This window comes from Zingiber officinale, chromosome 10B (assembly GCF_018446385.1).
Source record: "Zingiber officinale cultivar Zhangliang chromosome 10B, Zo_v1.1, whole genome shotgun sequence".
Taxonomy (NCBI): Eukaryota; Viridiplantae; Streptophyta; class Magnoliopsida; order Zingiberales; family Zingiberaceae; genus Zingiber; species Zingiber officinale.
In genome coordinates, this window is record NC_056005.1 from 92,847,336 (window position 1) to 92,919,424 (window position 72,089).

Here is a 72,089-nt window from a genome sequence, read left to right on the forward strand (position 1 = left end):
AGCATCCGAGGCGCCTCCAAGCTCCATGGAGGCACCTCGGACACTGTTCATCCGGGGATTTTGAACTCTTTCTTCGTCCTGCAAGCTACGTTAGTCCACGAAACAATAACATATCCTATAAAACAAAGTTAGCACATAATAAACATGATAACAGAAGTTTTTTGACAGTCTCCGGACTGTCCGGTTATGACTTCGAATTTCCGACCAGAAACCCTAGATCGAACTGACGCATACTGTTCCCTCTTCGGGAAGCGCATCCTCACCTACTCCACTCAGGAGAGTATACCTGTTGCCAGACCGGTCCTCCAGAGCAACTAGACTTTTGCTCAGCGCCTGAGTCTTCAAATCTTTCCACTGGACGTCCGCTCCATGACCCACCCAGTCTTTCACCTGGTTCGTGACACCAAGATTTCAACCTAGGATTACCGCCCCCTAGGATTTTTGCCTGAAGACCTCGACCCGCCAAGGCTTTCCGCCTAGGGTTATCATCCCCTAGGATTTTCATGCCTACCTAACCGTAGCTAGGACTTTTGCCTAAGACACCTTAGGACTTTTCCTACAAGCTCATTCAACACATTAGATCATAAATAATCTTAACTTTGAATCCTTTTCCATTATCAAAATTCAGATTCGATCGTCGGATGCTTCCCGCACCAACATAATCTCCCCCTTTTTGATGTGAGCAACCCAAGCTAAGCTAGGGTAAACAACTATAAAATTAAAACAATAAATTTTGTAATAAAGTACAAAATGTAACAAAAATTTTAAGCTACCTTCCCCTAGACTTAATTCTCCGTTCTCCTCCTTTGATCACATAAAAATTGGGGTTCAAAAAAAAATTCTAAGGGTATCTTTTTTATTTTCAAATAATTTTTAAAAAACTTATAAAGTTTAAAAAATTCTAAAAATTATTTTGATATAAAAAAATTTGCAATAATTTTAGAAACTTTAAGTGTTGCAAAAAAAATTTCTAAGAAAATTTCAAGCAGAAAAATTTTATAAGTTTAAAAAAAATGTTTGTGCAATGTATAAAATTTTGATAATACAAAGTTTATTAAATAACTTAAAAACTTTAAGTTAAACAAATTAAAAAAAAATGAGAAAGTTTTCTATTAAATAAATTTCCAGAGAACAATTTGAGAATTTTTCAAGTAAAAAAAATTTTGAGTAACTATTTAAAGCATTATCTAATTTTAATTTTAATGCTCTATCAATTAGTCAATTAAACATTTTATTTCAATATTTGGCTTCTAGGATGTGGCGAGGCACTAGGTCTTCTTGGTTGTTGGAGCAACAACCACTTTCTAGACAAAGTTTCATACGGAAATTAAACGTCTAATGTATTCTCTGAAAGCCCTAAGTACAATTAAAATTTTAATTAAGATAAGACTTTGGAACTCAGTAAAGGTTCCTTCCAATTGGGTTAATTAGGAATTTCTTAGGGATATTTTTCTTTGAAATGTTTCTAATTTGTCCTTTATGATATTCAAAATACTAATTCAGGTTATATTTTTTAACACTTGTACTATATGTGCATGTATTACTTCTCATGTTATTTATTTCTAGTTGCAAATTGTCATTTTATAACTTTATTCTGTCAAGATCTTCTAATGGACAAGATTTTGTTAGAATTAACTTTAATTTCTTAATTTCTTTTTCAAGTTTGCAACAATCTTTAGTTAATAATTTTATAAATTTAAATAATTTATCAGGAGGTAGAGATTGTACTTGACTTATCTTGTCGATCTCATTATCCGTAACTCCCTTGAACTGCTGCTTTCTTCCGATGTAGCTCCCTCTTTATCGATGCTCTCAATGCTCATTTCGGGCGAGCTTGCTTAGTGTTCATCTTCTTGATGACTTGTCATTAATGCAAGTTCGGAGAAAGCCTCAACTTCCGATTCAGACAACGATTCGTCTCACGTCGCCTTTAAAGTCTTATAATTGTTTGTTTGGATAGGTTTATTTCCTTTGTCCTTATCCTTGTTCCTTAACTTAGGGCAGTTGTCCATAACTCCTCTCATCCCTCAGGTGACTGAAAAAACTCATTTGGGGCTAAGCCACCTCCCTCGGCTGGAGCAACTGGCTCATCCTCAACTGGATCGCCTGGTAGAGGCCAACCTCTCCATGCTAGGACCCCCTGAGCAGTGATATCTATATGTACTAATCTAAGATGACGCTGGCCAAACTCATCAAAATGTGTAAGGGGAATAATCGTCCCCCGAGTCACATCTATACCCTCTATCGTCGAGAAGATGTAAGTCAGCACATGGCAATAGGGCATGTGAACTACTCGGGATGTGACGAGACTGGCCGCATGAATAATGTTATAAAACATATGTAATGCAATGTCTAGATCTAGATGATGACATAATGCATATAAAAAGAAAGAGTGAGATGGATGCATATTCGGGACATTCTGAGATGTGATGGGTAGAATGCATGCAGTCATGACTCTATACATGATGTAGTCCTGTACCCTAAGAGACATCGACCTGAAATCAGAGACTCCAAGTGGTCTCCCCCAAAAAAAAAAAAAAAATACTCATAGAGTGTATCTAGAATAATGTGGGAGTAGGGCTCGCCAAATGACAGATCCCTACTAGGGTAGCACAGGAAAAGGCATGCTGACTGTCTAAGCTCTAAACTGGTACGTAATAAGGAAGGAGTAAACTGGATGTCCATTCCACCAACTCTGGTGGAATAGATCAAATCATCAACCCTCTCAAGATTGTTGTAAAATTGGGCACTAAATCTTGGTTTACTGCATTATTGCAATAAACCAGTCTATCCAATTGATAGTGTGCAACCATCTGAATGGTAGACTGACAATAACTAGTGAAAAAAGGTCTACTTAAGTATCTACATTTAATCACAGAGTATGAATGCTCAATGAAACTAAGTCTATGCTGCTCAGTGGGGAATCTGCATCAGTAGAGGAGGCAGTGCCCGATGTGGACGCAACATTGCGTCGTTTCCTAATTTTAACCATATACACATAAAATAGCAAAACAAGCACATCAAACATGTATAGGATGATTTAAAATAGATTAGGGTATACCTAGGAGGCATTGTTAGGCTTAGATGAGGGAAACTCGGGTTGAAGGCGCCTTGGATGGGAGAAATCGCCTTGGATTCAAGTAGAAATCGTGAGAAAAAAAAGAACAGAATCTGTTCTGTTCGTGGCAAAAATTCAGTGTTGAGGGTGGCTTCAATGAGCTTGAAGGTGCCTTGAAGGCGTTGTCGAAGGCGCCTCTGATATGGTCGAAAGCGCCTTAAGACAAGTTGGCGAGGCTTTCCCCGCCGCTCTCGAGGGCGACTCCCTTTTGTGGGAGGCGCCTCCGAGAGACGCCCACGTAGTTTTTTAAAAGGTTTTTCAATGAGTTTTAAAAAAAAAAAAGATTTTTAAATAAATTTTTAAAAGGTTTTTAAATAAATTTTTAAAAGATTTTTAAATAAGTTTTAAAAATATTTTTAAATAAATTTTTAAAAGATTTTAAAATAAATTTTTAAATAAATTTTTAAAATATTTTTAAAAGATTTTTAAATAGGTTTTTAAAAGATTTTTAAATAAGTTTTTAAAAAAATTAAATAAATTTTTAAAATATTTTTTAAATAAGTTTTTAAAAGGTTTTTTAAATAAATTTTTAAAAGATTTTTAAATAGATTTTAAAAAGATTTTTAAATAAGTTTCTGAAAGATTTTTAAATAACTTTTTAAAAAGATTTTTAAATAAATCTTTTATAAATTTTAAAAAGATTTTTAAATAAGTTTTTAAAAGATTTTAAAATAAGTTTTTTAAAATTAATTAATTAATTAATTAATTAATTAATTGGATTGAATTAATAAGTTATTTAATTAAATTCAGTGTATATCTATCTCACACGATTTTAAGTTATCAATTAGGGAACCTTAAGTAGTTTTGTGAGATGGTTATCTTTGATATAGATTATTTCTAAGGATTAATTTATATTTGAGTTAAACTTAGGTTTTCCAATTGGTTAGTTAAGTATACATTTTAAAGATTAGCTCCCAGGCTATGGCGAGACACTAGGCCTTCTTAGGTATAAGATCATCCACCACTTCTAGACAGAGCATTTCAAAGAAAATATATATTTAATTTCCCTTTTGAAACCACTAGGTTTAACTATACAAGTGTAAATCACGCCTAGGTCCTTAATCTATCCTAGTCTAAACATGCTTATTACAAGAAAGAAAATAAACAAGCATCAAACAATTGTAGAGATAGTTTTTCTATTGGCTCCCCCTGGATCATAGCCTCGATATGGTCTATCAAGGAAATGGACTTGATCCTTGGGGACCCAATATTGACCAAGTCTAACTTGATTGACCAAGTTGGACTTAGGTACCCATGCTTGGACTATCTTTCTATTCGATCTGTTAGCAAACGATAAGTAAGACCGATATTTCTTTTTGGTTCTAAATCCTAGTCCAGATCGATTGTATATAGCTTTCTAATTTCCAAGAATCAAATCGAGATTCTTGGAACCTAGTGTTAACCGTTCCAATGTATACTTCAAATCTTTGACTTGACTTTTCAGGCTGGAATTCTCTTCCTCAAGCTTTTGAACTTGAGTTGAGGTTCCAGTCTGAACTGGGTCAGTCAAGGATTCAGAGTTACTCACTTCTTTAAGGAATGTTACTTCCTTTAGAAGTGACTTGATCCGAACATTAGACTTAGCTAGTTTACGCATTAAGTAATTTATCAAATTATATAACCGAAATGTACTTATAGAGGGGTTCGGGCCTTCGGAAACGGATACAGATCCGTGGCTTCTCTCGGATTCAGCTTCCAATTCATTCTCGCTTCCGGAGTTGTTGATTTGGTCTCGGGTCGTCATTGTGAGGAAACTCATCTGTTCGAGTTCTTCACCGTTGGATTCTTCCGAAGAAGACTCGTCCCAAGTCGCTTTCAGGGCCTTCTTCCTTCTGGGTTTCTTGGCGTCTTTCTGATTTGGACAGTTAGCCTTGATGTGCCCCTTTTGGTTGCATCTGTAGCACATCACCTCGAACTTCACCTTTGGTTGAGTCTCCTTGGATTGGATCACCTTTCTAACATCCTTTTTGTTGAAGCCCTTCTTCTTTCGGTAGAGCTTCCTCACCAGGTTGACAAGCTCGGTTGTGAGCTCATCTTCATCGTTGTCCGAATCTGGTTCTTCTTCCGATTCCGGTTCAGTTATGCGCCTTCTACTTGTACCTACAACTAAAGCTACACCCTTCTCGGCTGGGCGTGCATTAGTCTGCTCATGTAATTCAAACTCGGAAAACAGTTCATCTAATTTTATTGGCGAGAGATCCTTGGATACCTTGTAAGCATCTACCATGGATGCCCACAAGGTATTCCTAGGAAAGGCGTTGAGTGCATACCTTATAAAGTCCATGTTCTCCACCCTTTGGCCGATTACGTGGAGTCCGTTCAATAGGTCTTGTATGCGGGCGTGCAGTTGGCTTGCCGTTTCATTTTCCTACAATTTAATGTTATACAGTTTATTTAAAATAAGGTCTCTCTCGCTTACCTTTATATCTGAGGTACCCTCATATAGTTCGATCAGCTTTTGTCATAATTCCTTTGTACTTGAGAAAGGTTCTACTCTGTTGAGTTCCTCCTTTGTCAGGCCACACTGGAGGGTGCAGGTTGCCTTGGCATTAGCTTCTACCTTCTTTATTAGGGTTGCATCCCAGTTCTCGCAAGAGAGTGGCTTGCCGACGCCGTCAGTTGGTATTTCAAGCCCGGTTTTGACGATCATCCAGACTTCAAAATGAGTCTGGAGATACGCCTCCATACGGCCCTTCCAGTAACCGAAGTCGTCTCCAGTGAAGAGCGGTGGACGAGCGGTGCTATAACCTTCTTGAAGAGCCATGTAAAAATCTTGCACAAAAAAAACAAACAGAAAACGAGTCCCGAAACTTGATCCTGGATTAGCAGTGCGGTATAAAGGTAAAAATAAATTACGATCTTGAGTGGTGTTACACTAACTTCGAGACAAATCCGATTACGAAAGAAAACTAGATCGAAAGACGGTAAGACTACCGATTCCGATCGACTATGAAAAACTGAAAAATACCACGAAAAATTGCTTGACTGGTGGTTGCACCAAGTCGAAGCGCCCCCGCTCTGATACCAATTGTTGGATCGAGAAGCGCTAGAAGGGGGGTGAATAACGCTCATGGCTTTCACACGTTTCGGATTCGAAAAACTTAACGAGTAATGCAGCAGAAATAAGAAAACACAATCGCGAACACAAGTTATTTACTTGGTTCAGAGCCTGTGGCGACTCCTACTCCAAGGCCCACGTTCGTTGAACGTTTACTTTGGGCAACAACTATAATCACGTAAATAGTTACAACTGAATATTACAATAAGTGCAATAAAAGTTATACCGACAACAAAATCGAAATCTCGAAGCTCCGGGTCGTCGGGGACTTGTCGTAGCTTAGCCGAGTCGTTTCTTGAGCAGCACACGAAGGATGAATCGCTTTGGAATTGATGATCTGAGCTGCTCGTCGAATACCCCATATAAAGGTTGTTGGAGGTGCCTCAAAGCCCCTTAAGGGCGCCTCCAACGAGCCAAGTCAGTCGCATGGATAAACGCTGAAGAAGTTTCGCTGATCCTTTTGAAGGCGCCTCCATAAGCCTTGAAGGCGCCTCCAACCTGCTGTTCGAGGCGCCTCAAGCCATCATGAGGGTGCCTCCAGCTCCACTGCACGCAACCTCTGCTCTTTGCACCCGATGCGCCTCAAGCTCCATGAGAGTGCCTCGGGTACTGTTCATTCGAGACTAATCTTGCTCCTTTGTCCCTGTAAAACATGTTAGTCCACAAACCAACCACATATTCTGCAAAACAAAGTTAGCACACACAATAAACATAATAATGTGAAAGTTTGACAGTCACGGACTGTCCGGTTCTAACTTCGGATTTCCGACAGAAAACCCTATGTCGAACCGACGCCTACTGTTCCCTCTTCCGAGGAACGCGTCCTCACCTACTCCACTCAGGAGAGCATACCTGATGTCAGTCTGGTCCTCCAGATCGACTGAACTTTTCGCCTAGGGTTACCACCCCCTAGGGTTTTTCGCCATCTACGATTACCTCCCCCTAGGACCTAAGGTTACCCTCCTTAGGATTTACTTCACCTAGGGTTACCACCCCTAGGACCTAAGGTTACCGCCCCTTAGGATTTTCCTTCACGTAACCCATTTTCCTTCACATAGGGTTACCACCCCCTAGGACCTACGGTTACCACCCCCTAGGGTTTTCCACCTATCTAACCGCAGTTAGGACTTTCCTGAAAAATCTCATTCACACATGTTAGATAACACATAATCTTAATTTTGAATCCTTTGTCATTATCAAAACTTGGATTCGATCATCGGATGCTTCTCGTACAAATAGTTTAAGGATACACATACCATGCTAGATGATAAAAAGAAGTGCAGAAATGCTTACAAGAGTATTTGCAGGTTTAACATCCCTATGTACAATTCCAAGTTTTTGTAGGTACAGAAGAGCTTTTGCTAAAACAGACAAATATGGAAAATAAGTAAGAATCTAACAGGTATAATAGGGAAACAAGTGGCAGCCTAAAAAGATCACATAAATTAAGGATGCTAAGTTAAGGTTTCAGTACAGTGTATTGTTTCTTGTACATGGAACTGATAGGGGAGGTGAAAAATAATGCAAAGAAGATGAAATGTCAGTTCAACAATACAATACAATACAAGATGAAAATTTGGAATCTTTTACATGTAGAATACAAATGCTATCCCCACTCACAGTAAGACAACTTTTAGTAAAAGTTTATTGTGATCAAATAACAATTAAAAGTGAAACAGGTCAGGAGCAGCTATTTTTTTTTTATGATAATATAGATTCATTTTGTAAGTTCATCATTACGGACTAATGATGAACTAACACTTGATCCATAAAAGTTTCCTATTTTACACTAATGCAATAAAACATAAGCAAACTGATATAATCAATCAGGACCACGATCCACACCTAGGTCATAAGTGATGGAGATCACTTGATCCATGCTAGGGCTCCATCCATCAACGTGCAACCTCTCGGGAGTCGATCATCCTCAGAGCTAGTCAATGAGAGATCTTTTCATTTCTATAAGTATTCCTATTCATTTGATTGCATATAGTGATATTGATTGAGCGGCTTAGTTTGATACTTGACATTTAATTATAGGTCGGTGCATGTTTCTTGGTACCTCTCTCATTGTTGGAAAGTAGGTCATCCATAATATCAAATAGATTATTTCCTTTTTTGGTAAATTTACTAATGGCTATAGGCATAGCGATCCTCTTATTTAACTACGTAATCATTTCCGAATATTTCATAGCATTTCCAAAGCATAGGTTAGTCGATTATACGTGGACTTTTTCTAGTTCCATGCCCCGTACAATGATAGGCATCAAAGATACAAATTATCCTTTTCTATTGGGCCAGAAACCAATCTAGGTAATAAATCCATGAGCCCAAAGAACTATTAGGTGAGCTTGAGTTTTTCCAATTTGAGCCTACTCTGGTCGATACGGATAATACTAATATTATTCAAATTGCTAATAATCTAGTATTTCATGGAAATAGATTATCGCTCAATTCCAAAGTATATAATGTCCATGTAATCACTCTTTTGCATATCACTATTGAAATCTAAATTGTTGATATCTTTAACATCACCATTACTTTTTTTTGTTGACAAATTGATACTTATTTTCTTTCTCGTTGACAAATTATACTTATTGATCATCTTACATTAATTTGATAAGGGATACATTGGTAGTGATGGACTTTATTTTTAGAAGATATGTTATTTTTATTGTATTTTTAACTTTAACTTGTACTTAATTAAATATTTTTAGCTTGGGGATGGATTGGTGGAAATGTAACTAACGAGTGAATCATCTTTTACAATCATGAGAAGAGATACAATACATTTTTTACAATCATGAGAAGAGATACAATACCCCTGGGCAATACTGCAACTGTTACACCCTTTAAATGATTAATCAGATAAATAATTATTCAGACATCTAAAGGTCGAATTTCAACTGCAACATAGGATTCTAGTGAGATAATAACTTTAGAAACTTTGGCAGCTTGAATAAACCTCCACAAATAATTCTCGAAAAAACTTTAATTGGGACCAAAAATCGATCAATTGGGACCAGACATATAGAAGTATCATTATACACTAATGAATTGGAACCAGAAATATAGAAGTACACTACCAATTATGAAATTTATAATTTATTTTACATAGAAGTACACTACCAATTATGAAATTTATAATTTATTTTACATAGAAGTACACTACCAATTATGAAATTTATAATTTATTTTACGTATGGACTAGAGATTTATTTTGTCATAATTATACCATTAGCTGTCTATTTATTATTATCTAAATTATCTATAATTAATATGTTAATTGTATATATTTTCTTATTTAAAATAATTTGTACAATAATATTTTATTTAATTATTATTTAATGGAAAGGGAAAAAAATAGCAATTCCTATTTAATGGAAAGAACCTTGGAAGGCATTTACTAAAATTTGACATCACTTTCTTACTACTGGACAATTGTCAGCATCCAGAAATGAAATAAGATTTTTCATTCATACATGTTAATGAGAAACACAAAAGATTTATGTTGGACATGGGTTGTCTACTCGTCTTCTCTTCCGTTGAGCATGCTACGTCTACTTCATCTACCTAATACACGCAGCACAGAGCAGAAGAGCAAGAGGAACAGAGCTTTTCTTGTTTACTATGGGGAGAGGATCGAAGATCCAAATATCTACGTTTGGGCCTGCTTTTTCTTCTCCTCTGCTGCATCTGCCGCTTCCACCTGCTTCTTCGCCGTCTCCAGATCCGCCTGGCTCGCCTCTTCCTCGCTCCTGGCCGTCGCTTTCTTCGCCTGCATGCGCCAAGGAATCAGAAATCAGAAAACAGAAAACAGAAAAAGGAGAAGGAGCCGATCGTTAGTCTCAATCAGGTACCAGTCCTGCGATTGAGGCCTTGGCGTCCTGCAGGCCTTCTTCCACGGAAGCCGAGAAGGCGACCCAGCCCTTCTTCATCGTCGAGCTTTCTTTTCCGTTTCCGTGCTCCATTTGCCGACCGCGATGCTGCTTGGGGTTCCACGGAAATAAACAGCGCGTCCGCTACGTGTTCGATCCGAATTCTGCTGCGTGGATGCGAAACGGAGACACGCGTCCTGCCTTTGGCTTCGACGGGAAGAAATGGCTAATATTTAAGTTCAATTAGTTTGGTACAGTTCTCGATAATGAAAAATAATATTTTTTAATTCAGTTTCCATTTAATATTATTTTTCAAGGAAATAAGAATCTCTTTTGAAAGCTCCCCGAGCAAACCAAATGAATATTTTATTCGGTAATCCTTTCCTTTCCATGATCGGTTCTTTACCGGTTACTCTCGGATAAGCAACAGCCCGACGGCCGTGACGACCAGCGTCGACAAGAACCCGAACGGGAGATGCGCGAAGAAGGAGAGCGTGTAGCCAATGGACTTCACTCGCTGAGCCTGCTCGCACACTATCAAGTTGGCCGCGGATCCCACCAGCGTCAGGTTCCCCGCCACCGTGCTCACCCACGCCAGAATCAGCCACGCCTTGCTTTCTTGGCCGGCAGAGATTCTCGCCGCCGACGCCGCCACCCGAGCTCCGAGCAACAGGACTAATCGTCGATCCGATTAAAAAATAGAAACAGGTTTAATTAGTGCGTTTGTAGAGGAGTATGTGGATGATTCGACGACGCGCGAGCATGGTGTACCTGTCGGTACGTTGGAGGCGATGTTGGAGAGGAAGATGACGACGAGAGCGAGCAGCGCGATTCCACCGGGTTTATCGACCCGAGCGTGAGGTTCTATGAAGTCCCAGAAGGCGCTGGGGATTCCTGTCCGGTTGAAGCCGTCGACGGTGATGAACATCCCGCAGAAGAAGATCAAGAGCGAGTAGGAGACCTTTTCGAGGCACGGTTGGGCGTCGGTGAAGTCGAGGACGATGAGGACGAGCGCGGCCGTGATCGCCGTCCACGCCATGTTGAGCCCCATGAGCAGCGCCACCAGCATGCCGACGGTGACTAGGTACACGCACGTCCGCCACAGGTAGTGCTTCTTGAACCGCTTCACCATGTGGCTCACCCGCTTTCTTCGACCTTGTCTGGCCGCCGCCTCTTCGCTGCCGTCTCCGGCTGCTGCTGCCGGTTCTTGCGGCGGGGTTGAGTTCGCCGCCGTTGTTGACTCGGTCGTCGTTGCGGGATTCTCTGCGCTCGTGCCTGCTCTGTTTCTCAACGTCTCTGCGCCCAATGGAGAAATTGAGGATGGATTCGATTAATTGGATGAGAAAGAGTCTAATTTTCTTTTTTTTTTTTTTTTGATTGATTGATGTGTGGCGCACCGTTGAGCGATGTGTCGCGAGAAAGAGACGGGAGTGTTCTGATCCAGTCGTCGGAATCCACGGAGGTGACGTGGGACATGGTGGCGGGGAAGAAGCGGTGGGCTATGACGTCCTCCTCGTCGAATGGATCTCCGGCTGCGGACTCCGAATTAACGTTGGATTCGACGTCGTTGTTGTTGTCAACGGACAGTTCCTTGAAGAAGAAGATTAGGAGGATAGAGGCGTTGACGAGGACGCCGAGGAGCATGGCGGGGAGGAGGCCGAGCAAGAACCTGCCGAAGGTGATGCCGCTGAGGGAGGCGATGACAAGGTTTTGGGGGTTGCCGATGGGGGTGGCGGTGGAGCCGACGTTGGCGCTGGAGGCGAGAGCGAGGAGGAAAGGCCGCGGCGGGAGGTTGTTGCGGCGGGCGAGCTTGAGGACGAAGGCGGTGAGGACGACGCAGGCGGTGTCGTTGGTGAAGAAGGCGGAGGAGACGGCGGCGACGAGGCAGACGCGGAATAGGAGGTCTTTTCCGCCCCTGCTCCGCCACGAAAGCAGCGTGCCGAGGTGGGCGAAGAGGTCAGCGCGCTCCAGATAGGCGCTGACTACCATCGTGCCGAAGAGAAGCGCGAGGATCGGGAGGTCGATGGAGGCGAAGGCCTGCTCCGGCGTCATCACGCCGAAGAGCACCATCAGTATTGCGCTGAGGAGCGCGCCTGCGGTCCGTCCAATCGGCAGCACTGGCACCGCCGGAAACACGGCCAGCACCCAAAACACGGAGAAAGCCACCAAGCCCAGCACCACCTTCGATACCGCCGCCACCGCCATGACTTCAATTCTTCACAGAGTGTTTGCTCTGCTTCCACTCAAACCCTCCCATCCAAATACACATGATAAACCTTTTTTCATTTTAGCCACAAACATATTAATCTTTTCATATTACCCGTTGACTAAAAAAAATTTAAAAGGGGAAATTTTCAAAATTACACTAATTTAAATTATCTCTCAAATCTAGTATTTGGAATTGTAAAGTGTAGGTAGACAATTAAACAAAGATGGAGGAGGTGAATGAAACGGTCTCCAACTTAATTGGAGTTGAAGTCGTTATTTTGGCACAATTTAGAACGGCTTCATGATAAATTACGAGGGATATTAGTCCTAAAGTCTCTTTGCATCAGCCAACTTAATTGTAGTATTTTAATTAAGTATTTTAGTAAAATATAATTATACTCATTTCAAGTATTCCTTAAAGTTAGATTTGCCAGCTCAATAACTCTTAAAGTTTACTCACATATACGGAGGAAAATAAATTCATATACACATGCGGGAAATACATGGTGGGATGAATTTTAGGTCATAAGTTCCTGCTAAATTTGACCCTTAGCTGTTATATCATAAATGTCATGTATCTACCGTTTGCGTTACACCCTGGGGATCTTAAATTTACATGAAGGGAAGTAAATCACATGATTAGTTTATAATCGATTATCAAGTAGCTAGAAGTGGGAGGAATATTTTTTTTCTCAAAGATCTGAACCACCAGATAATAGAACATGCAAAGTTAAATTGTGTTGTGATCTAATGATATTGACCAAGTGTGCAAGTAGCTCAACAAAGAAGTTCTGGTCAGTATGTGATGCGCATAGATTACATATACTTTTATGCATGCTTTGACACACATTCATTTGTATTCTTTGAGTATGTTCTATGTTATTATATTCTTTTCATATTTTCAACATAATTATTCTCTTTATCGAATAACTGCTCGTGCTTGGTTTTTTCTTGACAAGATGTATTTTCAGAGTAAAAATAGAACTAAGGCGTACTTTGGAGCAGTCCTAGAAGAGAAGCAGAGCTTGGTCATGCCCCCTGGAACGGTCATATCTCCTGGTACGATCGTATCCCCTCATCCGAAAGCAAGCAGAGCTCGGTCGTGCCTTGAGGCACAGTTGTGCCCCTTCATCAGAGAGCATCCCAGGGCAGGCCGTGTGAAATCACACGGTTGTGTCCCCCATCCAAAGCATATTCATAATGGGGTCGTGTGAAATTACACAGTTGTATCTTCTTTCCTGAGCAGATTTGTTAGTAACCCAAGGTAGTTTTGATGTGATCAACCAAGTCAGGTTAGTTTCTGTTGGTATTTAACTCCTGTATCTAAGTGTGTCGGAACTTAGGAGCATAAGAAGTCAAGCGAAAGATGGAGCTAGCGAGAATGATAGCGCAGGAAAGAGCCGACGGGCTCAGTACATCCGAGAGAGGAGGTGTTGCAGAAGAGTACACTGGTGACCGAGGACGCGTGCGGTGTTTCCGAGGGATGAGAAGCTGGAGCAGAAGACTGTTCAAAGGCCGGAAGTTGGTTCGGGTGAGTCCTATTTCGGATGACTGAAATCACCCAAGCGAGTGGAACCGGAGCGGAACGGAAGATCCGAACCAATGCGAGTTGAACCGGAGCAGAAGACCGGGACTGAATAGTCAACACCAGGTTGACTTTTTGGTCCAGGCTCCCGAACCCCCGGGATCCCCCGAGGGTGCCTCGGCCGAGCGGCTTCGCAGAGCGGGTTTAACCTAGTCCGGGCGCCCGAAACTGGTCCAGGCGCCCAGATAGAAAAGTTATCGAACGTCAGGTGTCGCTAGCTGTTGCGACACGGATAACATTCTATCCGCGTCCAGGCACTTGGAACCCTTCTAGGCGCCCTGAATAGGGCTATAAATACAACCCTAATACAAGAAGCTAAATAGAACATTTGTAATTGATTTCATTTGACTTTAGCTTTGAAGTTGTGAATTTTGACTGCTGTAAGAGGCTTCTCCGCCCAAAGGAGACATTAGTGAGGTTTTCATCTTCCTTGGATTAACAATCTCCCCAGTTGTAACCAAGTAATTTCTTTTGTTCCTCTTTTATTTCTTTAATTAATCAATTTCTTTTTATGCAAATGTATGATTTAATTAATCTATAAAGCTCGAGAAGGGATTTTGCTTGTTTTTTTGTGCAGGCTATTCACCCCTCTAGCCGATCGCCAAGGGACCAACAAGTGGTATCAGAGTCCAACAGCTTCAGAAGGACTAACCGTCAAATGAACCACAAGGGAATTCGCAAGCTGGAAGAAAAACATGGAGGTGTTCTTTAAGACATATTTCAATTTACTTTTAATAATGAAATTTAGCTTTGTAGCACCTGAGGATAAAGAAGAATACCAATGGACGAAAAAGCAGCAAGCCAATTTCATAGCAAACGGTAAAGCAGAGTTTCATCTGCTGAGCGTCCTATCGCCACAAGAAGTCAACTAGATCGAAACCTACGATTCTACCAAGGAGCTCTGGGAGAAATTCCTGGAACTACACGAAAGAACCTTTGTGCCAAAACTCGCGAGACGAGATATGCTCAGAACTAGATCAGCAACATCAAATTAGAAGAAGGAGAAACTGATGCACACCTTCACTCAAGAATAAAGGAACTCATCACCGGACTCACAAATCTCAGAGAAAATGTAAGCAACCGAGATTCGATAAGATACGCACTTAAAGCATTTCCTAGGACTACTGAATGGGCATCATTAGTAGATGCTTATTATATATCTAAGGATCTACAATTAAGTACTTTAGAAGAATTATTTTCAATATTTGAATTCTATGAAACAAGATGTGCAGATCTGAAGGAGCCAAAGCACAACATTGCCTTAAAGGCAAAAACAGATGAACGAGATTTTGAATCTTCTCTCGATGATGATGAAATGACACTCATGGTAAGAAAATTTAAAAAGTTATTTAAAACTAAAAATTTAATCAAGTATAGGGTACAGGAAGAAAAGGAAAAGTAAGATGCTATCACTGCAATATAAAAGGTACGTGAAATATAACTGCCCAAAATTGAAGAGTAAGGACAAGGACAAGGAAAAGAACAAGAAGCTAGCTCAAAACGACAAGTATAAAAATCAAAAGGTGACGTGGGACGTAACGTCGTCCGAATCAGAGATTGAAGACCAAGTCGGACTAGCGCTAGTGGCAAGTCACCAAGAAGACGAAGATGAAGACGAAGCAAGCTCGTTCGAAATGAGCATCGAGAGCATTGATGAAGGGGGGAGCGGCATCGGTAGAAAGTAGCACTTTAGGGGGAGCTTCAGATTACGGGATCAATAAAGTAAGTCAGATACGATCTCTTCCTCCTGAAAAGTTATTTCCTGAAAAGTTATTTCAGTTCGTAAAAATATTATCAAAAAATTGTTGTAAGTTAGAAAAAGAAAATAAAGAGTTAAAATCAACCTTAGCTATATCTTGTCGATTAGAAGATCTTGACAAACTAAAAAAAAATAAAAATTAAAAATAGAAATAGAAAGTTTGAAAAATCGTGCATGATCACATATTCAAAAGGTTAGAAGATATAATGACTTAAATTGACATTTTAAATACCATAAAGGCCAAATTTGGAAAATATCATAGAAATATATTCCTAAAAATTTTTTGATTAATCCTATAGGAAGGAATCTATTTTGGCTTCCAAAATCATATTTAGATTAATTATTTTTTTGGACTTTCAGAGAGAAAATTAAATATTTAATTTCATTAAAAGGCTTTGTCTAGAAATAGTTGTTATTCCAATAACTAAGAAGGTCTAGTGCCTCACTACAGGATGGAAGTCAATTACTGAAATAAATGTTTAATTGACTAACTGGTAAGTATTTAGTTGTTATAAAAATGCTCTCAAACATATTTTGCATAAATACTGTTAGAAATTAATTAAAAATTAATAAAATAATCTGTAAGAATTTTTTTAATTATTAACAAAAATTATTTTTTTTCAATGTGGAAAATACTGTATTTCTGCTTAAAAATAACATCAATTTTATGAAATTTTTTATTTGCCTTATATATGTTAATTTTTTTAATTTCATTTATAAATCTAGTTTTTTTTCAGAGTTTAATCTATCATAATTTTCTGAATAAGAATATTTTCTCTTAAACTTTGGTTTAGATTTATTTTCAAAAGCACTTTAAAGTACCCTATTTTTAATGTGACCAAAAGGGAAGAATTTGAGATTAAGTCTAGGGGGAGGGTAGTTAGTTTTTTTTTTGTACTTGCAAAATTTTTTTATACTAGCAAAAATTATAACTGTTATTTGTTTGTGGTTTACCCTAACTTAACTTGGGGTTGCTCACATCAAAAAGGGAGAGATTGTTAGTACCCCAAGGTAGTTTTGATGTGATCAACCAAGTCAGGTTGGTTCCTGTTGGTATTTAACCCCTGTGTCTAAGTGTGCAGGAACTTCGGAGCACAGGAAGTCGAGCGAAAAACATAGCTTGCGAGAAGGACGGTGCGGGAGAGAGCTGACGGCTTGGTACCCCCGAAGGACGAGATATTGTGGAAGAGTACCTTGGCGGATGAGAAGGAGACGCGCGGCATTTCCGAGGGACGAGAAGCCGGAGCGGAAGATTACTCAAAGGCCGGAAGTTGGGTTCAGGTGAGTCCTATTTCGGATGGTCGAAATCACCCAAGCAAGTAGAACCATAGCGAAAGATCCGGACCAATGTGAGGGGAACTGGAGCAGAAGACTGGGACAAAAAAGTCAACACTAGGTTGACTTTTCAGTCCAGGCGTCCGGACCTAAGTCCAGGTGCCCGAACCTAAGTCCGGGCGCTCGAAGCCCCGAGATCCCTCGGGGTGCCTCGGCCGAGCAGCTTCACGAAGTGGGTTTAACTCAGTCCAGGCGCCCACAACTGGTCCAGATGCCTAGACTGAAAAAGTTATCGACACGCCAGGTGTCGCGAGCCATTGTGACATGGATAAACTTCTATCCGCGTCCATGCGCCTGGAACCCTTCCAGGTGCCCCGAATAGGACTATAAATATAGCCCTGATACATGAAGTTAAATAGAACACTTGTAATTAATTCCATTTGATTTTAGCTTTGGAGTTGTGAGTTTTGACTGTTGTAAGAGGTTTTCCATCCAGAGGAAACATTAGTAAGCTTTTCATCTTCCTTAGATTAACAACCTCCCCGGTTGTAACCAAGTAATTTCTTTTGTGCCTCTTTTATTTCTTTAATTAATCAGTTTCTTTTTATGTAAGTGTATGATTTAATTAAGCTGTAAAGCTTGAGAAGGGATTTTACTTTTTTTTGTATAGGCTATTCACCCCCTCCAGCCGGTCGCCAAGGAACCAACAAGATCCAAGCTCTAGTCATGACTTGAGGCACAGTTATGCCACCTAATCTAGGGAGGCACACGCCCAAGCAGTGCCAAAAGTCATGACCGTGGTGGAGAAAACAAGGGGGTCGTGTGCCCCGTGTATTAAAGGGGGTTTTCTCCCATTTTCACATTATATTTGGTTTAGGGTTCCACACTCATTCCTTGGGGAAGGGTTCTTCCCCTTTAAGGGAACCCTAGAAGCTTCATCTTCGTTGATCCGCACCATCGATTCTCCTCCAAAGTAAGAAAACACCTCCAGAGTAAGAAAACACCTCCAAAGATGTCAGACTTCAAGGATAAGTACTCTCTTCTCTCTATTTCTATATATTGAATTGTAGTTTGCTACTTTCTTCGTTCTTTGGTTGTATTCTTTTATAATGGAGTAGATTCTCTGATTCTTAGGATGTAGGGAGTAATTATGATATGTTATTGATGCATGAACTATGTATTTACTTGTTTCCTTATTCAATGAAGTGTTTATGGCTTGTTCTTGTATATTGTGCCTTATACATGTTTGACAAAATGTATGTTTGGTGTATGTATGTGGATTGTAGTGGATTGACCACCTTGTAAGAGGAGAAGTGCTAGATTGTATGACCACAGACCCATGTGACAAGGGGTAACTCTTTAAGCGGACTTTCTAGAACGATTCTTTTACAAGTAGATCGATTTACTACAAAGGAGTATCTAATTAGAGTTTAAAAGGTTTCTCCCAAATTAATGTTAAGAAGTGACTTGTGTAATCTAGAATTATATGGCCAAGGGGCTTTAGGGTAACCTTTTAACCAAACTTTCTAGGTTACCTCTTCTACTTAGTTGCATTAATCTAACATTAGAAAGTAAATTAGATAATTCTAGAATTGTATGATCGGGGAGGGGGCCTTAGGTTAACCTTTTAACCAGACTTTTTAGAGTTGATTCTGTACTTAACAGCGTTAGAACTTGGGTAATCTCTCCGATGTGATCTTCATGGGGTTGAGTCAAACTTTAGTTAGAAGCCCTACAATGGAATCCGCCACCCTAGCAGTCTCACACGGTCAGCCTCATGAGCATCTATGAAGAGGTAAATAGAGAAGTTGTAGTGGACCAGTGCAAGGGAGGGCTTTTTTCTCCAGCTTTGCCAAGATTTGAACCCTTATCCTATGGTAGCAACTCTACCCCGCACTAGCTGTCACACCCCAGGTAGTCCCTACCAGAAGAAATTTCGACAGCATCTCCCTTATACGGGTGACAATATGAAACTTTACTACAAGCCCTCCGGGCCACACAAACATCGGCCAACATAGCCGGAACAATAATAACAAACATAACTAACAATCCACGCAGTTTATATATTTCAGCCTTCGGCTGACACAACCACGTAGTTTATATTTAAATAAGCCCTACTCCACTACAACGACGAAAAAACACAAACCCACAACAGGGAATCCAACGCAACGAAAAAATAAGTGTAGTAGGCCAAAACTCGATAAAAATCCTCGAGTACAATTACAAGTATATAGATCAACAAGTAGATCATCACAAAAACAAGGAACCAAGTCCGTAAGCAGAAAATCATCACGACATGAAGTGGGGACTAGTGACTGGAATCTCCTGACGGCCTTAACCTGAAATAGATATAATCAATGGGGTGAGTCCAACCACTCAGTGAGTATCGGGCTGACATGCATAATAAGAAATAACTAATAGTAATAAATATGTGTACAGTCTCCTGGAGTAATGGAAAATGCAAAACTATAAGAAAAGGAGAAATTGTACTCACCAGGACCTCTTATCAGAATAATAAGGTCGTCTGACCAAAGGTAACATGTCCCTTTATGCATGTCAAACATATGCATCCATCCAATATGCAGCAAATAAAATGCAGCAAACACAAGCAATAAATGCAATCATGCATATGATGCCAATGACATGTCCTGGTCACCCCTAACGCCAGTCAGCCATCTCACACACGATGGTGAGACCAAGTGGATAGGGCTATGACAACTGTGCACTCTGCCATCACTGCTCTTGATGAGTGATCGAGTGAACAGGGTGCTGTCAGAGTACACTTATCCTCCTACCCCAAATTATAAGTGGGGGAACTCAATGCTCTCATCTCCCTGAGACAATCCAGAGGAGGGATCCCTGCCGGCTACCGCGCTACGTCACCACGACTCATGAGCGGACCAGCGGAGCCTAACAGAGCAACCTGCTGCAACACACCCTGCCTAAATAAAAATCACTAACCCATGAGTGGTTGTGTGTGCAAATCCATGTTTGGCTATGTGCTCAACAATAATGGAGCCGACAATCGCTCAGCATGCAATCATGCGAGATGGTGCATGACACTAAGCATGAAAATCTTGACCATATCTACCTCTATAAAGCATGTACCAAAAATAAATGGATCAAATAAATAGATCTAGGTACACGGGTTAGATATGGTAAATTTCTAATCTAGTGTATCATAAGGCATGGTATGTCACTATCTCTATGAGTATAAATAATCATGGCAATAAACAAGAGGGTATAAAACAAAAATGTAGATAGAAAAAAGCATGCAACAGGTATCATGTAGTGATATACCAAAGCAAAGATAAACATAATTATTACTAGAAGCTATAACCTACTACGCATATCAACATAACATTATCAAAAGAGATAAGTCAAGATACCTGTCTCAAAATATAGTGCGTACCAAAGGTAATCCCACGTAAGGTAGCTCGTCGCAAATCAGAGTCCTATAACAACACCTTTAATTTAGCTACTACCACAAATATCAAATAGCTAAATCAAATTCTTATTTACCCGGAACCCTAATTCATTTCATAAAATCTCAATATAACTAATTAAATCAGATCTAATCCGAAACTTAAATTAGATCCAACATTTTAACCCTAATTAAATATAACTCAACATTCAACTAGGGTTAATTTCCTTAACCCTAATTATTCCATTATTCAATTAGATTAACATCTATTCCTAATCTTTCCTAGCTTCAAATCTGTGTGCGCTATAACAAAAGAAATAATTTCTCTACTCCTTACCTCAATTCACTAAACCACTCCTGTGATCCACAACCAGGTAGTTGCTGCCGGAATAGGGGTAGCTACTAAAAATCAAGAAGCACCCTACATTTCACTGTCCAGATCAAAATGGAACTCAAGAAATCATCACAGCCAACAACAACCTAATTCCAGAACAATCTGTGCACCTTACCTCTTCCTCTAATTACCTGTGAGGACTAAGGATTCCGATGACGTGCTGCTGGAACCTTATAGCTTCTATGGCAGCAGCCAAAATAAAACACCAAGGCAGATTAGCAAGCCATCGAGATGGAATTGGGTGCTTGGCTCTGCTCCCCAATGAGCACTTGATGTTCACGGTCAAATATCTAGAGCCGGTGACCAAGATCCAACCCGATGATGGCACTAGGCGTCAATTGAGGAAACCGCGAGGAAGAGGAAATGGCAACAGGGTGAGTCGGAGAGAAGTAAAAGAAGAAGAATAGGTCGAAGTAACTTACCCTAGGAGTCCTGAACGCCCTCCACTCCGACGATCAGGTGGCACCAGTTTGATCCAGTGGTGACGAATTAGAACTAGGGCAAAGGGTGCTGCGATGTCGGCATCAACAATCGGTTGGCAAATATGGCACTAATCGAAGTGGCACCTAGCGGTCAGTGGCGTTGGAGATCGGAGTGGCGTCGGGCGACGATGGCCGACGTCAGGCCGTGGTGGCCGGTAGCGACACAGAAAGGGATCGGCGTCGCTAGGGCTTCAAGAAAGAAAGAATTGGGATGGTTGTGTGCGGCGGTGAGAGGAGGAGATAAGGAAGAGGAAGGGGAAGATGATCGGGTTCGACGCCGCATGAGGGAGAGGGAGAGGAATGAATCGGCGTCGGGTGAGGATGTAGGGTGCGCGTGAGGAAATAAAGAAATAAAGAAAAAGAAAAATCAAACTTTTCCTCGCTTAAATATGGTAGCTTAAACATACTTTACCGTGACCCATTATTTATCCCTGTAACCTACATCATACGACCTCCGAAAAAGTTTCAAAAAATTTTTAAAAATTCCAAAAAATTCCATTAAGGTTATTCCTCTATTTAACCTTATTATTTAATTAATATTTGTTATCATATTTTACACTAGCCAACTCAACCCTACCCCGAGGGCTAGTTAGAAGCCCTACAAAAATGTAAACATGGAGATAAGAAAATGAACAATGTATAGGAACATTAACAAGCAACATAGTGAAATTGAACTCCTAGAATCATTTATCCACCAAACCAATTCTCCTCTCTTTCTCTCTCTTTATTAATCTCTCTTCCTAGCATTTGTAAACCAACCCTCGATTGTCTAGATAATTTACTATGCGAAGTTAACTAGTGCTTAATCAACAATTCCTGTGGAATCGATATTTTTATTACTTGACGACAATCGTGCACTCGCAAATTGTACAACCGTAGGAATGGGAAAGAAAGTCCTAGTCAATGGGATTGAATAAGGAAGTCCTGGTCGGTAAGATTAGGTAGAATACTTGGTAGATCGAGGACACCAAGAATGAAGTCTAGATGAGTCTAGAGGATCGGACGTCTAGTAGGTCGATGGATCTGGAGGACTATATAGAGAGGAAGTCCTAGGGGTCAGAGAATTGGATGGCAAGCTGGAAGTTCAAACAGGTCTAGAGGACTAGATGTTTGGTAAGTCATATAAAATCTCCTAATTCGAGGAGTAGGTGAGGGCATGTACCTTTGAAAGGAAACAATATGAGTCGATCTGACCTAGAGTTTCACTGGAAATCCAAAAGTCAGAATCAGGCAGTCCCGATACTGTCAAATTATTAATACTATCTTTATTATGCTATTGTGCTTACTTTGTGATGCAGGTGTAAGTACTCGGGTTGGTTTTGATGTGATCAATTAAGTTAAGTTAGACTCTACATCATTTGATGTCTTGTGTTTAAGTGTGTAAGGACTTAGGAACATAGGAAATCGAGCAGAAGACGCGGCAAGTAGAAGGATAACATGGGAAGTGAGTCGATGGGCTTGGTGCATTCGAGGGATGACGAGCTACGGAAGAGTACACCAGCGGACGAGAAGGACACGCGCGACACTTTCAAGGGACGAGAATCTAGAGCAAAAGACTGCTTGAGGAGAAGACTATAGTTGGGTTTCGGGTGAGCTTAATCTAGATGGTTAGAGAATCACCCAAGCGACCAGAATAGTCAAACAAGTCAACATGAAGTTGAATTGTCCAAGCACTCGGACTCCAGATGCCCAGACCATGTTTGGGTGCTCTAACCACCTTGGGGCAGTACAGGCGCCCCATCAAGATGTTGCTATGAGGATAACATTCAGAGTCCATGTCAGCAAAACTCCACGCACTTGAACCATGCCCAGGCACTTGGGTATCGAGAAAATCCTATCATGAAGATGTTGCGAGCAGTTGCGAAGCAAATAAGGTGCACCATTGGGGGCGCCCGGACTTGCTCCAGGCGCTCGAAGATGCCACATTAGCCAATGGATAAATTCAACCAGTAGACTATAAATAGAGTCATGGTCCTAGAATTTATTTCTATTTTTATATTTCTACGCTTTTAATGCTATAAAAGGCTACTCTGCCTTCCTCAAAAGGAGATCTTTCTATTGAAGCTTTTATTACTTTAGATTAGCAACCTTCCCAGTTACAAACTAAGTAAATTTTGACTCGTCTTTAATTTATATTTATTATTTCTTAACTAACTTGTGTTTATCTTTGCTATATTTGGAAAGCAAAAGAAAATTGTAATCTAACTTGTAAGCTATTCACCCCCCCCCTCTACCTTTAACCAGTCTCAATTAGACCTATAGCAGGAATTAAAGCTGTGAGTTGGGTCTTTGGGTGCCCAGAGTGAACCCAAGCGATTGGAGGTCCAGGCATCCCGAGTGGGTCTAGGCGCTTAGATAGACCCAAACCCAGCTACCCGTGCAGCTGAGGTGACACAGTATGATTGGCTTGCATATGTCAACTTCCTAGCGCCCAGGAGGGATCCAAGCATCTGAAAAAGAATAAAGGTGACTCAGATAGAGTTTTACTTAGGTACAACCACTTCAACAATGAAGGTACGCAGAGGTTGTCCAGGCGCCTTGAGTTGGATAATTCAGCAATGAAGGTGGATCAGATAGGTCTTGGTCGAGGCACTTGGAGCTGGTACAAGTGCCTGGAATGACCTATAAAACAAGATTTTGACCAACTACTCAATATTAATCATTCTATACTCAAACGATCTCCATGTTGCTGCAAAATTCTATTACAATGCTGAAACATCGCACAGACAACAATGCTCTCTTTCAGATCTCCTTTTGTTGTAGGTATATTTTTTTTTATTTTGTTAATTGTATTACATATTCAAATGCTTGTACTTGATGAATTGATAGTGGATTTCTCAACGAAAGTCATTAACGATAACGGAACTTGGACTAGTAGCACAGACTGTGGACTAAGTAAAAAAGAAAATATGTTAGCATTGTGTTTAATTTATTATTCTGCTGCTATCACTCAAATTTTTAAAAAATGTGAAAAAAAATGAAATGCATTATTCACCCCTTCTAGTACTTCTTCGATCCTATAATTAGTATCAGAGCGGGGTCGCTATGAATTGATGCAACCACTGTTCAAGCTAAATCTTTTTCTTTTCTTATTTTTTTAATTTTGAGTCAGAATTGGTGCAATCACCTCTTCTAACAAATCTTTCAGTTCTTTTGTAATTGCTCAAAATTAGTACAACAGCTCTTGAATCATTCTTCGTTTATATATATATATATATATATATATATATATATATATATATATATATATATATATATATACTCCCGCATTACTAATCTAAAATTAAGTCTTGACACATTTCTTTTGATTTTTTGTGCAAGATTTTATCTTCTACATGGCCCATCAAGAAGGTTACGGTACCACTCATCCACCTCTCTTCTCCGGTGAGGACTTTGACTATTGGAAGGGGTGAATGGAGTACCACCTCAAAACTTAGGTGAAGATGTGAATCGTGATTTAAATTAGATTCACACTCACCACAAAAAATGTAGAACCTCTCCCCATGACAAATGGGAAGCACTAACAAAGAAGAATGTCGAAGTCGATGCTAAGGCAACTCAAACTATATAATACACCCTAACCAAAGAAGAATTGAACCAGATCAAACCTTTCAACAATGCTAAAGAACTATAGAAAAAATTAATCGAACTACACGAATGCGCCTCTGACATAAAAGTAAGTAAAAGGACTTAATTTTAAATAAATTATATAATATTAAAATACAAGAAGGAGAATCGGCAAACCAGCTTCACACCTAAATCCACTATTTGCTCAATGATCTCAACTCAATTGGACAACAAGTAGAAACCATGACATTATCAAGTATACCCTCAACACATTACTTTGAAATACCTTGTGGGCATCTATGATAGATGCATACAAAGTTACCAAGGATCTTTCAAATTTTAGATTACACGAGTTATTTTATGAATTTGAGTTACATGAGCAAACTAATGCATTCCCTGTTAAGAAAGGTATCACTGATTACAGATAACATCAAGACTAAGGAATCAAGGAAAAAGTACCGAACCAAACCCAAATAATCATTTTCAGAAGATGATAATGAAATCACCGCCGAGCTAGTCAACTTAGTTCGGAAGCTATATAAAAAGAAGAAGAGATTCACCAAATGCAAGATCAGGAAGGTGATACAAACAAAGACCAAGCAGATGAGTCCAAACCCAACTACAAAAGGTAAGTTAGAAATGGCTTGCTATGGATGCAACAAAAACAAGCACTTCAAGGTGGAGCATCGAAATCTAAAAGAAGCAAAGAACAAAGAAGATACTGAAAGCAACGTGGGACGAATTCTCGTTAGAAGACTTAGGAGAAGAAGAACAAGCTCAAGCGAGCTTCCTTGCATTGCCAGCACAAGAACAAGTGGTTGAATTCAAGTTCGAGCTTGAATCTGAATCCGAATCTAAAGCTGACTTCGAGAGAAGACACAAATCAGTATTCATTTCAGACGAACCAAACAATGAGGTATACTCTCCTTTGGTCAAAAGATTATACGATATGGTTGTTGTTTAATGTAAAAATTAGCCAAATACAATGTCCAAGTTAAGTCACTCTAAAAGAAGATAAAAACCCTTAATAAGGAGACTAATCCAAGTTCTTTGACTGAACAAGTTTAAAGTGAAACTTCAACTCAAGTCCAACAACTTAAGGAAAAAATTCCACTCTGAAAGTTCAAATAAAAAAAACTTAAATAATCATTGGAATGATTCACTTTTGGTTCTAAAATTTTTGATATGATACTTGGAAAACAAAGGGTCATATACAATCAATCTAGATTAGGATATAAGGCTAAGACTTATTTCAAATCATATATATATCAATTGTAAATCGAACTACTAGAAATCAAGTCCCAACATGAGTTCCTAAATCAAACTTGATTAATCAAGTTAAACCAAACAATATTGGATCCCCAAGGGTCAAATTCATTACTTAGATAGATCTTATCAAGTTTATGATCGAGGGGGAGTCAATATAAAAATTATTTTAATTATTAGATAAACTTGCATAATTATTTGATTTACAACTTTCTTTACATGCTTATTTTTATGCTTGATTTAGAACGGTTTGATAAAGATTTGGGCATGATTGAGACTTGCCTAATCTATTACTAGGGTAGAGTGAGATGATAGTATGTTAGGAAAGCTTGGTCTACTTAGTCAAGTTGAACTAACTGAAGCTATCTCGCCACATCCTAGACTAGTTAGACCAAGGTTTCTCAATTGATTAGTTAAGTGTACAATTTCTTAAAAATACTTTGCCTAGAAAGTGGTCGTTACTCTGATACCTAAGAAGACTTCTGTGTCTCGCCATGACTTGGAAGCTAATTTTCAAAATGTGCACTTAGATAATCAATGGTTAAACTTGAATCTAACAAAAAGTCAATCAATCTTTAGACTTCAAAACAAACTAATAAAGAAAAAATTGAAAACTCTCTCACAAAACTTGTGAGGTTCCCTATTTGAAAACCTAGAAATGGGTTAGATGGACTTAACTAAAAATTAGTTTAATTAATCTAATTCACTCAATTAATTAATTAAAACTTAATAAAATTAAACAAAATTAATATAATTAAAACTTAATAAAAGTTAATTAAATTAAACCCTAACTAATTAATTTAACTTAAATTAATCCAAAACTAAATTAAAGTAACTTAAATACTAAACTCATATCAAACCCAAATAACTTGACTTATTTTAACCTCAATTTAAATTTAACCCAAGTTAAACTAATCATCAAAACTAAGTCTTATCAATTTAATTAAAACTTAAGCCAATTAATTTGGTAACCTAAATAAATCTTAATCAATTTTAAAACAACTTTAATTACTTTTAAAAAACCTAATTAAACACTTAATCCAAAATGGTTAAACTTACACTATAACAAAAACGCTAAAAGACAATGGATTTTATCCGTTGTCTTTGTCATTTAAAAATTATTGTAATTGATATTGTTGTTAAAAGTGAGTTCAACGATAATAGTTTTAAACCATTATTTTTTAATACCAAAGATAATAGTTTCACAATGATTTTAAACTGTTACCTTTTAACACCAAAGACAATAGTTTTGCAAGTTTTAAAAATCATTATCTTTGAACACGATAGATAGCAGTTCTACAACGATTTTAAACTGTTGTATTTTAATACCAATGACAAATAGAAGATAAATGAAAACTAAATCTAATTTAATCAACAACATATTATTAAATAAATAACAAATATAAGTATATAAATTATTATCCTTGCACTTCTATAACAAACATAATTACTCGCAGACAAAGAAATTTTAATTAAGAGACACTCAAGATTATTCCTCTCAACTACATCTTATTGCATGAACTTAAAGGAATCTTGGTAGATGCTACTTATCCTCCTACCTTGAATATTCTTTACTCATTGGCTTTAAACATCTTCTCACTTAAATTCTAAAATTTTCTTGCTAGTTCTTTGTCCTTGGTGTAGTTACTCATATTCTCCTCATTGCAATCATCGAAGTACTTACCACTCATACCCTTGAGGTTCGGATGTAGTGTCACATAGTATGTAGTTGTTGCTTTCTGTAATCATCCATACAAATTTATTATCGTCTCATTCCCTGAATCATTTAGAAATTTATAAGAAATAAAAACAATAGAAATATCATATATCTTTTCATAGTGCACATGAAACTTACCTCTAATTGTTCTTGAAGTCGTTTTTGCACCTCCATCTATATTTTGAGTGCTTCAGTAATTTACATCCCACTGATACAAGAATATGATAGTCAAAAAGAAAATTTTTTATTTAAAAAAATAGTAGATAAAATAAAATTTTACACAAGTTATCATTAATCTATTAAAATGAGTTAGATGTGTAGCAAAACAAAACAAGTAGTAACATAGCAACAAGAATATTCACTCAAAAAAAGAGTGAAGATAAAAAAAGGAGAAAAAAAGGGGTGAAGGTATAAACTACATTATTATTTTCTATGAAAAATAAGGAAATGTATTACTCATAAACTCATGAAGTGCTTTCAAGTTCAGAAATCAAGTCCCTTGCATCTTTTCTTTTAGATATTATGCATCCATGAACAATAAATATTAGATTGAATCAAGTCCCCTGCATCTTTTGTAATTAACATAACAATTTTCATAGATAAGTAATGTATAAATTTCCAAGTGGCATATCCAAATAGACATCTTTAATAACAAGCTTAAGTTTATCTACAATGAAAACAAACAAAAAAGTTGGTATAAAAACTAATAAAATCAATGGCTTAGAAAGATCTAAAAAATCCATAAAAGTAGTTAGATGATTACCCTCTTTTGATATTGAGAATTTAACTAACCTTCTCTTTCCTAATAAAACACCCCTTGACCAAACTAATACTTTGAAAAATTTCTTGAAGAAGTAGTTCTGTAACTTGAAGATGAGCATTGCCTACATAGTTGCAATGTAGTTATATTATAGAGGAGGCAAATCAATTAGATTCAATCACATTATTGAACAAAAAATTTCAAATTTGCAAACACAATGAGCAAAACCCTAAATATGTTTATTGATTGCAAAGATTCAAGGACAGTAACAGTATCAATATAGTTAAACATAATAAGAGATTCCCATAAAAGAAGAGAGTTATATGCTTGATTACTTGTTTTGAAAGGTCATTAAGAAACATCATTAATTATATGACTATGGAAACAAATATAAGAGCTATCAAAATATATAAAAAAATGGAATTGTGAAATAATAACTAAACAAAGAACAAGGTAACCATGAACTAATGTGTCGGATCATAGACACGTATGAGGGGGATGAATCATGTGTATTTTAAAACTTATTCTTTTTCGGTTTTATAAAAATCAAGTGCGCAGTAGAATAAAACTAAATAAAAAATAGAACTGAAAAAGCGAAAACAACACGGTCAGTTTACTTTAGTTTGGAGCCTTTGGTGACTCCTATTCCGAGACCCAGGTCCCTTGGACCTATCGATGATCAATCCACTAATATCCCCTATCAATAAACTTATGGTAGAGTAATCGAGTATAAATAAAGAAATAGGAAAGTATAACAACCCTACACTTTCCTTAGGAATAAAGTAAATGACTTTTAAAATAAACGTTACCCAATACAATGATGTCGAAGTGTGGAAGCTTAGGTGTTGGCATTGGTCTGCGGGTAGCATTCAGATGTAGACTAGTAGTAGAACAGAAACGACGTGACAACGTAGCAGTAGAACAGTCGAGGAATCGTGTAGAAGATCTGTGTATTGAGGGTTGCTGTTGACCTCCTATAAACAATGTTAGAGACATCTCCAATAGCCCGAGGTGCCTCTAACAATGGTTATCCGATCTGCAGTTGTTGATTTTTATCTATGTGAGGGTGCCTCCAACTCACTCTGAGATGTCTCCAATACGGTCTGAGGTACCTCCAATGCACTCCAAGGTGCCTCCCCATAGTGAAACTCTATCCTCAAACTTTATTCGCATGAGGGTGCCTCTACCCTATTGAGGGCACCTCCACCTTATCCAGGACACCTTCATCTAACTCCAAGGCGCCTCCCCTCAACTCCAAGCCATCTTAGATACTGTTCATTTGAGACTCATTTTTGCATTTAGCTCTTGTAAAAGCCAATTAGTCCAAATAAAAAATATATCCTACAAAATAAAATTAGCACAATAAAAATAAGATAGTATTATTAATTAAATCATGTCTTACCAAGACCAGGATCTAGTCATGGTCTCAGCTTAGACTTCCAAAATAGCTCTAAGTTGAACCAGCACTTACAATCCCATTGAGACTTGTCCTCACTAGATCACTTTTCTCCAATGTTTACCTTACTTACCATTGTAGATTTATTGACTTTTGACTCACTAGGACTACATGTCAGATGCTCTATTTGAATTTCAGCCAATTGTCAGGTCCTGTGGATCCAACTGAACTTCTTGTCAGTATCAATCTATTTGGTCTTCCCGCACCAGTTATCAACCTAACTGGACTTCAACCCAGTGTTAGGTCCCATCAAGCCTTTCAATCTTATACACTTGGTAAATATATTAGAAAATATAACATATAACTTTAATCCATTTGTCATTCATCAAAACTTAAATTTGGCCATCGGTGTTAACTACACTAACATAATGCACAATCTAGAGAGGGTATAACATAATCTTAAGCTCCTTCATACAATTGCAAGTAATGAAACTTCAATTGCTTGTTTGAATTAAACAATCTTAAGCTCCTTCATACTTCAATAAGAGTCGAACTACAATTACAAGTAATGGAAATCTAATATACCATAAACTACAATTGCAAGAAAATTTACAAAAACATAAAGTAAGCATGACATGAACTTGACATGGAATGAAACCTAATCTAATCTAACATAATTGCTCTAAAATTAAGAACAAGAATAAACATTCTAATTAAATTCAACAAGAAAAGTATTGTACAAAATTAAACTAAACTAGTTGCAACAATTAAAGCCTAACTAAGTAAAGATATATTTTGTCGAACACGTTGTGGGTATCAATAAAATTAACTAAAGTGTGTGCAAATTAATCTTGGGAGATCAATTCAATACAAGCATGAACACGCAAATGAATAATCAACACTTAAGAAACAACTCAACAAAAAACATAAATCATACACGAAGAGATCGATCCAAGCTCACGAGTGGATGGTTGTTGTAGGCGCTTGCAGAGGGGCTAATGTCAAAATCGCCAGAAGAGGGATGCCCTCCTCTTCTAACCCGAAGAGGGGAATAGTTGATGTACGAAAGTGAAAATGATGAATGAAACTCTCTTCTTCTAAACCAAAGATGAGAGGGCAATGTCAACGACAATTGTTGGGACCGAAAAGTAGCTAGAAGGGGGTGAATAGCTCGTCGCGTGCTAGATGCTCGTCGTTGCTTGTTTTTTCGAAGATGTGCAGCGGAAAATACAGAAACAAAACACACAACGCTAACAAGGTTGGTTTACTTGGTATCCACCTCACAAGAGGTGAGTAGTCCAAGGATCCACACCTACTCACGCACCCTCCACTAATAAAAACCTCCTTTATGGTAACTACCAAAGGCGGAGAAGCCCTACAAGACTCTCAATACAAGAAGAAAGGGAAGGGATACAAGAATACAAGCACAAGCTTACAATAAGCGTAGAAAACCCTAACCCTAACTTTTCTCCTTGCCTTTGATCCGCCTCTTGACTTGGCAAGCTTCCAAGATCCTTCAAGAACTGGCGATCTGAGCTTTGAGAGCGCTGTGGAGGAGCTGGCGAGAGAGCTGAGATGAATCGGTGAAGAACTGCTGAAGGAGACGCCCGCCTGCAGCTCAAATACGACGCAACGGTTGGATCTCAATCGATTCGAAAACTCCCAATCGATCGGGGAGGCTTTGGATCGATCCACGGATCGATCCAGAGTGCCTCTGTGCTCTGGAAAACACGCCTGGATCGATCCGCGCATCGATCCAACGCTTATCGCACGAAGCAGCAGCGTCCCAATCGATCCACTGATCGATTGGGACCTCTGGATCGATCCACTAATCGATCCAGAGGCTTTCTGTGCGCTGGGAAAAGCCTGGATCGATTCACTGATCGATCCAGCTCCTGGATCAATCCACTGATCAATCCAGCTCTTGGTTTTTGCCCAAAACCAAGTCCCAAGCCTCTCAAACCAACATTCGGTCAACCTTGACCTGTTGGTACATCCTGCCTAGCATCTGGCCACTCCCTTGACTTGCCAGAACTCCCCACTAAGTGTCCGGTCAATCCCTTTGACCTACTTGGACTTTTCTCCTCTTGCCAAGTATCCGGTCAATTCCTTTGACCTACTTGGACTTTCCTTCATCATGCCAAGTATCCGGTCACTTTCTTGACCTACTTGGACTTTCACCTGATGTCTGGTCAACCTTGACCCCATCTGGATTTTCCCTCGTGCCTGGCTTCACTCACCAGGACTTCCAATCTGCCTAGCTTCACTCACTAGGACTTCTCTTCTGCCTGGCTTCACTCACCAGGACTTTCCTTCTGCCTGGCTTCACTCACCAGGACTTTCCTTTTGCCTGGCTTCACTCACCAGGACTTTCCTTATGCCTGACTTCACTCACCAGGACTTTCCTTTTGCCTGGCTTCACTCACCAGGACTTTCCTTCTGCCTAACCTTCCAGTTAGGAATTCCCAGTCAGGTATCCGGTCACCCTTGACCTACTTGACTCTTCTTCATCCACACTGATCAGTCCCTGATCAGAATCTCCCCTCATGAACTACTGCACCTGCATTGTCCATGTGTCTACATGTATTGTTAAACATCGAAACTATGACCAAGACTCAAGCTTGGTCAACTCAGTCAACCTTGACCTAAAGGATATTGCACCAACAATCTCCCCCTTTTTGATGTTTGACAATACCTTTAAGTTAGGATCACTCTGAGTTAAGCTAATCCCATAGCCTTAACTCTCTTCATGCCAAAGTATGAATGTTGGTTCCCTTCATTCTCCCCCTATGACCTCCCCCATAGGTAATGAAGACCTAACTTAAACCACACATTCTCCCCCTATTGGCACACATCAAACAAACATTATCTCTCCCCCTGAAGAGATACTCATCATTGGTTACAACTGCACTCGTTGAACCTTTATCCCTTTTTAAAACTCTCCCTCTGAAGAGTTTTTCAAGATTGTAATCAACATCACAATGAAGGTCTCATACCCTTCATTTTCCCTATATTCTCCCGCAATGTAGACAAATGCCCAACCTTGAGCATTTTTCAACCACTTGAAATATCACTTGAAATAATGAGGATATCCACTCCCCATTTCAAGTTCAAATGCTCATTCATGAGCATTTTCTCTAAAGAAGGTTAACCACCCTCCAAGGTTCATGAAAATAATTTTCATGTCTTTAAAGAGTCCCTCCCCCTAAAGACATGGTGATAACTTATGTCATTGCACCAACAATGACTTGGAATCCCTAAAACTTTAGGAAACCCAATTTTAGAAGTTTTGAGGTTCAAATATTCAAAATTTGAAACAACCTCAACCTAAACTTCAATTTAGTCTTCCTTAACCAATCCATCCTTGTTTTCAACATGAAAACACCCTTTTTATGGATACAAATGTATTTTGAGGGGTTTGGAATGGTTACCTAGACTAAAATAAGGTTCAAAATGCTGAAATCAGACCTTCCCAGCCAAAATCAGCAACTTGGATCGATTGAAGTTGGGTTCCAATCGATTGAACCTTGCTGAATCGATCCACTGATCGATTCAGGAGGGCTGGATCGATCGGTGGATCGATCCAGAAAGCTTCTGTTCGCGAGAAGCTTGCTCTCAATCGATCGCCCGATCGATTGAGACCCTTCAATCGATCGGGTGATCGATTGAGGTCTGATAGTTGCTGAAATTCACTTTCTGTGAATTTCAGAAGCCCCTAGAAAAATCTATAAAATTCCAAAAATCGTAAAAATTTGTGTAGACATCATTTAGAGTATATACTATCAAGGAAAAATAGTTTTCTAATAAAATACTTCATATTTTCAAAGATTGACACAAACTGGAAACCTTGCAAAAACTTTAGTATTTTCTTCAAGTTTGTGTCTAACTATTCAATGGTGATTACTCTCAAAAGATAGCCTTCATCAAGGTTTTCCAAAAGCATTTTAAAATAATTTTCAAAACCAATATCCCATCACATTCCTTGGGCTTAATGCACATGACTTGTACATTAGCTTTCCCAATGATGGGAAAACACATAACTATGTGTTTTGATAAACTTAAAACTCAAAAGAATGCACTAAATCAACATTTTGAGTTTTATTCATCGTCCTAACATCTCACTTGTATCCAATATGCACTAAAACACATACAAGTCATCTTATTGGTCTTTGTGAGATGTAAAGTCTGTTTTTGCCCTAAGCTAGGGATCATGCATATCTATCTAGGCATTTTGTGGATATTGAACATCCACTTAGGATGTTACTTGTTAATACCACTTATTGACAACACTTTGTTGAAAACACTTGTTGATAAATGCCATTTGTCCTTGATTTTAAGGAATTAAACATAATGCATGATAATGTTATGGCATACATTAAAATGAAATAATTTTCAAAAAAAATATCCTATAACTACATGATGTATGAATGTCATGACATGGTATTTTTGGATTTTTCATAATAAAACATGAATGCAAAAATAGACATGATGTCATGGCATATGATGGGCAACTAATCATAGCAAGGTTTAGCATAAAGAAAATATACCTAGATTACCTATCTAAGTATCCTTAATTACTTAGCTAACTCAAAATATACCACTTGTTTTAACTTAAAGTGTTAAACCTAGATTGCCCTAAATACTTCAAAGAAATGCCAAACCTAAATTGACATTTCTATGTCTCTTGATTTGTTTATGCCATTTAAAAATTAAGCATATCCTCAAATGTTGGCATATTCCATTTTTCCTCAAGAGTAATCACATAAATCAAGGCCCAGATTGCCTTAAATTTCTAAGACAATACCAAAAATCTCAACTTGGTATTTCTCTAGGTTTTCCCAATTTATGCCATTTTAAGATAAGATCAATTTTCTCGCCATTAGGCACATTTTACTCTTTCAAGGAGTAAATAATAATTCCATTTCATTTTCAAAGGTTAACAAAAACCTTAAAAATGCTCCTTGAGTGTCAATTTCCTCAAAGTTGGGTTAACTACCCTTCTAATCGGAGTTGACACTCTCTAACCCATTTATGGGGTAGAGAAGATGCTCCTTGGAACCCAACATCTATTGGTGCTCCTTGGATGCTCTAGGCATTCACTAGGAATAACTTCCCTAGATACCTTCCTAGTGACCTTGTTTGGCTTCTTGGAAGCCTTGGTCACTTTTCTTAGGTCAACTCTAGGGATTCCTTCCCTTGTGACCTTGTTTGTGACTTTCTTAGACTTCTTAGAAGTCTTAGTCACTTTGGTTGCAAAGATACTTCTAGGGATATTTTCCCTTGTATCCTTGACTTGACCTCTAGACTTAGGGTTTGTTCCATAACTATATGGAACCCTATGATAACTAGGCACATCCTTTTTAGCTTTGGGTGTGTATCCCAAACCTCTATAGCCATTGGATGGCTTTTGTACCCCTAAACCTAGGTTATGCTCATTTTACCCTAATAGGATATTTTCCAATCTTTTTAGGGTCTTTTCTAATTTATCAAGTCTTGACCTCAAGACTTGATTTTCCCTCACTAAGTCCTTAGTATTTGATTTTTCATTTGATCCATGAGCATTTTTATTCTTGGGCTTGTATCTATTATCCTTAGTGTTCGTGCCCAAATGTCTATCTACCTTCCTAACCTTAGGTTGGGTAGTCTTGGCATGTAGGGCCACATGCTTTTCCTTAATGCCCTCATGCTTTCTATTCTTATGGTAAATTGCATTAAGATGATAACACACTACAAGAAAAATCCTCATAGACATCGGTGGAACAACAACGGTTTTAAGCAAAAACCGATGTCTTTGAGTATTTTACACCGATATTTCTAAAAACTGGTGTCTATAAGCGCAGATTTTCGCTCATAGACATCGGTTTTTTAGCTGGTGTCTATGAGCGCCTTTTTTTTTGGTAATAGACACCGGTTTTAACAGCGGTTTTTAAAACCCGGTGTTAATTAACAAAAAAAATAATTTAATTTTTTCACCGGCCAAAATTTACAACACTTCACAAAATTCCCTCCAAACCTAAACCAATATCGTGCCCCTTCTCTCAGCCTAAACCTAAACCTCAGCCTCATCTCCCTCTTCCCCTTCCGCCACCTCGCCCTCGGAGATCTCGCCGTCGCCGTCCCCTTTGTCTGCAAGTCCTGGTACCGCGCCTCCCTCGACCCTAGCTGCTGGCGCCGCCTCAACTTCCGCTCCCTCGATTTCACGCCCTGGAGCCCTTTCTCCCGCGCCTTTGCGCTCCGCTACTGCCTCCACTCCCCCCTCTCCTTCTCTGCCTTCCTCCGTTTTGCCCTCCACTGCTCCCGCGGCGTCGTCGACCAACTCGCCTTCCCCCTTTCCTCTGCCGTCTCCATCCACGACCTCGCCTATGCCTCTGTCAAGTGAGTCTACGCCTCCTTCTGGTTTCGTCGCCCTCATCGCTCACTACCTGTTCGACGAATTTGCTCATCGATTATTAGCACAGATGCCTGAGATTGAAGGCGCTGGCTTTGCCGGACAACCTGATGTTGGAGGACGACCTTCGAATCCCGGAGCTGGTGCGGCGGTGGAAGGATCTGGAGCATCTGGAGATCGAGATAGTTGGCATCTTCGCCCCGCCCATCCTCTCTTCCTCGCGCTCCTGCAATCTGTCCTTTGCTATCCCCATCTCCCTCCCCAAACCTTTGTCTTTCACCACCTCTTCCCTCCCGCGCCTTCACTCACCTCCCTCGCGAAACCCGGGGCCTTTCCGTGCCCAAGTTAGTGTCTCCACTGCTCAGAAGACGAAAGATAGGTTGCCAGCCAACCTCATTGTGACGGAGACCAAAGGGCCTCACTCCACTGTCTGTACCTTTCCTTTTTCTACCTTCTAAATCGTTTTTACTTCTAATTGATCTGATAGTCAAGTGGAAGTGGTAGTCTTGCTTCAAGGCTATAATTTTCTTACTTTCTACCTATCTTCTTGTATAATTTGGAAATATGTTTGTTTGTTCATCTGGCAATTGAAATGAAGAGGCAATCTTGCTTCAAGGCTATAGCTTTCTTGCTATCTCTCTTCCCCTTGCCTGAGTGCATTCAATCGATTGTTAGTCCTACAAGTTCACGAGAATCAATTTGTCCAGGAAGTATGGTTATGTCAATTCCCTGATAGCTCATCTTATTTGCAGATTAGGTTAAGCGTAGAAGTTCCTCCAGCAATAAGCCAAGAATGTTACGGAGAAGTCTTAGATGAATTTTCTAAGAAGGCAAAGGTATTATTTTCAGTATGCACTCATTTAAGGGGTCTATTACTGTTACAGGATGAATAGGAATTCATCTGTAGGATAATTTTGTACTTAAATTATTTTCCATTTTCTGTTTTGATCATTATCACTCTATAGTAATCAGAAAAATTTAAATATGCTACCTAACTTTTACTAAGCCCTCTGGGCTCTGACATATACTAATCTATATTTCTTCTTTCTTTCTTTGGAATGTCAAGGAATTCAATATTGTTCTCCCCTTTTATCTTTTCATCTGATCCAAGTTTGTTGACAGTTATGTTTTCCAGTACCTGTTATTTACTTGTTTCCACTTAAAGCATGATTGGAATTGCTTGTACTGGGGTTTAGTCATTTCTATGCTGAACTAAAGTTGAGGGAAGACCATGCTAAGTAAAAATGGCCTTTTAAATGTCACTGGAAGCTTCTTCTCTTTTTCTACCTTCTGTCTCTAGTACTAGATTCTAATTCCTTTATCTACCTTTTCTTCTTGAATACTCATTATTGAAGTAGTATGTTGTGATGCCATGCAATTCCTGATAAAAAACCTTATTCATACAAGTTCCTGGCTTTCGGCAGGGAAAGAAAGTTCCAGAAAATATTCTTCTAAACTACATTGGTAGACAGAACATTCAACAAGCTGTAGTTGAGGCAACTTTGAAAAAAACTCTTCCACATGCTATGTCTTCCGTACGTGAACATAACATTAGCTTGCCAACTTGTAGTAGAAGGCAGTCATTTATCCATCCAATATTAAGACAAATTTCTGTTGAAATAACGGGTACAGATTGTTGTCATACTTTTTTATTAATCCACTAGCATAAATCTTTTAATTGGTAGAAATTACCTTCAATGTCATTATTGTTTTAAGTGCCAATCCCTAGAAGTGGCAATGGGCATGGGTTGAGCGAGATGTGGCCAGCCCGCATTCCATGCCTAATATCACGTCGGCTTAGAAATGAATGGGCTGGGTTAGGTTAATCTAGTCTTGAGTTGGCGCGACAAGTAGGTTTGGAAAGTTTAGCGTGCATGACATGCAAGACTAAAGCTAGTATGGTGCACTTTTACACCTTACAACAACAACCAAACCTTATCCCTAGGTGTGGTCGACTATATGGATCATTTTACGCTAGCTCTATCTCCTACTATATATGGATCGTTTAATTGGTTTTGAAGGACATCTATTGCAAATGCTCTTTTCGTGAAAACCTCTTCTTTTTTTTTCCTGAGACTTGTCTCTTCTTCTCGCTTCAAATCTTTATGGTTCTTGATGGTTTCTTGAGATTATCCTGTAGTTTTGCCTTTCTTTCTTTAATTTCAATGACAAAGAGAATAGCCAGTCTGATGACTTGGTATCGTTCTTAGCATCTTTAGAATTGTGACATCGCTGCGTTTCCTCTATAAAGAAATGTCGTTTTGTTTTGTGTAGGATATTCTCGGACGTTGCTGGGGATGTAACTATTTATGTGGATGGCCAATCGTTCCTATTGCACAAGGTATACATTCTTAAACTGGCTCTGCAGACATATCTTGATATTGTTTTTCATAACTTCCTTTTCAATTTTTGCATATTGTTGTCCAAGTTCCCTCTGGTTTCACGAAGTGGAAAAATCTGGAAAATGGTAGTTGAATCCAGGGAGCCAGACCTTTCCAGATTAGAGCTTCATGAGGAGATATGACTTGCGTGTGTGAACAATTTTTATCTTCTTTGAATTTTTATATATGACTTGCGTGTCTAGCAGGGCTAGATAGAAGATATCATGTGTGAACAATTTGAATACCACTGCTTTATATGTTAATAAATTTGAAGAAATATAACCACGGCTGGCTATACATAGTATAATCTCATCATGGTCTAAGGCCTTCATCAAAAAATGGTTCAGCATCAAAATCAAAGGTCAGGAGAGCCATGTCGACGAGATTGATAGCAAAGGTATGCCTGGTTTCTTCTTCTTGTTCAATTCCAGAAACCCTAGTCGACGAGAATAAAGTGCACTTGTTTGCCTGCTTTTCTCCCTAGTCGTCTTCATCTTGTCGACAAGATGATTTATTTGTCTGTTTGCTGGAGAAAATGATACAACAGTTAGAGGAGTCTGATGTAGCTTGTTGGCACTTGTTTGCCTGCTTTTCTCTCATCTTTTTTCTATTCCTAGCTTTCAAAGCATTTGTCTATCTTAGACTTGTTTGTTTGACAGAATCAATATGATTTTCTTCCTTTATAAAGAACCAAGGACAATAAAAATTGTCACAAACAATTTGGTGAGGAGATCATGGCCTCTGTGAAAGCATGTGCTCCATACTTCTATATGATTGTGTCCCAGTTCGCGTATGCTGGATCCAGCATCCTCGGCAAGCTTGCATTAGGACAAGGACTAAGTGCACTTGTCTTCGTAGTGTACAGGCACCTTATTGCCATGCTCATCTTGGCTCCTCTTGCTTATGTGCTCGAAAGGTTCAAGGAGCATGTCTCATTAGAATTGTTGAGAATAAGATATATGACTACAAATTGAATGTTTTTAAACTCATCTCATGGTTGTAGGAATCGAAGACCCAGCTTCTCATTTGGTGTCATGCTAAAAATATTCATTCTTGCTATGTTGGGTATAACAATTCAGCAAAATGTATACTACGTTGGACTCCATCTCATTTCTCCAACTGTTGCCAGTGCCTTGGGCAATGTCATTCCTGCTTTTACTTTCTTATTGGCAATTGTACTGAGGTTGATTCAGATATTAATTCCAAGTAATTTTACAGTGAATTTAGTTCATTCAAATATCATTCTATATTTGGTCTTTTTTTGCTCAGGATGGAAAAGCTCAACTTGAAGACTGTAAGAGGGAGGGCCAAGCTTGCAGGGGCCATCTTCTGCATCATTGGTGCCCTGATCTTCACATTTTGGAAAGGTCATTTTGTTGGGGGCCTTTGTTACTTCACCTATGATCCAACTTCATTTCGAAAGTCCTGAGAAAGGCGATGCCTGGCTTAAAGGCTCTGCTCTTATGCTATTCGGCTATTTTGCATGCAGTGTATCACTTGTTCTTCAGGTATTGCGTCAATGGTGTCCCTTGTGTTGTCACATGTATCGCTTTTGATGTAAAAAGAATGTTTGGGTATTTTATGGATATTGTTGTAAGAAGATTATTTATATAATTTGTGAATATTTGTATATTTTATGGATATTATTGAATGAAGAATATTTGTACAATTTGTGAATATTTGTGTATTTTTTTTTTGTTATTGTCGGTTTTAAAATCAAATCTGTGCTGTTAAAATATATACATATTACATCGGTTTTCCACCGATGTAAAACCGATGTTATAAAGTAATATTACATCGGTTTTACACCGTTGATGAAACGGTGTCATTAAGTGATACTACACCGGTTAATAACCGATTCGAAGACCGGTGTCGTTAAGTAATACTACACCGGTTTTAACCCGATGTCTAAAATGGTAGACTTTTAACATCGGCTTCATAGACATCGGTCGAAAATCAAATAGACACCGGTGGAAAACCGATGTCTATGAGCGATTTTGTTGTAGTGACAATTAGAACTATCATGCTTTTTACCATAATGTAAAGAGGTAGGCTCAATAAATGTTACCTTCTTCTTTACCTTGGAGGCTCCCCCTTGACTAGTGCCTCCTTGAGCCTCGACCATCTTCTTCCCCTTGGAGCATTGACTTCGGTAATGCCCTTTTTGTTGACACAAGAAGCACACAATGTGCTCCTTGCTCTTCTTTGTCCCGGGGGTGGTCTCCTTGGGCTTCTCCTTGCCCTTTTGTGTCACTTGACCCTTCTTCTTGGCCAAGTTGGGACACTTGCTCTTGTAGTGCCCACTTTCCCTACACTCAAAACATATTATATGATTTTTATTTTTAATTGAAATATTTATACCTTCTTGTGTAGGGATGACACTTTCTCCTTTTGATCCGGAGGTAGAAGCTTCCTCTTGATCCAGAAATGATACTCCTCCATTTGATTTTGCTTGACTTGCGGAGGTGGAAGCTTCTTCATCCTCATCTTCTCTTGACCCGGATGTGGAGGATTCTTCTTGCTCTTGATCCGGTGTCAATGAAGATTGCTCCCCCTCAATCCTAGAGGTGGAGGCTTCACCTTCTTCTTCATCCTCTTGTACATGAAACAAGGAATATGCTCCTTCCTTGCTCTTTTGATTGCACTCCTTTGAGGATGAAACTTCTTGGACTTCCTCTTCTTCGGAAGTTGAGAATCTCTCAACTTCGGAGTCCTCCTCTTGATCTTGCTCCAATGAGTCGCCCTCTTTGGATTCCTCTTGATTCGGTACAGTGGAGGGTTCTTCATGGATTGTTGCCAATTTTCTCCAAAGCTCCTTGGCGTCGTTGAATTCTCCGATTTGAGCCAAAATGTGGCTAGGCAATAGGTTGACCAAAAGCTTGGTCACTTTATCATTTACCTCGCTCCTTTGAATTTGCTCCAAGCTTCATTTGCTTTTCTTGAGAAGCTTGCCCTTAGAGTTTGTTGGAGCTTTGAAGCCTTCCATTAGAGCAAACCATTGTTCTATCTCCATCATAAGAAAATTTTCGATTCTTGATTTCCAAGAATCGAAGCTTGTGGATGTGTACGGTGGAGCCACCCTTGTGTCAAATCCAAGTCCATCTTGGAATTGCATCTTGAAGTTGAGTTTATTGAAATCTTTGACTTTTGTTGAATTTGCTTCAACTTCTTCACCCTCTAGCTCTTCTTGTTATGTTTGACCCTTCCGGCGATGATTCCGGTGAAGAGCAACCTTGCTATGATATCACTTGTTGGGACCGAAAAGTAGCTAGAGGGGGGGGGTGAATAGCTCGTCGTGTGCTAGATGCTCGTCGTTGCTTGTTTCTTCGAAGATGTGCAGCGGAATATACAGAAACAAAACACACAACTCTAACAAGGTTGGTTTACTTGGTATTCACCTCACAAGAGGTGACTAGTCCAAGGATCCACACCTACTCACGCACCCTCCACTAATAAAAACCTCCTTTATGGTAACTACCAAAGGCGGAGAAGCCCTACAAGACTCTCAATACAAGAAGAAAGGGAAGGGATACAAGAATACAAGCACAAGCTTACAATAAGCGTAGAAAACCCTAACCCTAACTTTTCTCCTTGCCTTTGATCCACCTCTTGACTTGGCAAGCTTCCAAGATCCTTCAAGAACTGGCGATCTGAGCTTTGAGAGCGCTGTGGAGGAGCTGGCGAGAGAGCTGAGATGAATCGGTGAAGAACTGCTGAAGGAGATGCCCGCCTGCAGCTCAAATACGACGCAACAGTCGAATCCCAATCGATTCGAAAACTCCCAATCGATCGGGGAGGCTTTGGATCGATCCAGCGCGCCTCTGTGCTCTGGAAAACACGCCTGGATCGATCCGTGCATCGATCCAGCACTTATCACGCGAAGCAGCAGCGTCCCAATCGATCCACTGATCGATTGGGACCTCTGGATCGATCCACTGATCGATCTAGAGGCTTTCTGTGCGCTGGGAAAAGCCTGGATCGATTCACTGATCGATCCAGCTCCTGGATCGATCCACTGATCAATCCAGCTCTTGGTTTTTGCCCAAAACCAAGTCCCAAGCCTCTCAAACCAACATCTGGTCAACCTTGACCTGTTGGTACATCCTGCCTAGCATCTAGTCACTCCCTTGACCTGCCAGGACTCCCCACCAAGTGTCCGGTCAATCCCTTTGACCTACTTGGACTTTTCTCCTCTTGTCAAGTATCCGGTCAATTCCTTTGACCTACTTGGACTTTCCTTCATCATGCCAAGTATCCGGTCACTCTCTTGACCTACTTGGACTTTCACCTGATGTCTGGTCAACCTTGACCCATCTGGATTTTCCCTCGTGCCTGGCTTCACTCACCAGGACTTCCAATCTGCCTAGCTTCACTCACTAGGACTTCTCTTCTGCCTGGCTTCACTCACCAGGACTTTCCTTCTGCCTGGCTTCACTCACCAGGACTTTCTATCTGCCTAGCTTCACTCACTAGGACTTTCCTTTTGCCTGGCTTCACTCACCAGGACTTCCAATCTGCCTGGCTTCACTCACCAGGACTTTCTATCTGCCTAGCTTCACTCACTAGGACTTTCCTTTTGCCTGGCTTCACTCACCAGGACTTTCCTTCTGCCTGACTTCACTCACCAGGACTTTCCTTTTGCCTGGCTTCACTCACCAGGACTTTCCTTCTGCCTAACCTTCCAATTAGGAATTCCCAGTCAGGTATCCGGTCACCCTTGACCTACTTGACTCTTCTTCATCCACACTGATCAGTCCCTGATCAGAATCTCCCCTCATGAACAACTGCACCTGCATTGTCCATGTGTCTACATGTATTGTCAAACATCGAAACTATGACCAAGACTCAAGCTTGGTCAACTCAGTCAACCTTGACCTAAAGGATATTGCACCAACAACAATGAAGGGCTGCTAAATGACGAAGTAGTCATATCTCCTCTTCTACCAGAAGAGGAGGTAGAGATGAAGTGGTTGGATCTCTCTCTTCTAACCCGAAGAGAAGAGATGGTCAAAAATGGAGAAGGATGGATGGAAGTTGGCATTGCGAGCTTGGCGTCAGGTGTCTTCTTGTGTTGGCGTGAGGAAGAGGCCGTGATAAGGAGGGGACGTGGTGGAGGCTTGAGGAGAGGGATGGAGAGGAGATGAGCAGCTGACGATAATGAGGAAGGAGGTGGAGCCACCGGACTTGGTGGAGGAAGAGAGGAAGAGGGGTCGTTGGCGGCATCAAAGGTTTGGAAGAGATAAAATTTGATAAATTTAGCGTGAGAAGATAATAGAGGGATTAGGTTATTGCCAAACGACAACGATTTTCAGAAACTGTTGCAACCCTTAAAAAAGCATAAATAGACAACGATTTTCAAAAATCGTTATCGTAAGCCCACACCAAAAAAAAAAAATAATAGTTTTAAAAAATCATAGTTTTAATAAAAAAAAATACAAATAAACAATAGTTTTCAAAAATCATTGTCGTAGCTCCAAAAAATTGCTCAAAGACAATGGTTTTTCATAAATTGTTGTCTTTGATTTAAAAAAAAAACTCAAAGATAATAGTTTTTAATAAAACTGTTGTTAAAAAGTAAAACAATAGTTTTGGCATAAAATCATTATCTTTTGAGTGTTGTTGAATAATGATTTTCTTGTAGTGTTAACTCGTTCGAGGTGCCTGTAAATAATACAGGGGCCTCAATTCACTTGAAACCAAGCACCTAGATTCAATCCAGGCACCTTGCACCACCAGACCAAACCCACCCACTATTTCACAAAACCGGCCATAGATTTGGGTTCGAGGCGCCTGGATCCCTTTCTAAGCGCCCCACAAAATCAACGATACAAGCGTCAGGAACCGTTTCCGGTTGTCCATATTCTGCCTATATAAGGCACTCAAAGCTTCAGTTCTAGGTTCCCTAAACAAAGGATACAAACCAGTTTTCTCCCATATTCTCAAGCTTATTCCACTTCCGATCAACTAAGGTCATCATTTCCTATATAACAATCCAAAAAATATCCCGGTAATACTCTAACTCAAACTAATTCAAAATTTAAATAATTTTCAAATAAATCCTCCAATTATTATTAATAGGGTCAAGAGAAAGAATCCTGATGCTCGCACCTCTCATACCCCTAGTCTTGATCCTAGATTTCCTACAGAAAAACTTAGGAGTAAGTCCTTATCCCTATCATATACCCCTTCATTCTGGATACCTCTATAGGACTTTCTTCATGAGATCATGCATTCCATCTCCTGAGATGGTTAATTATTATATATTACAAAACCTAGTTTATTGTTCTAGTCCGGTTAACACAAAGTTTGTGTGCCAAACTATATAATAACTTGGTTAAAGTCAATGACCTCACCTACACTACTAGGATAGCAGGTAGGGATTTTACACTATCCCCTACCATCATTAGAGAGAATTTAAGACTTAGACTCTCATCATCCACCTTCCTATGTTACCCTCCTAGGGACTTACCATTTAGTGATCCCTACTCCCACATTTATGTTAGATATGATATACTCATATTTTTTTGGTGGGTAGAGGGTACTTACTGTGACTCAGTTCTCATCTGTTACACTCAGGATTCTGGACTATATCTTATATAGAGTCCTAATTCTATGTATTCTACCCCTAACCTAGATCCAGCCTTAGCAGAGGAGGACATGGCCGATCTTCTTCAACTTCCTCCACCCTCGGCTCCATGACCTACTTTGGAGGATAATGTCATCAGACTTAAGGAGTTTATCACTAGTCTTTGATAGGAGATACATTGTCTTAGGGAGGAGGAGAAAACATGACACCTTCAACTGATGGATATGTTCGAGTCTTGGAGCACATACCATCTATTACTGGTCTTCGACAGGAGATACATAGTCTTAGGACTCAGTAGCCTATCAACTCTTAGCATCTAGATAGACTTATTATGATATTGAGCTCTATATTTTGAATACACTTGACTTATGCATATCAATCCTCACTTTTTGACTAATATTAACTTTTATTAGACTTAACACACTCAAAAGACAACTAGGAATATGCTCACTAGAATAGGATGTTTTAAATTTTATATTTTTCAAAATTATGTCTTTTTTCCCGACCTTGTTTTTTTTAAAAAAAAATCCATGTGTTTCAAAAACTTATGTTTTCTAAAACCTATCCTTTTCAAAATCTATGTTTTTTAAAACTTATGTTTTTTTTAATGGACTTAGCCTAAGTTTCCTCTTAGAAAGTATGAACTATAGATTTAAGCAACAAACATCTCACAAGTACATTAGGATTACCTTACCTGTGTATTGAAAACACTTAAAAGTCTGGGATGCTTAGAGTCAAGCTTGGATTTTAAATACTTATATCAGTGTATCATCATAAGTCTGAGCTAAAAATACCAACTTACATTAATCAAGTCAAGTAATCTTTCATAGTAAACAACTAGTTGAATGATCTTACTTAACTTGACAAATCAAGTGAAAACTACTAACTTCTGGTAGTTAGCTAGTAACTAAAGATTAGACACATTTTTAAGGAAAATAGATTAATTACTTTCAAAAATATTAATTTCCAATGTTAGTCATATTTTTTTGTTAGTTTCAAATCAATCATGCTTGAACTCTAAGACTTATGATTGTGTTGTTTTTCCTTTCCAATATTATTGCAAGTATTAAAATCTCAAAGTCATACTGTTTAAGTTGCAAACCTCTTTGACTTGAAATTTAGTTCAAACTATTTCTATCTTGGAAAATATTTTCAAAACTTGTCAATCAAATTTTTTTTTTTTTTTTTGAAAATTATGATTAGAGGTATCTACTTAAAGTGATATTCAAAATTTAATCTTAACCTATTTTTTTTTAAAAAAAAGAATCTTTTGATCAATTATGCCTTAAACTATTTTTTCAAAACTCTTTTTGTACTTAGTTTTTAAAATTAATTTGAACTTAGTTTTTGATATATGCCAATAAGGGGAGAGGATAGTGTCAAAAGTTAAGTATTTTTCTAAAGATCCCTTAAACATTGATTTCAGGGGGGAGAGACAAGTTAAAAGGGAGGAAACATTTTTTTAAACTTGTTTTTCTTAACTTTGAACTAGTTTGTCATAAATAAAAGGGGAGATTGTTAGTGCTGGAAGTATCAGATAATCAAACCTAATTTTAATATTGGCAAAGGTTCAAGTTAAGTTCGGTTGTGATCTAACAATGTTGATCAAGTGTGCAAGTAGCTCAACAAGGAAGTGCTAGTGAGTGAGACTGGGCAAGGAAGTCTTGGTTAGTGGGATTGGATAAGGAAGTCCTGGTCGGTAGGACTGAGTAAGGAAATCCTAATCGGTGGAACTAGACAAGAAAGTCATGGTCAGTAGAATTAGACAGAAGACTTGGGCAGATCGAGGACACTAGGTAGGAAGTCTAGATAGGTCTAGAGATCAGATGTTTAGCAAGTCGAGTCCAGAGGACCGGACATCGAGAGGAAGTCCTAGGGTAAAAGGATCAGATGTCAAGCGGAAAGTTCAAACAAGTCTGGAGGACTGGACATTTGGCAAGTTAGGCAAAATCTCCTGAGAGTAATAGGTGAGAACGTGTTCCCTTGTAGGGAACAATAGACGTCGATCCGACCTAAGATTTCATAAGAAATCCAAAAGTCATGACCAGAGAATCCCGAAACTGTCAAATTATTAATACTATCTTTGTTATGCATATTGTGCTAACTCTGTGATACAAAAACTTAAAGTTGGAAATTGGTCGGAGAAAGGGTCTCCGAGCGCTCAAAGTACACCCAAGCGACTGAAGGTCCAGACGCCCAAATAGATCCGAACCTAGCCACGTGTGTAACTGAGTTGACACAGTCTGATTGACTAACACACGTCAACTTCCAGGCATCCTGGAGAGATCCAGACACTCGAGAAGGGATAAAGGCGACTCAGATAGAACTTTGCTCAGGTGCAACCCGCTAGTGATGCAGGTACCCGAATAGAGCTTCACCCAGGTGTAACCATGTCTCAGATAAAGCTTCGCCCAGGAGCAACCACATCAGCGATGCAAGTGCCGGGAGGTCGTCCAAGTGCCTGGAGTTAGATAACTTAACGACGAAGATGGATCAGATAAGCCTCGCTGGAGGTGCCTGGAGCTAGTCTAGGCACCTCAAATGACCTATAAAACAAGCCTTCGACGAGCAGCTCAATATCAATCATTCTATACTTTTACAATGTCCGTGTTGCTATGAAATTATGCTACGGAGTCAAAATGCTACACTGACAACAATGTTTTCCTTGGGATCTTCTTTTATTGTTGGTATTGTTTATTTCATTAATTGTATTGTATATTTAAATTCTTATATTTAATGTATTGATAGTAAATTATTCAATGAAAATGATCAACGATCACAAGTCTTAAACACATAATATAAATTATGAACCAGTAAAAAAATGTATTAGTATTATATTTAATATATTATTTCTATGTTATCTCTAAGTTTTTAGAAAGCATAAAAAAATTTAAAAAAATGAAACATGCTATGCATTCGGCTCTTCTAGTTTGACCCAAGTACCAATTGGGTACTCATTGGGACAGAATCAGCCGACTTAAATAAATTGAAGTGGTGGTGAGTGAGGACCGCTGAGAGCTGAAACTTTCTGTGGACGAGGTCGTTTCCTTCGCACATGCAACTTTGACAATTCCAACGCCACGAGGAGAAAATCTCCGATTCGTTTTGGTTTTTTCCTTTTTCTTTTCTCATTTACTTGCGATGACTCGATCATCGTCTTGTCGTCTATGTCCGGCCAACGAAGACTTGTAAACGCCGAGTCAGTGTTAATGGGCCGGCGCGGTGCCCGTGACTTTAAGAAATGGTTGATTAGCGAGCGGCTAGCCAATCTTAATCTGCCACTAAGTGCGCGTTAAGCGTATTAAATAGTGTCATGCATGGTGGAAACCTGGATGTGCACGACACGTGTTAACTTTTTTTGTTTTTGTTTTATGCATATAAAGAGAAAGAGTTCAAAAGGCGTATTGTTTCCCTAATAATTTGTTTGTTATGGATTGATTCCTTTGGCGTTTATTTTATAGCGCGGTTTTTTTTTTTTAAAGTTTCTTTTATTATAGTTATCCCCTTCTGGGAACATACAAATTTTCCATTAGTACTCCGGATAACAACATCCACATTACCTTATTTAAAAATTTTATCTTAAATTTTAAATAGAATAATTAAAAAATCTTTACATTAATTATCCTATCGATTCTTTAAATTATATATTTATGAATAATACTTTTCTAAATTTAAGAAATAAATTTCATTCCTTAAATATTATAGAGGAGAGAGAAGAAATAGGAAAACTGATATATGATATATTGAAAAATAAATATCCAAATTTAATAAAATAATTTTTTTACCCTAAATTATATATTTTGGATAGAGAAATTGATATGGATAATCTAAAAGTTATCCAAACAATCAAAGTTTGTAAGTGTCCAATCATTACAGGATAATCCCTGGAACAAGTTAATTGATTTAGACAAATAAATCGAATCAATGGGTTAGTTAGTCCGATCGAACCGATCAAATGGATTAGCTAGTCAGCTTAAATGGCCCATAAACTGGCCCACTAAGTTTGGACATGTGGACCAGGTATGACCTTATAGTAGGTTCAATTATGCTAGTTGGATAGTGTACCAGCCGTGACAGAGGAATGGGCGCTAGTGGTGGCCGAGGAATGGAGGTGTATGTCCTCGAGACGAGGATGGAAACGAACTTCATTTGGGAGATCTGGGTAGGGCTACGTAATCGATTTAAACTGAATCGACGGAACCAATTAAATCCTAAACCGAATTGACCAAATATTTTTCGAGCCGATCGAATCGATCGAATTTTTTAAAAAAAGTCGAACCGATTGAATTGATAAAATATCAATTAATTTAATTTTTGATTGAAATAATTAAAATTTTCTATCCCATTTGAAAAGTCCAACATCACTATAGCCAAGTCATGGTTCTCACCATGATCATGCCATGGTGCGATCATGTCCAGGTTCTGATTTGGCCGTCGTGCGCAATGAGCACCATCCCCATCACAACACTGCTTGGGAGATGCAACCTTCATACCATTCCAAGTTCCAAGTGCTCCAAGTTTCAACTGTTGGATGCTTTTTATATATAGATATATATATAGGTAATATTACAATCTTTATCCTCACTTAGAAATGTGAGAACAATTGTTCAAGGAGTTTGGGAATGCTAACTAAGTTTCAGCTTATATTTATTATTCACAGTTATGGTTATTTGTAGGTAATTACGAGCTCCTTTGATATATTACATAAGTTTAATTTTTATCATTTTATTTAGAATAATAAATGCAGACCCCCTCCCTTTGCCAGGAGCATACCTCCTAGTCCTAAGGCCCTGTGATCACCATTACCACGGGCGCCAATAGCAGAAGCAAGAAAAGTGTAGAGGGCGGGCAAAGCATTAGAGGGTCCATGCATGAGTATGTTAGGTAGTTTCAGTAGTTGATGCTGGAGGATAGGGAACATGGCAAAAGAAGACAAGGCATTAGTTTGATAGTTTGAGATGTGTTTTACAAGAGTGGACACTGGGCACGGAAAGAGCTGTAAAAATAAAATCTGCAAGACCTGCCACGATTTAATAAATTATCAAAAAAAATCAAAATAACTCCTCTATACTCGTAGAAATTAATTGTTCTGTACATATACAAAATTAACTCAAGAAAATACCTAAAAATTATTTACATATGTGCATATCACAAAATTAACTAAGTAAATAACATTCTTACAATAAACCATGAAAGATCTAAGCTTCCAACTTCCAAATTAAATGTCACTACAGGTTCAAAGTTCAAAGTTCAAAATTAGGAAATTATAAGTTTTGCCAAATGTCAATCAAAATTTAAGAGATATACAAATAATTATATTCAACTTCCATACAAATTACATTATGAAGATTAAACATCACATTGCAATCTTGATTGTTGCATAACATGGCAAATCTTGATTCTTGTTTGACGTGATAATGCGGAGATTTTGTTTTGTCCTTGAAACCTTGACTTATGCTATAATTGTTGATCAAGAAGTTAAAATTATATATTCACCATCTAAACAAGATAATTAATTTAAATAAAATACAATATTTAAAACATACAATTAATTATTATATCATCATCCATGTATCATTGTTGTCGAAGAAGACGAATCCATTATAATTTTGAGAATTCTAGCAAAAAATATATATATAAATTAAATAAATAAATATTTTTTTAAGTTTACAATTATAAATAAAAATCTAATTATATTTATCTTAAAAAGAAAAAACTTACTGCTTTCAGTTTTTCCACCTCCTCTAAATTTTCTTCAATGTTGATTGATTTCAAATTTAACCAAAGTCAATCTTAGTACAAATAAGATTTTTACCATCCTAGGAGTTAATGAACTCCTAAAACAATTAAGTACTTGACCACTAGTACTGAAAGCAGATTCTGAAGCAACTGTTGATATTGGAATAGCTAATACATCACGAGCAAGTATTGGAAATCTATGACAATTTTGCTTCCACCATCCCAAAATATCAAAAGTAACATAATACTTTTCAACAATTTCATTAAGATACTTATCTAATTCTGACATATTACCATCACCAAAAACTTGTGCCTTTTGTTTCTTAAACTTCTCAACAATTGATTGGCTTTTCAAATCAATTTGACTCATATTTTTTTAAGCATTGGCGGCTAATTCTAAAATAGATAAAACTCTTAAAGTATTATATTGAGGCTTCATTTTTTTCTTATAATTATTGTATAGAGCAAATAAAGTGTCCTTTATTATCTTTCCTACTCTTACACCCTTCTCATCTCCATATATTTCAATCAACATAAATTCTATGAATTCCAATTTATGTCTTGGATCAAGCACCACCGCAATATAATGCAACTTATTCATCTTATGAGAATCTCCTCAATACTTGTCAAATTTATTTTTCATTTTAATTCCCATCGAATACACATCAAGATCATCATTTTCTTGCCACTCCTTCAAGATGGTATGAATAGAACTAATCTCATGTACAAAAGTATTAGATGTGACATACAAAGATCCATAAACTTTTAATGTTAGCTCATAAAAAACTTGCAGAAGATCTAACATTATTCCAATCTGTACTTGTTGGCTTCCCATCAAAAGTCTTCAATTCTCTTTTAGGTTTACCATGTAATTCAAGTATTATCTCTCTATTTTCATTCAAAACAGCATGCCAATCTGTATATTGAAGATCTAATTTAAAACATGGATCTTGTTCATCAAATCTATCAAAAGTTTTTTCAAATTTTTAAGTAGTATTCAACATAAAAAAAGTTGAGTTCCATCTGGTCGGTACATCTAAACATGATGAGTTCTTGCTTTTAATTTTTCAATCTCTACACATTCTTTGAACTTACTTAATCTAGAGGGAGATTGCTTAACATATTTAATTGCATTCCTAATCCTCATCATAGATTGATTTATATCTTTTAAGCCATCAATAACAATCAAATTAATTATATGAGCTACACATCTCACATTAACATATTCTCCCTTCAAAATAGTGGAATCCCAATTAATCATCTTTTTTTTCTAAAACTATTGATAGCAACATCACTTGAACTTGCATTATCAACCAATATAATGAAAATTCTGTTCATTCCCCAATCTGTCAAGTAATTTTCAATGGATAAACTAATTGTCTCTCCTTTATGACTTGTAATTAGATAAAAATTGAGAATTCTTTTCTATGAATTTCAATTTGTATCGATAACATGAGTTGTTAAACACATATAATTGATTTTTTGAATTGATGTCCATGTATCAGTGGTCAAAGAAACTCTTTGTGTTGACTCATGCAACAAACTTTTCAATTTTTCCGTTTTAATTGTATATAATCCAACACAATCACGTGCAACAGTCTATCTTGAAGGAATTCGAAATTTTGACCATGCCATGGCCATAAATGCTTTAAATCCTTCTCCTTCTACAAATTTGAAAGGGAGTTCATTAGTTGTAATCATTCTAGCTAATGCTTTTCTAGATGCATCTTGATCAAATTTTCAAGAAGTCATACACACCTCACCCTCTCTAGAAATTGGTTGTACACTTAGTTGTACTTGAGTGGTTTCAACAACATAAGGATGTTTTTTACATGAGGTAATATGAGTTCTCAAACTCATTGTTCCATTCTTGTATGGATGATAAAAAAAATTCTTTATCATAATATTTGCATTTGGCTTTAATCTCTGATTCATCATTAGTAAACTTTGTGAAATGATCCCATACTTCACTGTTGGTGCAATTCCACTAGGTCAAGGTTGACCAGGTTGACTAAACTTGAATTGGCTCAAGATTGTGTCATAATGTGTGAGTTCCGATGTTTAACAATATATGAAGATTACTTTGACAATGTATGGAGATTGCAAGAACAATCGTCCGTTTGGGAGATTGGTTAAGGTTGACTAGGTTGACAAGAAGAAGAGTTAAGTAGGTCAAGGATGACTGGATACTTGACTGGGAAAGTTCTAACTGGAGGTTAGACAACGATAAGTCCAATGGGAAGGTTGGCAAAAGAGGAAAATCCAAGTGGGTCATTGTTGACCGAACACTTGGTGTTGAAAGTCCTAGTAAGTGAAGCCAGGAATAAGGAAAATTCTAGTGAGTGAAGCTACGTAAAAACCCTGCTAAATGAAGCCAGGTGGAAGGAAAGTCTTGGTGAGTGAAGTCAGGCAGTGAGAAAATCCTAGTGAGCGAAGTCAGGCAGTGAGAAAATCCTAGTGAGCGAAGTCAGGTGAAAGACCTAGTGAGTGAAACTATGCAGATGAAAATCCTGGTGAGTGAAGCTAGGTAGTAAGAATGTCCTGGTAAGTGGAGCCGGACAATGGAAATCTAGGTGGGTCAAGGATGACTGGACATTTGATGATTGGAAGTCCAAGTAGGTCAAAGGATAGATCGGATACTTGGCACAAGGAGAAAAGTCTAAGTGGGTCAAGGGATTGACCGGACACTTGGTGAAGAAGTCACAGCAGGTCAAGGTTGACCAGATGCTAGGCAATGAGGAGTCCCAACAGGTCAAGGTTAACTGGATGTTGGGTTTGGGAACCCTAGACTTGAGTTAGGCAAGTTAGGGTTAGTCAATCGATCAGGTGATCGATTGAACCATAGCTCAATTGATCAACCAATTGATTGGGAGTGTGCTGGGAGTGAAAGCAGCCCAATCAATCAGTCGATCAATTGGGGAGACCTTCTCGCAAGCACAGAGAGGTTCTCAATCGATCAGTCAATCAATTAGGTCACACCAATAGATCAGTCGATCAATTGGGGCTGAATTTCTCGTAGGAATGCGAGGAAGCCTGAATCGATCAGTCAATCGATTTAGGGGTTTTCAAGCGAGAGCACCGAGGCGCTCTGAATCGATCGGTCTATAGATTCAAGCCTCCTTAATCGATTGGTCAATCGATTAGGATATAACCGTTGCGTAGGATGCAAGTTTTGGATGGCTGGGATTGCTAGGATCTGATGTGGCAATCGATTAGGAGTAGACCCAATCGATTGAGAGCCCTAAAAGCGCAGATATAAAGGCGACGATGAGTTCAAATGCCAAAGCTCTCTCTTCTCCATCTTCTCCGCCAGTTCTTGGAAGTCTTGGGAGGAAAAGTATTGTTGCATTTCTCATCTTCAAGAGGCATTCAAAGTAAGAAAAGTTCAAGGATTCAAGGTTCAAAGTATCAAGTCATTTTCGATATGTATTTACGTTTTGTTTCCTTATTTCAAGTTGTATTTTCTTGTTCAAGAGTTGTAGAGGTTTCTCCACCTCTGGTTGTTCCGAGAAGGAGTTGTTTTCATAGTGGAGAGTGTGCTTGACGTGGATCCTTGGATTAGTCACCTCATCTTGAGGTGGATATCAAGTAAATCTTACTTGTTAGCATTGAGAGCATGCTTTGAGTTTATCCGCTGCAAAATCAACATCGACGAAGTGATCTAGCGAGCGAGATGAGCTATTCACCCCTAGCTCCAAAGTGTCCCAACAAGTAGTATCAGAGCAAGGTCGCTCTTCACCGGAATCATCACCGGAAGGGCAATGAGCTAGAGGAAGAAGAAGTTAAAGCACTAAAGTCAACAAGTCAAAGATTTCAAAAGGTTCAACTTCAAATGGATTTCCAAGATGAACTCAGATTCGACACAAAAATGTCTCCACCATTCACATTAACAAGCTTCGATTCCTAGAAATCAAGAATTAAAAACTTCTTCATGATGGAGATAGAGCAATGGTTTTCTCTAATGGAAAGATTTGAAACTCCAACGGATTCAAAAGGTAAAATCCTTAAGAAAAGCAAATGGAGCAAGGAGCAAATTCAAAGGTACAAGGCAAATGATAAGGTAACCAAATTATTGGTTAGTTTATTGTCAAGCACAATTTTATGCAAGATTGGAGAATGTAAAGATGCCAAGGAGCTTTGGAGCAAGTTGGCAAGAATTCATGAAGAACCCTCCACTACACCAAATCAAGATAAATCCAAAGAGGGCAACTCATCGGATCAAGAAGAAGAGAACTCCGAGGTTGAGAGGGTGCTCAACATTGAAAGAAGAATAAGTCTAAGAAGCTTCTTCCTCAATGGCGGGCAACGAAAAAGGCAAAGAGGGAACATATTTTTTGTTTAATGTGCAAGAGGATGAACAAGAAGAGGCCTCCACCTTTAGGATTGAGGGGGAGTATCGTTTATTAACGTCATAGCAAGAAGAATCTTCTACATCTGGGTCAAATGGAGAGGAAGATGATGCCACCTCCACAAGTCAAGAAAAATCAAATGGAGGATCATGTGCCACCCCTACAAGTAAAGGGATATAAATTTCAATTAGCAATAATAAAAATCATATTATTTGCTTTGAGTGTAGGGAGAAATGGTATTACAAAAGTAAGTGCCCTAAGTTGACCAAGAAGAAAGGTCAAGTGGCACAAAGGTCATGGAGAAGCCCAAAAAGGTCGGTCCCATAACAAGGAAGAACAAGGAACACATTGTGTATTTATTGTGCAATCAAAGATAGCATTATCGGAGTCAATATCCTAAGGGAAGGAAACAGACCAAAGTCAAAGGACGAAGCTCAAGTTAAGGGGGAGCTTCAAAGGTAAAACTCAAGGTATCATTTATGGAGTCAATTCCTTTGGCCCATGATAAAAAGCATGCTATAAATAATTTATATCATTTCAATGCTATTTATCATGAAAATAGAAGGAATAATAGAATCAAAGAAAAATATGTAGCTCTTCATACCAAGTCTACCTAACCTAAGATTAGGAAGGTAGATATCAATCTAGGCAAAAATTCTAAGAATTTTAGATATAGGCCTAGAAATAGAAATGCTCAAGAACCAAATGAAAATCAAAATCTAAGGATTTAAGGATAAAAAATCAAGCCTTAAGGTCAAGGCTTGATAGATTGAAAAAGACCCTAGAAAGAATAGAAAATATCCTTAAGGGGTCAAATGAGCAAAACCTAGGTTTAGGACATCAGAGTCATCCAATGGCGGCCATAGAGGTTTGGGATACAAACCTAAGACTAAGAAGAATGTAATCTCTTATCATAGAGTTCCATATAGTTATGGAACTAACCCTAGGTCTAGGGGTCAAACCAAGATTACAAGGGAGGTCATCCCTAGAATTAACCTTGAAAAGACCAATGTGACTAGGACTTCTAAGAAGTCAAATAAAGTCACCTAGAGGGTCATAAGGGAAGCTATTCCTAGAGTTGACCTATGTGAGTCAAGTGTGACCAAAACTTCTAAGAAGCCTAGGAAGGTATCTAGGGAAGTCATCCTTAGTGAATACCTAGAACATCCAAGGAGCACCAATCGGTTTTGGGTTCCTAAGAGTGTATTCTCTACACTCTAGATAGGTTTGAAGAGTGTCAACTCTAATTGGAATGGTAGTTAATCCAACCTTGATGAAGTTGACACTTGGAGAGCATTTTCAAGGTAGTTGTATTCCTTGAAAATGAAATGGATTATATTGGTTACTCTTTGGAAGAGTAAATGTGCCAAAACTTGAGGAATTGGACTTAATTTAAATTGACACAATTAGGAAAGAAGAAAAAGAAATGCCAAGTTGGAATTTTGGCATTTGCTTAGGGGGAAAAGGGCAACCTAGGATGATTTCCTTTAATCTAGTAAATTATTTAGGGATACTTAAATAAATAATCTAGGTATATTTATTTATGCTAAATTGGCATGCTTTGTTTGCCCATCATATGCTATGACATTATATTTTGCTTTCATGTTTATTATGAAAAATAAACAAAAATATCATATCATGTCATACATACATCATGTAGCAATAGTATATTTTTTTTTGAAAAATATTATTTTTGATGTGCGCCATAACTCATCATGCATTATTTTAAATTTCTTATAATTTAGGACAATGATATTTACCAACAAATGGTAAAGGATTTTATCAACAAGTAGCATCCTAGGTGGATGTTCATAAATTAAAATGTCTAGATAGATATGCATGATCTCTTAGTTTAGAAAAAACCAATATCTACATCTCACAAAGACTATAAGGTAATTTGTATATGTTTTAGTGCACATTAGATATAAGTGAGATGTTAGGATAATGAACAAAACTCAAGATGTTGATTTAGTGCATTTATTTAAGTTTTAGTTTCATTAAAACACATAGTTATGTGTTATTCAATCATTGGAAAAGCTAATGTACAAGTCATGTGTATTGAGCCCAAAGAACATGGTTGGAAATTGATTTTGAAAATCATTTTAAATATATATACTTTGGAAAATCTTGGTGAAAACTATCTTTTAATAGTAATCACCTGTAAAATATCGGAAAATAGGCGAATATGAATAAAGGAATTTTTCGGAATTTTTGGAAATTTTCCGGGAATTTTTCGGAGTTCGTATGGACGATTTAACCGGGATAAAAACGGAGCCCGGGAAAGCCTGTTTAGGCTACCCATTTAAGTGAGGAAAAGTTGATTTTTATTTATTTACTTTTCCTTTCTTATTTCTTTTCTCCCTCATTTTTATTTTATTTCCCCGCGTGCCATTCTTCTTCTCCTTAGCCGAATTCTCCCGAGCCCTAACCGGCGCTGAGCAGTTCCTTCTCCCTCTCTTCATTTCTTCTGCGACGCCGACGCCATTTTTTTCCCTCTTCTATACTTCTCCCTCGTCGAGCCTTTCCTTCTTCCCCACCGAATCTGTGCCCTAGCCGTCAGCCACCCGAGCCTAACACCGCCGGGAGCCACCCCTTCTATAGTCGTCACCTGTGCCCTAGCGCCAGCAGCCGGCCGTTCCTTCTCCTCTTCTTCGAGTGCCGGCCACCAGGTCCACCGAGCTCTAGCCGCGTCGCCGTCACTCCGACCCGACGCCGAGCCTAAGCACCACTGCCCTCACCGACAGCCACCTCTCGCCACCACCGAACCTCCTCCTCTGCCCGTGCCCTAGGTTTGATCTCACAGCCGGCCTTGCCTCCTTTTTCTCGGAGACGCCCTATTCACGGCAGAAGCAAGCCCTAGATGAGCCTTGCCGATCTTCGGTTGCCAGCCATTGGAATTTTTCCTAGTCGGCCAAACATTTCTGCCCTAGACCTCACCACCGGATCCTCCTTCTTTGCCACCAGCCACCGACAGTGAGGAGAACAGGGGGTAGTGAGTTAGGTAAGGCAAAAAGGGGTATTTGGATTTTTGATTTGGATCCTGTGCTGAATTTGTTGGTTGATAACTATGGTACTTGTCACTGTTTTCCCACAGCAGCTTCTCCGGGTCTCGACAGTAAGTTCTTCAGGATTTGAGCAGCACTGAGGCATCGAAAAATTTGAGGTAAGGTTTAGGATTTTTGAGCTTCGTGTATATTGATTAGGTATATGTTGGAGATTGGTAGATTGGATTAGCTTTAGATTTTTAATCTCATGTTATGATTAGGGTTAAGGAACTAACCCTGGTGGACCCACTGATTTTATTTAATTAGGGTTCATTAATTTTGTTGGATGGATTAGTTGGATCCAATTTAGAACTTCTTAAATTGGATTAGAATTTAATTTGGCTAATTGTGGTATGATAGAATTAGCTAAACTAGACCTTATGTTTAATATACAGGACCTTGACGCGAGACGAGTATCTCGGAGTCAGATTTGGACCATTTTATCGGAGGCGGGTACTTTTGACTTATGTCATTTGATATACATAGTAGTGAATTTAACAAGTTGCATTAATTATGTCCTTTATTTGTTTCGGTTAGTCACTACCCAATATCTGATACATGATTGATTGATTGCTTGATTTTGCATCCCATGTATACTTTATTTGTTTATACATGCTTATAGGGGGTAGTGATATACCATGCTTCACCATGTTCAGGACCTAGGTTTTTATACCTTCAGTGTACCTTTGATTCGATATGATTCGTTGACCTAGGGTGCACTTTTCTATATATATGGATTAGGTCAAGATGTTTTTATGGTTATTGTCATGCACCATTTGCATGATTGCATGCTGTGCGATAGTCCGCTCCATTATTGTTGAGCACATCGCCAGTTACATGGATCTGCACACACCACCACTCATGGGTTAGTGGTCGATTCAGGCAGATTGTGTTGCAGCAGGGACTCTGTTAGGCACAGTTGGTCCGCTCATGGGTAGTGTGACACAACGTGTTATCCGGCAGGGATTCCTCCCCGTCACTGTGTACCGGGAGATGAGAGCATTGCGCTCCCCCATTTATGAGGTGGGGTAGGAGGATAGGTGTACTCCGACAGCATCCCGTCCACTCGGTCACTCATCAGGAGTAGTGACGACAGAGTGTACGGTTGTCACAGCCCTACCCACTCGGCCTCACTATTGTGTGTGAGATGATCGACTGGCGTCAGGGGTGACTAGGACGCATCATTGGCATCATATGCATGATGCATTTATTGCTTGTGTTTGTGTTTGCTGCATTTATATGCTGCATATTGTTTGGATACCTATGTTTGACATGCATACAGGATTCCTATACCACTCGGACTGTTTGACCTTATACTCAGGTCCTAGTTAGTACAGTTTCTCTCCTGTTTACTTCAGATGCATATTTTTATCTTTCTTATATCAGGAGACTGTACGCATGATTAGTGCTAGATGTTATTTCCCTACCTTGTATATCAATTGTACCTGCTGAGTGTTGGACTCACCCCGCCTCCATTGTTGTTATTTTTAGGTTGATGCTGTCCGGAGGGAGTTCCAGTCGCTTGTCCTCACTGCACGTAGTGCTAGATCCCTGCAGACCTCGAGGATTTATTTACCATTTGGTTTGGTTTTTATTTGCTTATGTGTGTACTTGGTTATTTGGATACTTGGACATCGTATGTTTTTCTTTTGATATTGATGGATGTTCTATTCGATATGTTTTTACTACATGCTTGCCTGAACGGCAGAAGAGGTGAGTTTCGTCGGATTTGAGTTTTACGAGTGTAGTGGAGTAGGGTGGATTTCGAGTCAGTGTAGTATTGTGATGTTACTATTATAAACTGCGTGGTGAATATTTTTATTTATTGTTATTATTCCAGCCGCCTGTGGCTGAGGTATATGAGATGTAGAAAAGTTTCAGATTGTCCACCGTACAGGGGAGATGCTGCCGAAATTTTTCTCGGACAGGGACTCCTCTGGGGCGTGACAATTTAGTGGTATCAGAGCCCAGGTATACGATCTTTTGTTTTCGTATGTTGGATGTTTGGGATAACCTGATACCAATTTATTTACTTGGTATCAGAGTGCCAAGTTTGGCGATACTTGTTGGATTTTTGTATTATGGATTTTCGAGATTTATCTGATACCAATTTATTGGTATCAGAGCAGGTTATGGATACCTGCTTTTGGTGTTCTGGATTTTTGGATGTCTATTTCGGTTTGTACGAATTTTCGTTATGGTTATGTTTCGGACTTCCGTTTCGGATTATATGGATTTCCAGCGATTTTCTCGTTCGAAATTTTGAGGTCAGAAGTTGGGGACTGGACAGCGATGGAACATCTCCAGACGACAAATAGGTATGATGTTTATTTTATGATAGTTAGGACATCTATTAGCACTTTATCTTTATTACCTGTCTGGTTGCTGTAGCCATATTACATGTGATGGGTTAGCCACTGATCTTGGTCGACCCTAATAGAGATCAAGGATTATAGTCTCTGGTAATTTTTCATATCATACCATCAGTAGTTTTAGCTTCTGTTACTACTATTAGGAGATGGAGGCACATATCAGCCTCTGCTATTGTTAGCTGGGTAATGAATGATACCTATATTTTCCTGTGGACTTAGCCAGTAGAGTTTTTATACTCGTATCTTTTGGATATTAGGGTATCCGATACGATGAAAATTGGGCATTGGAGAGTTATCATGTTTGATCATTGTTGAGAATGATTTGAGGTTGAGGGATATTGAAAGATCAGATATTGTGATGTGTTGATTTCTAATGATTTATGAGAGTAAATGTTATGTGGTTGTTTGATGATCTATTAGTGGATAACTATTTTGATGATCTATTATTTGGGTTGTCGTTGATGGTGACATAGTGGGTGTCATGTATGATATTCACAGGTTTGATGATTATAGTTGGTGATCAGATATAGATCGGGTGCTAGAGAGTTTACGGTTGAGTGTGCCTATGAATTTTAATAAATCTGGTTGTTGTGGTTAGTTAACAGGATGATAAAATTGATATTTGCTTCCTCTGATATTGGACTATATGGATAAATAATGATTTGATGTTTGAAATATTAATTTGCTCTCATGGGGAGTAGAGATTTATTCATCTGATAATATGTGGCTGATATTTTTGAGGATAAAAATGTCTTAATGATCTTGAATTCTGACTTTCTCTTTTGGGTCGTACACATTTATACATATGATATTATGTGGGCTTGCATTTTCTAGTTTGAGTTGAGGTAATTAGTGTTGAATTGACCCATGAACTGATTTAGTTATTTGACAATTTATTTGGGGTCAAGTTGTTATTTGCTCTGGTGTCTATAAGGGTGGATTCCTTCGGATAGTTCTGTATGGATTATGGGTAAATGAACTGGTAGGATTTTTGTTGTGCTGCCTTTGGTTGTCATAGTTGAAAATTTTTCTGGGTCGGCTGAGTGGATACATGTATGGAACATGATATCTGGTTGATTATGATTGGATTGGTTGTGAATTCTGGCAAAAAAAAAAAAAAAAATTTTTTTGATCATATAACTCCATATGAAAGATTAGTAATGGTTTCAGATATTGAGGATTAGTAAGGTTGGATGAAAATGGTTGAGTATTGTATTGGAGTTGGATAACATAGAAGGTAAAATATGGAATGTCAAGTTGATTGGATTAAGTATGCTGATTAGGTGTATCTATGTGGTGTATACTTGATCAGTTATGATTATTGGGGGTTTCTAGTAGATTATACCCGAGTGGTTAGACATACATGTCTGATTGTTTATTGGAGGTATTTGTCAATTAAAAACTATGTTATGGTATGTGCACATATGTTTGAGTGTTTTATTGGATGTATCTTATCGATCTAGTCTGAGTTGTGATATGTGCAGATGTGTTGGGTGTAATATTTGAGGTATCTTGTTTATTATATGATTGTTTTGAGAGTATACTCGTGTCGATTATGATTTGTTGGAAGTATTACGTTGATTATACTCTTGGCATAGGTGTACATATGTCATGTGAGTATTGTTGAGGTGTATTGTTGATTATACCTATATTGATATATGCACACGGGTTTGATAAGTATTGTTGGAGGTATCACACTGATTTATACCTGTGCTATGAGTGTGTTTGGTGTGTATAAATTGGGGGATTATGTCGATTATACATATGTTGTGTGTGCATGTGTACCAGGTGTATGGTGGGTAGCATTATGATGATTCTACCTATGTTGAATGTAGAATGCTGAGTGTCTACATTATGTTATTGGTTGTATAACCCTGTCAACTAATTCTCCTATTTAGTGGGTGACTAACCCACTAGGATGATGATAGAGTTGACTATGGATTTGATTTGTTTACTAGGTTGTTTATACCTTTGGCTGCCCACAGTGATATGTGGTTGAGTGGTCTCGTGCAGCCTCTAGTTGGATAGTTAGGTGCCTTGGACACTTATGGATCGTTTGTGGTGGAGCGGAGCTCCCACATATACATATTTCGGATTGCTTGTAGCGGAGTTGCTCCCATATCTATTGCAGATACATGTTATGGATTATTTGTAGTGGAGTGTTATTCTTACATATTGAGGATTTCTTGTGGTAGAGCGTTGCTCCCACATATGTGGTGTTTTCTGTGATGGAGCGTTGCTCTCACACGGGTGGATCTATTCTTGGTGATTTGTATTGTGGTGATTATATTTCAGACTTATTGTCAGGGATCTTATGGTTAGAAATGTCTGTGATACGGACATTATGGGTCATGATTTTACCATTAGGGTTTGGGGAGCCTTAGATGTTTTCAGAGACTTGATGATTTTGGTATTCCCAGGATGTTTGGATCAGTTTCCATTGTCTTTGTTGACGGTGTTGTGATCTATTTCGGATCCACGGTGGGTTACGCACTTCATCTTTGTATAGTTCTAGAGATGTTTCGATGGAAACGTCTAGATGTAAAGATCAGTAGTGCGTATTTTAGTTGTCTTCTGTGAGATGTTTGAGACACACTGTCACCAGTAGGAGTATACCGTGGTTCCACAGGAGATCGAGGTTGTTACCGTTAGGAGTAGACGGAGTCTATAGAAGAGGCTCGCAACTTTCTCTGTTTGGCTCGATATTTCCTGAGATACGTTGAGGGTTTCTCATGGATTGCTATGCTACTTACACGCCAGACCAGGAAAGGCGTGAAGTTCACTTGGACTGAGGATGGCAAGACCAGCTTCTAGGAGCTGAAGCGGAGACTAGTGTCGGCTCCATTTTTGGTTTTACCTTCTGGAGAGGATGGATTTGTACTTTACATCGACGCATCTCTTCAGGATTTGTGCGCTGTTTTGATGCAGCACGGCAGGGTAGTCTCCTACTTCTCGGCAGTTGAAGGAGCATGAAGAGAACTACCCAGTACATGACTTGTGGCTGGCTGCCATTATTTTGCCTTGAAGATTTGGTAGCAGCATCTGTTCGGTATTACATGTGAGATTCTCACTGATCATAAGAGTCTCAAATATATATTTTTACCCAGAAGGAATTTAATCTCCGACAGAGGAGATGGATGGAGTTCCTGAAGGATTGTGACTGTACAATTGACTATCACCAGGGAAAAACTAATATGTTGCCGATACGCTTAGCAGGAAGTCCGGAGGGACTTTAGCTTGCCAGCGAGTTGTGATAACAGACTTGATTTAAGGTTTCTCCAATTTGGGCCTTGAGGGGTAAGGACAGATAGAGCAGGGTACTCTGGTTACCATGGTTGCTCAGTCGTTGATCAGGACAAGGATACGAGAGCCATAGGCTGCTGATCAGTATTTGCAGTTTATTTACAGCCAGATAGCTTCCGGGCAGCAGACCGAGTTCACACGAGACGAGGAGGGTGTTATACACTACCGAGGCAGATTTTGCGTGCTTCAGTCTCATCCGGTCTTATAGGAGTTACTTCCGGAGGCTCATCGCTCATGATTTGCTGTCCACCCAGGCGGTACCCGTATGTACCAAGATTTGAGATGTTTCTATTGGTGGAATGACATGAAGGACGACATGAAAAAAAAATATCGCGGATTTTGTAGCTAGATGTCTTGTCTGTCCACCCAGGCGGTACCCGTATGTACCAAGATTTGAGATGTTTCTATTGGTGGAATGACATGAAGGACGACATGAAAAAAAAACATCGCGGATTTTGTAGCTAGATGTCTTATCTGTCAACAAATGAAGGCCGAGCACCAGAGACCTACCGGCTTACTTCAGCAGATTCCTAATCCTGAGTGGAAATGAGAACACATTACTATGGACTTTGTGGTAGGTTTGCCGAGGACACGACGAGGCCATGACGCGATTTGGGTAATTGTTGATCGATTAACCAAATCCGCGTACTCGTTAGCGATCCGAAAGACTGATTTCCTGGATCGATTGGTAGATCTGTTTTGCCGGGAGATTATCAGATCATGTGATATTCCGTTGACTATTATTTCGGATAGAGACCCCCGGTTCACGTCTCGTTTTTGACAGAGACTGCAGCAGACCTTGGGCACGCAGCTCTGTTTCAGTACAGCTTTCCATCCACAGACAGATGGACAGTCAGAGCGGACCATTCAGACTTTAGAGGATCTGCTGAGATCATGTGTTATGGATTTCGGAGGCAGTTGGGAGGATCATCTGCCGTTAGTAGAGTTTGCTTACAACAACAGCTTTCATTCGGCTATCCAGATGGCACTGTTTGGGGCGTTGTGTGGTAGGCCTTGTCGGACACTCACCCTCTGGGATGAGGTTGGGGAGACCCAAATTGTTAGGACCTCATAGAGCTCAGTATGAGGCAGAGTTGGTCCGTACTATCAGACGGAGGATGTCAGAGGCGTAGGACCGCCAGAAGGGTTATGCTGACCGAAGTCGGAGACTCTTAGAGTTCTCCATTTGCGACCATGTATTTCTGCGAGTTTCGCTCACGAAAGGGGTGAAGAGGTTTGGCCTTAGAGGTAAGCTAGCTCCGCGATACATTAGCCCTTTAGAGATCTTGGAGAGGATCAGAGCGGTAGCTTACCGACTGGCACTACCGCCGTCCCTGTCAGGCGTTCACGATGTATTCCACGTATTGATGCTGAGGAGATACGTGCATGATCCAACACATGTGCTGGCAGATATCCCAGTTCCAGTTCAGCCTGACATTACTTATGAGGAGGTTCCGGTACGGATTCTCGACCGGAAAGAGCGTCAGTTGAGGAACAAGACTATCCGACTGGTTAAAGTCGGATGGTAGTATCATTCAGACGAGGAGGCTACTTGGGAGCTCGAGGATATTATCCGAGCTTGATATCCCCATCTTTTCACTTGATGTATGTGATTTAATTTACCGTTCAGCATTTATATACTTTATATATGTTGTTAGTACTTGCTGATGGTAGATAACGAAATTTGGGGACCAAATTTTTATTAATGGGGGAGAATGTAAAATATCGGAAAATAGGCGAATATGAATAAAGGAATTTTTCGGAATTTCTGGAAATTTTCCGGGAATTTTTCGGAGTTCGTATGGACGATTTAACGGGGATAAAAACGGAGCCCGGGAAAGTCTGTTTAGGCTACCCATTTAAGTGAGGAAAAGTTGGTTTTTATTTATTTACTTTTCCATTCTTATTTCTTTTCTCCCTCATTTTTATTTTATTTCCCCGCGTGCCATTCTTCTTCTCCTTCGCCGAATTCTCCCGAGCCCTAACCGGCACCGAGCAGTTCCTTCTCCCTCTCTTCATTTCTCCTGCGACGCCGACGCCATTTTTTTCCCTCTTCTATACTTCTCCCTTGCCGAGCCTTTCCTTCTTCCCCACCGAATCTGTGCCCTAGCCGTCAGCCACCCGAGCCTAACACCACCGGGAGCCACCCCTTCTATAGCCGTCACCTGTGCCCTAGCGCCGGCAGCCGGCCTTTCCTTCTCCTCTTCTTCGAGCGCCGGCCACTAGGTCCACCGAGCTCTAGCCGCGTCACCGTCACTCCGACCCGACGCCGAGCCTAAGCACCGCCGCCCTCTCCGACAGCCACCTCTCGCCACCACCGAACCTCCTCCTCTGCCCGTGCCCTAGGTTTGATCTCACAGCCGGCCTTGCCTCCTTTTTCTCGGAGACGCCCTATTCACGGCAGAAGCAAGCCCTAGATGAGCCTTGCCGATCTTCGGTTGCCAGCCATTGGAATTTTTCCTAGCCGGCCAAACATTTCTGCCCTAGACATCACCATCGGATCCTCCTTCTTCGCCACAGGTGAGGAGAACAGGGTGTAGCGAGTTAGGTAAGGCAAAAAGGGGTATTTAGATTTTTGATTTGGATCCTGTGTTGAATTTGTTGGTTGATAACTATGGTACTTGGCACTGTTTTCCCACAGCAGCTTCTCCGGGTCTCGACAGTAAGTTCTTCAGGATTTGAGCAGCACTGAGGCATCGAAAAATTTGAGGTAAGGTTTAGGATTTTTGAGCTTCGTGTATATTGATTAGGTATATGTTGGAGATTGGTAGATTGCATTAGCTTTAGATTTTTAATCTCATGTTATGATTAGGGTTAAGGAACTAACCCTGGTGGACCCACTGATTTTATTTAATTAGGGTTCATTAATTTTGTTGAATGGATTAGTTGGATCCAATTTAGAACTTCTTAAATTAGATTAGAATTTAATTTGGCTAATTGTGGTATGATAGAATTAGCTAAACTAGACCTTATGTTTAATATACAGGACCTTGACGCGAGACGAGTATCTCGGAGTCAGATTTGGACCATTTTATCGGAGGCGGGTACTTTTGACTTATGTCATTTGATATACATAGTAGTGAATTTAACAAGTTACATTAATTATGTCCTTTATTTGTTTCGGTTAGTCACTACCCAATATCTGATACATGATTGATTGATTGCTTGATTTTGCATCTCATGTATACTTTATTTGTTTATACATGCTTATAGGGGGTAGTGATATACCATACTTCACCATGTTCAGGACCTAGGTTTTTATACCTTCAGTGTACCTTTGATTCGATATGATTCGTTGACTTAGGGTGCACTTTTCTATATATATGGATTAGGTCAAGATGTTTTTATGGTTATTGCCATGCACCATTTGCATGATTGCATGCTGTGCGATAGTCCGCTCCATTATTGTTGAGCACATCGCCAGTTACATGGATCTGCACACACCACCACTCATGGGTTAGTGGTCGATTCAGGCAGAGTGTGTTGCAGCAGGGACTCTGTTAGGCACCGTTGGTCCGCTCATGGGTAGTGTGACACAACGTGTTATCCGGCAGGGATTCCTCCCCGTCACTGTGTACCGGGAGATGAGAGCATTGCGCTCCCCCATTTATGAGGTGGGGTAGGAGGATAGGTGTACTCCGACAGCATCCCGTCCACTCGGTCACTCATCAGGAGTAGTGACGACAGAGTGTACGGTTGTCACAGCCCTACCCACTCGGCCTCACTATTGTGTGTGAGATGATCGACTGGCGTCAGGGGTGACCAGGACGCATCATTGGCATCATATGCATGATACATTTATTGCTTGTGTTTGTGTTTGCTGCATTTATATGCTGCATATTGTTTGGATACCTATGTTTGACATGCATACAGGATTCCTATACCACTCGGACTGTTTGACCTTATACTCAGGTCCTGGTTAGTACAGTTTCTCTCCTGTTTACTTCAGATGCATATTTTTATCTTTCTTATATTAGGAGACTGTACACATAATTAGTGTTAGGTGTTATTTCCCTACCTTGTATATCAATTGTACCTGCTGAATGTTGGACTCACCCCGCCTCCATTGTTGTTATTTTCAGGTTGATGCTGTCCGGAGGGAGTTCCAGTCGCTTGTCCTCACTGCACGTAGTGCTAGATCCCTGCAGACCTCGAGGATTTATTTACCATTTGGTTTGGTTTTTGTTTGCTTATGTGTGTACTTGGTTATTTGGATACTTGGACATCGTATGTTTTTCTTTTGATATTGATGGATGTTCTATTCGATATGTTTTTACTACATGCCTGCCTGGACGGCAGAAGAGGTGAGTTTCGTCGGATTTGAGTTTTACGAGTGTAGTGGAGTAGGGTGGATTTCGAGTCAATGTAGTATTGTGATGTTACTATTATAAACTGCGTGGTGAATGTTTTTATTTATTGTTATTATTCCAGCCGCCTGTGGCTGAGGTATATGAGATGTAGAAAAGTTTCAGATTGTCCACCGTACAGGGGAGATGCTGCCGAAATTTTTCTCGGACAGGGACTCCGCTGGGGCGTGACATCACCATTGAAATGTTAGACACAAACTAGAAGAAAATATTGAAGTTGTCAAGAGTTTTCAAGTTTGTACAATCTTTAAAAATAGGAAGTATTTTCTTAGAAAGCTAATTTTCCTTAATAGTATATGTCTTAAATAATATTTACAAGAATTTTTATGATTTTTAAAATTTTATAGAATTATTAAAGCATTTCTAAATTTCGACAGAAATTTGATTTCAGAAGTTCATAAATCCAATTGATCAGCCAATCGATTGGGATAGTTCAATCGATCGATTGAACTAGGTTTTCTCGTGAGTAGAAGCTCATGGAATCGATCAGCCAATCGATTCAACTCTGCCTGAATCGATCAGTTGATCAATTCAAGGGCATTTCTACAAACAGAAGCGATCAGTGGATCGATTTGAATGACTTCAATCGATTGAGCCCCAACTTCAATCGATTGAGCCCCAACTTCAATCGATTGAAAAGGCTGTTTTTAACTGAAAATGTCTAATTTCAGTACACTAAGTCATTTTTAGTCATTTTAACCATTCATAACCCCTTGAAATACATTTATATATATATATATATTTAGGAGTGGTTTTCTCTATGAAAACAAGATTGGATTGGCTAAGGAAGACTAAGTTGGAGTTTAGTTTGAGGTTTGCATTCAAATAGTGACACTTGAAATTTCAAATAGTGACACTTGAAAGTCTTAGAAATTTCAAGTCATTGTTGGTGTAATTACAGAAATTTGGAGCATGTTTTTACGGGGAGCCACTATTTAAAAACATCAAAATTATTTTTCACAAAACTTTAGAAGGAAGTAAACCTTCAATGTGATGAATGCTCAAGGGTGAGCAATTGTGATAATGAAAGGTATGAGACCTTCATTGTAATGTTGTGAATAACGAGTGAGGTTGTGAACAACATATGATAACTCTTATAGAGGAGAGTTTTGATGTGTACCAAAGGGGGAGAATGTAGGATTTAAGTTAGGTCTTCATTATCTAAAGGGGGAGTTTGCCCTCTAGGAAAGGGAGAGAATGAATGAAAACTCTCATTCATGTTTTAGCATGAAGAAGAAGTTGAGGCTATGGGACTAGCCTAACTTAAATGTATTGTCAAACATAAAAAATGAAGAGATTATTGGTGCAATTCCCCTAGGTCAAAGTTGACTAAGCTTGAATTGACTCAAACTTGAGTCGTAATGTGTGAGTTTCGATGTTTGATAATATATGAAGATTGTTTTGACAATTTATGGAGATTGCAGGAGTAATCGTCCGTTTGGGAGATTGGTCAAGGTTGACCAAGTTGACAAGAAGAAGAGTCAAGTAGGTAAAGGTTGACTGATATTTGACTGAGAAAGTCCTAACTGGAGGTTAAGCAAGGATAAGTCCAACGGGAAGGTTGGCAAAAGAGGAAAATCCAAGTGGGTCATTGTTGACCGGATACTTGTGTTGAAAGTCCTAGTGAGTGAAGCTCGGCAAAAGGAAAACCTTAGTGAGTAAAGCTACGTAAAAGCCCTGGTGAGAGAAGTCAAGCGCAAGGAAAGTCCTGATGAATGAAGCCAAGTAGTGAGAAAATCCTGGTAAGTGAAGTCAGGTGAAAGACCTAGTGAGTGAAGCTAGGTAAATGGAAATCCTGGTGGGTGGAGCCAGGTGAAAGCCCTAGTGAATGAAACTAGATAGTAAGAATGTCCTGGTGAGTGAAGCCGGGTAATGGAAATCCAGGTGGGTCAAGGATGATCGGACATTTGGTGATTGGAAGTTCAAGTAGGTTAAAGGATCGACCGAATACTTGGCACAAGGAGAAAACTCCAAGTGGGTTAAGGGATTGACCGAACACTTGGTGAAGAAGTTTCAACAGGTCAAGGTTGACCGGATGCTAAGCAATGAGGAGTCCCAATAGGTCAAGGTTGACTGAATGTTGGGTTTGGGAACCCTAGACTTGAGTTAGGCAAGTTAGGATTGGTCAATCGATCAGGTGATCGATTGAACTAGAGTTCAATCGATTAGCCGATCGATTGGGAGTGTACTACGAGTAAAAACAACCCAATCGATCAGCCGATCAATTAGGGAGACCTTCTCGCAAACATAGAGAGGTTCCCAATCGATCAGCCGATCCATTGGGCCATGTCAATTGATCAGCCAATCGATTGGGGTTGGATTTCTCACAGGAATATGAGAAAACCTAAATCGATTGATCAATCGATTTAGGGGTTTTTCAGCGAGAGCACAGAGGTGCTCTGAATCGATCGGTGGATCGATTCAAGCCTCCCCAATCGATTGGTCAATCGATTGAGATATGACAGTTGCGCAGGATGCAGGTTTTGGACAGCTGAGATTGCTGGGATCTGACGTGGAAATTGATTGGGTACAGACTCAATCGATTGGGAGCCCTAAAAGCGCAGATATAAAGGTGATGATGAGTTCAAACGCCAAAGCTCACTTCTCCATCTTCTCCACCAGTTCTTGGAAGTCTTAAGAGGAAAAGTGTTGCTACATTTTCCATCTTCAAGAGGCATTCAAAGCAAGAAAAGCACACGAATTCAAGGTTCAAAGTGTCAAGTCATTTTCGATTTGTATTTATGTTTTGTTTCCTTATTTCGAGTTGTATTTTCTTGTTCTTGAGTTGTAGAGGTTTATCCACCTTCGGTTGTTCCGAGAATGAGTTGTTTTCATAGTGAAGAGTGTGCTCAGTGTGGATCGATTAGTCACCTCATCTTGAGGTGGATACCAAGTAAATCCTACTTGTTAGCATTGAGAGTTTGCTTTGAGTTTATCCGTTGTAAAATCAACATCGACGAAGTGAGCTGGCTAGCTCCAAAGTGTCAGAATATTCACTTCTTGGTTTTATTGCTTTTCTCTTGGTTTTCTTTCCTTTAGCCATTGTTGTTCCCACTGAAGGATCAATATTAGATTTGTGATATTAAATAATTATTATCAACATCCATATTTGATAAATCTCCTTACACTGACATATATATATATATATATATATATATAACAGGTAAGAACCATGAATGTCAATAACCTATTAGGGTCATCATAGAAAAACAAAGCAAAGCAGTAGCCGCAGAGCGTGAGAGCAGTAACCTATTAGGGAAATAATAGAAAAAAATAAAGCAATAACAGCAAAAACAAAGCAATAATCTATTAGGGCAATCACAGTAAAACCCATGAAAAGCAATAATCTATTAGGGTAATCATAGTAAAAACCACCAAGGCAACCCACAATGCATGAGAGGCTATTAAACTAAGCACACCATCTGTTGGGGTAATTTACCTAGGTCAAGTTTGACCAGTTTGACTAAGCTTGAGTTGAGTCAAGTTTGAGTTGAGATTTGAATCTTGATGTTTGACAATATATGGAGATTGCTAGGGCAATCGTCCGGTTATGGAGATGGTCAAAGAGTTGACCAGGTTGATAAGAAGACAAGTCAAGTAGGTCAGGGATGACAGAAGACTTGACTGGGTAAGTCCTAACTGGAGGTTAGGCGTCTGGAAGTCCTAACTGGAG

General features: G+C 39.1%; 2 protein-coding genes across 2 annotated transcripts; one reads left to right on the forward strand and one right to left on the reverse strand.

The window, feature by feature from the left end:
• Positions 1 to 9,626: 9,626 nt before the first annotated feature.
• On the reverse strand, positions 9,627 to 12,326 carry LOC122030372 (silicon efflux transporter LSI2-like). Its single transcript, XM_042589581.1, has 4 exons — positions 11,452 to 12,326; positions 10,826 to 11,350; positions 10,037 to 10,729; positions 9,627 to 9,954 (listed from the first exon to the last, which is right to left on the reverse strand). The coding sequence occupies exons 1-3, from the start codon at positions 12,257 to 12,259 to the stop codon at positions 10,464 to 10,466; spliced, it is 1,599 nt and encodes a 532-aa protein (XP_042445515.1). The 5' UTR covers positions 12,260 to 12,326; the 3' UTR covers positions 9,627 to 9,954; positions 10,037 to 10,463.
• A 24,536-nt stretch (positions 12,327 to 36,862) lies between these two features.
• On the forward strand, positions 36,863 to 38,101 carry LOC122029277 (trigger factor-like protein TIG, Chloroplastic). Its single transcript, XM_042588211.1, has 4 exons — positions 36,863 to 36,945; positions 37,028 to 37,111; positions 37,682 to 37,901; positions 37,992 to 38,101. Exons 1-4 carry the CDS (start codon positions 36,868 to 36,870, stop codon positions 38,099 to 38,101), a joined length of 492 nt encoding a protein of 163 aa, XP_042444145.1. The 5' UTR covers positions 36,863 to 36,867.
• The last annotated feature ends 33,988 nt before the right edge of the window (positions 38,102 to 72,089 follow it).

What these genes read in the sequence shown, in the direction of transcription:
- LOC122029277 (XM_042588211.1), top strand. Translation starts at nt 36,868, where the DNA reads ATGAAGAGGCAATCTTGCTTCAAGGCTATAGCTTTCTTGCTATCTCTC. An exon ending in CTGAGTGCATTCAATCGATT is followed by an intron (nt 36,946 to 37,027) that starts GTTAGTCCTACA and finishes TCTTATTTGCAG; the next exon opens with ATTAGGTTAAGCGTAGAAGT. An exon ending in AATTTTCTAAGAAGGCAAAG is followed by an intron (nt 37,112 to 37,681) that starts GTATTATTTTCA and finishes TTATTCATACAA; the next exon opens with GTTCCTGGCTTTCGGCAGGG.
- LOC122030372 (XM_042589581.1), bottom strand. Translation starts at nt 12,259, where the DNA reads ATGGCGGTGGCGGCGGTATCGAAGGTGGTGCTGGGCTTGGTGGCTTTC. An exon ending in TCGCGACACATCGCTCAACG is followed by an intron (nt 11,351 to 11,451) that starts GTGCGCCACACA and finishes CATTGGGCGCAG; the next exon opens with AGACGTTGAGAAACAGAGCA. An exon ending in CGCCTCCAACGTACCGACAG is followed by an intron (nt 10,730 to 10,825) that starts GTACACCATGCT and finishes ATCGACGATTAG; the next exon opens with TCCTGTTGCTCGGAGCTCGG.